The sequence below is a fragment of the Dermacentor andersoni genome, chromosome 1 (genome assembly GCF_023375885.2).
Source record: "Dermacentor andersoni chromosome 1, qqDerAnde1_hic_scaffold, whole genome shotgun sequence".
Lineage (NCBI taxonomy): Eukaryota > Metazoa > Arthropoda > Arachnida > Ixodida > Ixodidae > Dermacentor > Dermacentor andersoni.
Window position 1 is genome coordinate 310,102,088 of NC_092814.1, and position 60,948 is coordinate 310,163,035.

Sequence of the window (60,948 nt, forward strand, 5' to 3'; positions counted from 1 at the left end):
CCTCGTTTATATAGACGTACACAGTGCACTTATATGAAAAGGAGCACGTGCAGATCCGCGTTCAAATGATGACTCTTGCAGACACCCAAGTTCTAATCTCATTTTCTGCTACCTGCAACGCAGCTCTCGTAAAGAAGAATCAATCTCGCGGCCACCATTTACCCGATTTCACCGCAATAATTATAAAAGATTACGAGAGTATAAGTGAACACAAATCTATCGTTTTCTTTCGTGTTAGTGCAACTCGGGTGCCTCTCTAATACGTGCATCATGTGCTTGGTATAACAAAACGCCGCTGTACAGGGGGGACAGAGAGGAAACTGTTGTATTAAGCCATTTTTTTGGGCTGAGAAATTTCGAGACTAAGTCTGTTCCTGTGCGTAGGAAACTTACCGGGTATCCGTAGGTTATAAAAACAAGAAGGCGTCACTGTACGTTTCTGCATATATTGATAAGCTATTTTCAAGAATCTTGCGCGCCCAATCTAGTTTCTTTTTATAAATAATTAATTCAAACAATTATTCGCTCCTTTCTTACCACTCATTTACCTTTAAGATTGCAGTCTTTGTCAACGTGGCTTGCAAAATGGTTCATGCGCGACGCCGTAGCGAAGGAGGATCCAGCCTAATTTCTACCACCTGCGCCTAAGTACACGAGTATGCTTACTTTTTTTTATTCATTTAGTCTCAATCGAACCCGCGACCTCGTGCTTAGCAGCAGAACGCCATAGCCACTGAGCCATCGTGGCGGCTGCATGTCACGTGGCTTTATTGTATTTGCATTTCTTTTTCTCCATTTTTTTTTTTTTTGTGTGTGTGCAAGAAAGTACTGTTGTTGCCGCTAAGGTTTCTCCGAAGGCCCATTGCAAACGCGCGTGTCCACATCGCAGTGGGCCGCGTTCGCCGGCTGGATACTGTCCCTGGTGACCGTGGTGGCCATCACCAACATTCCCTGGTTCTGGAACAAGGAAGGCCGCCGCATGCGACCCGGCGGCACCGAGTACGCAATCTACGACGCCTTCCACCGGATACTCTTCTCGGTGGCCGTCGCCTACATCGCGCTGGCCAGTGCCTGGGGCAGCGGAGGTACGGACACGGCGTGCGTGCACGTATACCACGCTATACATCGCGCTAACGTTTCTTCGCGCGTGTCAGCACCTTTATTCCGTACTCGGGCATCGGCGCACCGTCGATGAGTCGAATGGATTCATAATCAGCGGACCTTTCTACGTTAGGCTGCGCTCAGAGGATGCAGGGCCGTTATGATAGTGATAGTTTATTAGAAATGTGTGCGATTCTCCCAATCTGATGTGAGCGTACCAATAGATGACTAGACCATGTTTCCACTGGTGATGCCCGTCGTGACGCAATTTCTATGAAGTTCTACGAAGCATGCGCCAATTAGCCCAACAACAAGTTTTACTGCCAAGCTGCGCGACTATGACTAACATTAGTTACGTAGCACGAGTCTGTTGTCATTTTCACCTTCTTTATTTTTGTTTTTGTTTTTTTCCAGAGTAAAATTTGGGACTGTTTGCGTTAGCCGGATCTAAGGAGGCCTAGCTTCTCTTTTTTTTTTTTCTTCTTCTTCACATCAGTTAAAAAAAAAAAACGAAACGATTGTAACAGACTATGCTTTCGTAACGATCTCCGGTTCACGGCTTAACTATAAGTCAAAGACGCGGTGGCGTCAACTACACAGCTGCTGCGGCTACGAATGTAGCGCGAATTCAGCTTAACTTTCACTACGGGCGAACGACTACACGGACAATATCTATCGCGTCGCAGCCGTCGAGCTGGCATGCCGGCACGTAGAGTGCAGTGACGCAGCCTGAAGCAGAAAAAGAGCTGCGTTTGTGCTGGCTGTTCGCATATTGGGAGGCCCGCTGTTTACCACGATATTTATTTTCTTTTTTTTTTTTCGTAGGAGTCATCAGGGTGTTCCTCACATGGTCTGGTTGGCTTCCCATCAGCCGGCTGTGCTTCGTTATCTACATTTTGCATCCATTCCTAATCTTCTATTTCAACGGAACGACGCGCGGTGTGATCTTCTACACAGTCAAGCTTGCGGTAAGGCCTACATCCATGTATAACGACTAATCAGAGTGGCGCACTTCGCAAGCGCCGAACAGTCTGACCGCTTACGGTGTGGCCAGACCTTGTAGTCTGCGACTCCAAAGAGTTTCTGTGAGATACTACATACAGCTTTTTCTGAGAACCTCCACGCTTCTATAGCCACGTGGAGCGAATAATTCAGCCGATCGAATCGCAGTTCACACAGTATAACGAGTCGCCGCGTTCGTAAAGCTTGACTTTCAGCCTCGGGGCGTTTTCCTCGTTGCACGGCGGTCGCGCCCTCGCACTCAAGATAGCGATGAAAGTGATAACGAGACTAGAGCTCGTGCCAATGACAAATCGATAACGGTGCTTCTACGCGACAGAAGTTGAAATACGGCCTCAGATTTTCTTCGAAGTCGCATCACTGTGTTCTGAGGTCATATACCGGCACAAGTTAACATCATGATAGATTTGCTTAGGGTTTAACTATACAGCGCTGCCTGAAACTAGGTATATAATGACTTCACTTCCAGTCAAACCAGCAGCTCTAACGGGATATAATTGTTCAGCTTCTTTTATTTCTTGGCAGTTTTGCTGCAGGCAGTGTGATGCACACGCGCTCACATATGCACGCTCCAGTGCAGTCTTTTTTTTTTTTTTTTTTTTTTACGCGGTGACGCATGCTATATAGCTTCCAAATACATGATTTACAGCGAGGCTGTCTCGGTCACTCTGCAGGCGAGCCGTTAGCGCGGTTCCTGAGAGCGACCGGCGCGTTAATCCGATTCAGTTGATGACGCGAAAAATGGAAGACATACCGCAATAATTCGTGGTTTTAGCTTTACTTAATTATTATTTTTCCCCCTTTCCAGATGGAAGAACTTCTTTGGAACGTGATGGCGTGCATCATAGTGAGCATACCTGTGCACCTCCTTCTCGAGGCGCCGTTTATTCGTCTAGGGGAGCAGTGCTCTCAGAAAGAAGACGAAGATTCGGTTTGCGACTCTATGGACTCTATGGACATTGCTCTGCAGGAGAAAAACGCCGCCTCCAAGTACAGCTGATGCTTCCAAGAGACGGACTTGGGCGTGATTGTGCAGTGTGTGCTCCGGCAGTCGCGGGCCGTTGTTGCTTTCAGTTGGGATAGAAATACTCAGATGTTATCGTTCGACGGCATTCCTGTTTCCCGGCAGTGAGAAGGGAAACGCCGAAGGGAACAACTTGTACCAGTATGGATCGACAATAAATCAACACACGTACTGTTTTCTTGTTGTCAGGCTGTGAATGTGAATGCGTGGCTCAAACAGCAGACCTTAGTTTACTCTTTTTTTTTTTCCCAAGCGCGTGCGCAGTAAAAATTCTCCTTTTCTTTCATTATCATACGCATATGGAGATGCCGGGTTTAAAAGTACTGAAGTTGCCTATACGGTGTCTTCATTAAAGGTCACGAGACATGCCCATCATGGTCGTATTTTCTCTAGGGCAAAAAAAAAAAAAAAAATCACGAGAATAAAAGTTTAGGTATGTAGGTGGTGCACATTATTTGCCACAACAACGTCCAATTCAAGCATAATTCTATTTCGCTCGCGCTAAAAATATCGCGCAGGAATCAAATTTTGCAATCTATACCGGGTGTTTCAGCGAACACTTTCAAAATATTTTAAAAATTTCCTGTGACAAATAGCACAATTCTAGGTGCATCAGCCGGTCTACTCGAAGAGGCGGACATTACTTGCACAACATATCGAAATGCACAAGCGACCACTTAACAAAAATTCACTAATCAGGTTTCTAAATAATGACCTTATGGCCCATATATTGCAAGTTAAAAAGTCTAGCCGGGGAGCTGGCAATGCAGATCCACATCGAACGAATTCTCAGGATGACACCAGTTTCGAGATATTAATTCCCGATCTTTGCGGAGAAATGCATCGGCGTTCCAGTTACTTTTGGGCTTGAATGCACAAAACAACGCGAAGTGGAACGCCAATGCATTTTTACCGCAAGTTTGACGGCGCATATATCGTCAATGGCGTCATCCACACAATTCTATTCAAGTGGATATGCTCTGCAGTCTCACCCGCTAGAATTCATAAACTCCAATATGTGTAATAATGTAATTAGTTGGAAACCTAATAATTATTTTGTTAATTAGTCGATTATGCATTTCCGTGTTTTGTGCATGTCCGCCTCTTAGAGTATACCTGCCAACACACAGCTTTCCTGCTATCTCTCATTTTCCAACAGTCACTCGATACGACATGTGTGCCAGAAGATTGGAGATCCGCTTATGTAATGCCGGTATTTAAAGCTGGTGACAGATCCGTTCCTAATAATTACAGGCCAATTTCACTAACATCGATATGTTGCAAGGTACTCGAACATATATTATACACTAACATTATGACCCATACTAACCAGAACAACTTGCTTCATAACAACCAACATGGCTTCCGCAAACATTTATCGTGTCAGACGCAGTTATTTGAGTTAATAACGGACCTTCATCAAGCAATCGACTCTTCCTTCTACATTGACTCCATTTTTATTGATTTCACTAAAGCCTTTGATCGCGTGCCTCATAACCGCCTGATGATAAAAATACGCAACCTGCAGCTGGACCAACGTACTACGCAGTGGACCAACGCATTTCTAACAAACCGCTTTCAGTCAGTTAAGTTAGGGAGCTTCTTATCAAGGCGTACAGGTGTTGCTTCAGGAGTTCCCCAGGGTTCGGTGCTGGGTCCACTACTTTTCTTAATATATATTAATGACATTACGTCGAACATAACATCAACAATACGGCTATTTGCAGACGACTGCGTAATTTACCGAGCAATATCGAGCCCTTGCGACATCATTGCTCTCCAGACTGACCTTGATGAACTAACTCATTGGTGCGCCAGGTGGCAAATGGTTATTAACGCAGACAAAACTAAGCATCTCAAGTTTACTTCCGCTGCTAACACAAGTCCTAATGCCTACACAGTTAATAATACTATCATTGAAACTGCAGTGTCGGTAAAATACCTCGGTGTAAATTTTACTTCTAATTTATCCTGGAGCACTCATATTGAACTGATTACTACCAAAGCCTTAAAAAAACTTGGCCTTCTTAAACACCGACTACACCAAGCCAACCAGGATACAAAACTTCACGCATTCAACATGCTAATCAGGCCTGTGATAGAATACGCGTCAGTGATCTGGAACCCTCATTATACGTATCTTATTAACATGTTGGAATCTATACAAAACAAGGCTGCACGATTCATCCTTTCCCGTTACACTCGGCATCAAAGTGTAACATCACTGGAAATAACGCTCCATCTCCCGCCTCTGGCCATGCGCAGAAAATTCAGCCGTTTATCTTTTTTCCACACTCTCTACCACAAAAACACACCATTCGCAAGTTCACATCTTCTTCCGGCGCCGCACACATCGGCTCGTGTAGATCACATGAAGAAGACTAAACCCATTTTCGCTCGAACAGAACGATTCAAATACTCACCTTTGGTCCTGGCTATCGAAGAGTGGAATTCGCTTCCTTCTAGCATTGCGGCTATCGCTGAAAAATCATCATTTCAAACAGCTCTTTGGTCATATACTTAGAAAATTCCAACGTAAAATGATGTACGTCTTTCTTTTTTCTTTTCTCTATTTTTTTTTTTGTGCGTGCTGGCCGTATCGTTCCGTGAAATGTTAGATGCCATGCCATGACTTGTGGAATTTGCTACATGTGCATTTTTCCAGATCCTGTTCCTAGCCATTTTTTTCTCTTAAAATCTTGTACCTGGCTTGTTAACTTGTTTATTTCTGTCTTCAGCCGTTTATAACCTGTGTTGTATATTTATAAGTTTTCTTTGATGAATCCCCCCCTATGTAATGCCCTCATGGGCCCTTAGGGTATTGAAATAAAATACCAGCTCATGCATCTAGAATTCTGCTATCTGCCACAGGCAATTTAAACAAATTTTTAAAGCCTTCGCTGGAACACCCTGTATATCCTTTATTTAATAACGCATTTGGCACTTATACATCTATACCTTATACGACCTTATACGTCTATAGGGCGGACTCTCCATGCGATCAAGTAATAAGCGCGACCAAAACCACCGCGCGCGAGAGATCGCGTGCGTGTAATGAAAACCGGCGCAATTGCCGAGATTCCCATCGATTCCCGCCGCAAGCGTCTCTGTACAGAGCCGTTCTCTCTCAAAATCACGATAAACACTGCTCGGCTATTATTAGGAGCAACGACGGTGTCCACGAAAAAGAACTGGCACCACGGACTAACCAATCAAGCAAATAAGACTTCATCGCCGCGCTCCATCAGGTTTCCCAGCTTCTGGCATCGCCAGGAACTGTCAGTCGAACGCGGCGCGCTCCCCAACTGCAGCGCTCAGCTGCGACTAATTAACGGAGCGCCGCAGCACTGCTATCTAGACATCGCCGGCCGGGCGCTGCATGCATGTGGTGCCGACGCGATAGCAGTCGAACCGGCCGGTCAAACTCATTGGCTCGCTATCAAGATGACGTACTCCGCCCCTCCCTATATGCGACAGACCGCGACTATCGCCTGGAACGACGTCCGTGCTTTTCTGCAGCCAACATATAACGCCGCGGTCCTCGATCTTTTGTCTTTCTTTTTCTTTTCTTTTTTTTCTGGCTCGTGCGTTATCTCTTCCTCGAAGTTCGACAGCAACGTCGTACGACTTATCGGCAAATGCGACGCTCCATCAAGAGCACTCCTTTCGCGACAGGTAAAGCGTGTATAGGCCAAGTAGACAAGCAATTGGGGACCGACGTTACGAATGAGGAAGTGCTAATGCTATCCCGACTACCATTCGGTTTACTCGCAGGTATAGCGATTAGTCGGTGCAACCTGTTTCGCCGCCGAGAACGACGGTCACAGCAATGCTATCCCGGCAACGAAAAAAAAAAGGAAAAAGATTATATAAACGACCGAAGTTGCTCTGCCTGACGCAGATAAGCGGGAAGGTTTTTGTTGCTGCGGAAAACACCCGGCCTCCCAAGGCTATATTACTTTTGTGCTCGACTTTACCAATATGCGCATTATAGCCACAATCACCGCATGAGAGTTTTACTCTGCTGAGATACAGTGCATGCTTAATAAAAAAGAAAACGTACCTGCTACAACATGTGGTTACCGTGCAATTTTTGCAAGCTCGTGACGCTAAAACAAATTCAAACGGAGAGTCGGAGGGAAAACGAAAAGTTTCAAGGAAGAAATGGACGTAACAAAGAGACGATATACTACTGAAAGCGATGTTTGAGGGAGATTATTCCTTGACAAATCTACTGAACCCGTCTCTCTTTTAGCACAGGACCCTTCAGTTAACTTAACTAGATTGCCCCAAGGAATCCGTAACGGGGTCTTCAAGGCAACCACCTTAATTCGATTGCGGTGGAGCCGCTGTTGCTAGGCGGAACGGCACGAGTTGCTGATCGAGCGCACGGGGTAGCTGTACTCCTCCTCGATTATTTCCAGTTATTCAAGAAGGATTCCTCGCTTTTAGACAGCCTACGAATTTGTTTTCCCGAACCAGGCGAAGCAATTCGTTATTTAATTGGGCAATCTCACCACGTTTGCGCCCTTTTCGAACGATGTGCGGTGACGTAGCCTTTGACATGGACTTTGACAACGAGCTCTTCCTGCGTTTTGTCACTATCGTGGTGCACCAGACACAATCACCTTTCAGTTGCTTCTCACGTTCAACTCCCTCAAACAACCTGGAGTCGAGTTGCGAACGGCGTTACATGCGTGAAATAATGTGAATAAGCTTTCGACATTTTTTTTTTTTACCAACCAGATACCACGCAAGGTTTATATTTCACTTTGTATAGAAATGACACCATATACGATATTTGATACGATATTCGTTTTATCTAGAATATTCGTATTCGATTCGATTAATAAAACTCTGAACAACTACGCTCAGAAAGCAGGGTTGGACATTTCCGCCCAAAAATCAAGCTATGTTGTGGTGGCCAACAAGAAAGGACGCACAAGAATCACGCAGCACCCCTTTACATTTAGACTCGGCGCAGTGACAATCCCTGAGGCTTCTGAGGTCCGCATACTGGGTCTCGATATTCACCACTCCGGCAGTGGTGCAGACTGGCTTCGTAAAATCAGACAGAGTTCGACAAAAACCCTTCACCTTATTCGTCGCATTGCAGCAAAAGCAGCTGGAGCTCGTACTGACGTAGCTCGACGGTTGGTGCGTGCAGTCTTGCAGCCACGAATTTTATATCAGGCACAATTTCAACGGCTGACTTTGGCACAGCTGGCACAGTTGGAGACGATTAATCGCGATGCTATGCGCACAATCACAGCACTGCCCCGCATCACTCCGATACCAACCTTACAGGAACATGCCCAGCTCAACACAATTGCAGAGCTAATTTTGCAACGTGAAAAAGCACGTGAAATAAAAAAAGCAACATGTTCCGGCTGTCGCTGCGTTGCATGCTCATTTTCAACGCGGCTCTCGGCTTGACAGTCAGCCCTATCCAATGCCTCCCTGGGAATTCACCAGCATCACAACTAATAAGCCAACGAAGTTACGACGCAGCGATACAACAGGTATTATTGACGAACACAACATCGTCGATGCATCATGCGCTAACATCTGCAAAGTCTATACGGATGCTGCCATTATCCCAGACGGCGGAAGGACATCATTCCCGAGTACTACGCATAATTTCATCAGCGGCCACCAGCGCTATTTATCTACGGAAGCCAGCGCTCTAGTAATGGAACTTCAAGCCATCCACGACGCTGTGCAAGATGCGACATCTAAGCTGCCTACCATCAAGCAACTAGATATCTTCACTGATTCTTTAGCGGCTACTTAGGAACTCAAGAAGGTTGATAAGGCGATGGAAATCTGGGAGACAATACACACTATGAATAGTAAAACAGCTACTTGCGTCAAGGTACACTGGATTCAAGGCCATTCAGCGAACCCTCACAACATTGCTGCTGACCAGCAGGCACACTGCCCTCCTAATCCTGATCCTCCACCTATTCCCCTCCCACCCCAACCCCGTAACTCGCTGCGAGCCCGTAAAAATGTTCTCCGGCAGGACACACGCGCTCTTATCCCACCGTGTGTCTGCTCCCTCCCCCTTCACCTTACTAGGGCGGAGGAAGTTGTGCTTAGGAGGCTTCGGGCCGGGGTGGCCCTTACACCGGCTGTTGTCTCAAGGTGGAACTGGTCGCATTTACCACTGGGTGCTACGTGTCCATACTGCTCCGTTCCTGTGGTGGAAGCAGATGCATACCACCTAATATGGACATGTACGGGTTTACAATCGGAACGCTCGCGTCTCCTACTGCAAGCCGGCCTCCGCTACAGTGTGACAACCAGCTATGACCGCTGGATACATGACAACAGATTCCACAAAACACTGCTTCAATTCATACACAACACAGGCCTCACAGCACACATATAGTACACATATACGCTCCAAGAATTATGCCTTAAGGGTAAGTCTTTATCGCAATAAAAAAAAATAATAATAAAACTCGCTATTCGTGAAAATTGGATATCATGGTAACGAGGCGGCAAAATATCGTTGTCCAATAGTTCTCTCTTAATATTTGTAAATGATAGTAGAGGTTCCAATATGGTTGTACACACACACAAAAAAAAAAAAAAAGATGGGATCTCGGCGCATATTTTAACACGAAATTTCAATTTGAAATCGCTGCCTCTCAACTCCTGCCACCGACACCGACCTCCATTTCGGCAAGGTTGTGTGACGTCATGAACTGCAGCGGCCACCACGGCCACCTCCGTGTCGTCTGCTTTGAAACAGTTCGAGACCACGTCGGACGTCTTTCTCGACACGTTCTAGCACCCAGCTACAATACACTGTAACCCAGCTGCGTAGGAACGGCGTCGCCGCTAAATTGTGCGCGCAATTCCTACCTTCGCGATAAATATCTTTAGTAAAAAGCAGAGACGCGCCAAAATGCACATGCAAAAAAAGAAGGGACGCATGGCGGCCATGACGAACCTTTAGCTCCCACAATCATTTCCGGTGTGTGCAGTAAACAAAAGCATGGCCTTCGAGATTGGCTTCTCTAACCCGAGGGAGCCGTTTCAGGATGTGCCTATTTATTTCGTCACCACTCAGTGTGGCCAGACTGCTTTACGGTTCAACTGCGACATTAAAAATTTCAAATGCAAATTATCTACTGCACCGATATGCACTCAAATTTTGCCCGCTTGCTGTGGGACGCGTAAGGTTCGATATACATGCATAATTGAAGATCGAGAAATTGGTGTCATGGCCCGTTTAACGACTGCGTTGATGACAAATATTAGGTGCGCACACCCATTAGGGGCGGCACCTTGGAGGCGGCGCGCTCAACTTTCAGCATAACGAATGATTTGTAGCAGACTGATCTGGCGTGTTGCGGAGCGCGGCTTAGCGCTTTAAGAATCCTAAAGACACGTTCGCCGGTGAAATTATGCATATGTTCACCGCGTTAGCCCACCAAGACAGATCGACGGACAAGGTTACGCCTGGACATTCGTACGTTTTAACTGATTGGTATCGAACGCTTGCAATCGGGCATAGTGTTAACAAGGGGCTTACGACAGCGGTAACAGAGGACAAGTTTACATTCATCAGAAGTCAAGGTCATTTGCCGGGAATGTCACCAGTCTTGCGCTTTTTCTGACGTCGCTCCAGAGAGATGTATGGTCGGAGACATTAGCTATACGGCACGGTAAATCACACAATTGCCGGCGAACACGCCAATAGAACTTCCGAATAAATGCAATGGCCAGTCGTTAATACATATTAGGAAGAAAAGCGGTCCCGGGATCAACCTACCATGCACGAACGCCTAAAGTTGCGGAAAGGGGGTAGATCTCGAACTGCTCGAATGCGTTAGCCACCTATATGAGTTAATTGCGCGTAACGCAACTCCGTTAAACACCCGAATAACTGCACAAATTAAGGAGGCGAAGAAGGAGGAAATAAAATTTATTAAATGAGAGGTTAAGCGGTTGTCGTGAGCCTACGCGGAGAGAGACCCTCAGTCCAGGGCTCATGTGGCCTTTGCTGTCTTTCAGGCCCATTGTATAGACCGTTTTTTCGTAGGCGCCGCCATATTGTGAACGCAGTGGCGCCGCCTATGAGCAGCGCCATACTGGCTTGGGTGAAAGCGGTCTTTTGCATGGCAGGTATACGCTCGGCGGTAGGTTCTGGCGCACGGAGGAAGGAAACTTGAGGCCCTGACGTCACTCTTTGTGAAGCTAAAGTGAAGCCGGAAGTTGGCGTTGCTCATGGCGTTGCTCCGCCTATCGGGCCAGCTCTCCTCTCTTGTTTACATTTCTCGCGAAACCACGCCGCGCTGCGCGCAACCGTGCTGCACGGACCCGGCGCTCCGCAGCAATACTAAGCAATCGTTAGCACGTTAGCATGATTCCGCGAAAGAGAGCAAAATTTCCCGCGGATATTCCTTCGTCCGTAGCCATTGCCGTGGCGCGGTACATTGCGTACAGCGTTGCATGCGCGTTCATTTCACGAACTTTAGTTCCTCCTGTCCCACCTGGCCACAGCAACATCCGGTAGAGCACGGTCCAGATAACGCAGCGCAACAAAACACGGATACCAACGCAAACCTGCCCGCACGGCGCCTTTGCCACGGTACGAAACCTACGGAGCAACACGTGTGAGCGCACAGAACCACAACAAAGCCGCCATTGTGGCCCGAAAGGTGTGGCCGCTGCAGCAAAGAAATAAAAAAAAGCAGCAATAAAGAGGAGAACCTACTACGTCATTTCCTCCACACTTTTCTCCTATAGCGCGCGGAGGGGTGGGCCTCTCCTCAGTTTCCTTCCTCCATGTTCTGGCGTTTGTTTTCGCGGTCGTGCGGTCTGTTTAGTATGACGTGCGTCTTCTACGTGGTAAACGGTCCTGTGAGACATGGTGAAGTAGTTTAAGGCGTCATGGCCGGAATTTCTGCTGGCGTTGAGGTGGACGGAACACGCAACGGGATGTGTGCGCGCATATTTGAGCCTACAATCAGCCTCGGAGATCAATTGTGTATTTCTGAATGTTCCAATCACTAATGTGATCTTATTGCAGTATTATCCTCTATTTCTAAGCTGCGGTTTAGGAGCCATGACACATACGCGACGATCGTAACAGCGTGGGTACCGTTCTGCTACGATAGGAGCTGTGCTGTTATACTTTGACAAGCATTCAAACTGTTCGCTGCAGGTTACATTGCGTGACTACTTGGTTGGATGGATGAGGTTTCCACCTATGAATAAAATAGTTTTGGCTAGTAATAGCATCATACTTTACAGTCTGAATTAAGCTTGTCCAGCAAAGCGACCGTTTATGAACTGCGCGAGAGTCCTAAGCAGTAGTAGGTGCTGGATTACAGATATCTTTGTTCTATATAGCGCATGGTCCAAGCATACGGCATCAGCGGTTATATATTTATGAACGTTGTGTGGCGTTAGCCCGTTTTCTCTTGCTTTTTAGAGAAAGAGGATGATAACCGAATTTTTTTTCGGTTGTGTTCGTTCAGTTCTCTTCGACGCACTCACACGTATTAGGGAAATGTTGCGCTCAAAAATAGCCATCGCATTCTTTTTATGCGAACCCTCTCATATATTATATGGCTGTATACAGGCCAAAAGGGCAATGCCGAAGCACACAGCTTATATATATGTATCGTGCTGGCTCACAAACCGCAGTGATCGCTGTGTTGAGCAGCGCCATGGGCCACATGCAGCAAGGCTAGCGTAGACATATGATAATTTCAAGCATACTAGACTTGAAATGCGTGCGAACGATGCCAGTGTATCACAAATATTTGATAGCGCCTGCCGCTCAGATATTTCGTGGTTGCCTTAGGTTGGCCGTGCACAGCACGCGCTCTTATGTTTTACTCCCTACGCCAATCGATCAGACAGTGAGCTGATTTACCATTTAATGCTGGTAATACAGACACGCCGGTTTCCTTTGTTGAATTTAAATCGCTATAAGCAAAATAGTAAAGAACACATACACGCACAGCGACTGATAATGCGCGTACACCGCGGCTGATTATGCGCGTCACATTTTTGCGCCCCCAAGACATAATTCCGCCTACAGTAGTTACCGATGCACCGAAAGGCTTCCCTGACGACCTTATATGAACGAACATGGCGTAAATTTCACAAAGTAAGATCTAAAACATCTCGAAATCGTTCCGCAGCACGCGACAGCAATACTTTCAAGCAGCGCCGCGCCGGATCGCCCAAGCCAGAGAGGAGGAAAGGCTCTCCGCGCGCCCTATCCTCCTCGCCCGATGAAACGGTTGTCGATGGTCGTTGGGAACCAAGCTCGTCAGCATGGCCACCCTCTGCTCAGGTGTAGGCGTGTAGGGTTGGGGATCCTAGAGGCTGCGTGTACGTTGGAGCAAGCCCATGTGATATGACACCGGGAGGCGGACGTATTCGTTACATACATGAAGAACTTGTATGAGTATAGTATGGGGTGCATGGCGTGTAGTATGCCTAAGTTGGAGATGCTTGTTTGTCCTATTGTCGTATCCACGCTGGCCACTACTTCGATCCTCGTGCGCAAATTATCCCTTTCTTAATGCTACTGGTGTACACACTCGAATAGTAAACACGATGTTACCGTGATTTATATGTCTCTTAATTTCAGAATTTTGATCCAGCTAGAAAAAAAAAGAAAAAGAAACATTGTGCAGCTGAGTGCACCCCAGCTACCGCAAGAGCTCTGCTAATCGCTTTCTCACAACGGCCTTCATGCAGCCCAGTGCGGTGGAGAGTGTTACGCAATTCAGGGCGCCCATCCAAGAAGGAAATGTTTTGTTGTTGTTGTTGTTGTTCTTCTTCTTCTTTCCTCCATCTACCCGCTCAACTGCTGCCACCCCTCCTGTCACGTGCCTCTTACGACACACCGCTCCGCTGCTGTTTATATATATATATATATATATATGTGTGTGTGTGTGTGTGTTTAGTGGCAAAGCACAGACTCCCAGCCCGAGTCATCGGTCGCGTTTCACATTCCCAGCGACGCTGGTCCTTTTTATGCAAGCACAACCAACGCCATCCGCCAGCAAATCCAACAATTTTCCCCAAACGTCACGATTTCTCCGTCTGGAGTGACCGCTGTTTATTAAGCGATTGCCACCCATTGCAAATAAATAAATAAAAGAAACTAATGCCTCGAATATGAGCCACCGTGCACCTCGTCCGCGTGGCCTAATGGATAAGGCGTCTGATTCCGGATCAGAAGATTGCAGGTTCGAGTCCTGTCGCGGACGTTCACTTTTTTTTAACTTTATTTTCGTTTTTTTTTTTTTTTTTGAACATTCACATTTCTGACTACACAACAAAGAACGTGAACTCTAAACGCTCGTGCTTACTCCGGCTCGTCCAAGTCCATTGGCACGTCACTCATAATCTATATTAGTGCTGAAGTAATTAATTTAGAAAGTTTTACCGCGAAGGAAGTCCAGTAATTATACTGCTAGCTTTCTCAAGGTTACTGTTAATTGGCACATTTGCTGCCATACCTTTGGCGAGAAAAAAAAACGGCCCCAATAAAGAGGGGGGGGGGGGGGGCGGAGGGTAAGAGCCGTTTGTTGCGGTGAGTCGTCATCTTAAGCTAATTTATGTCCACTACAGGACGAAGGCCTCTCCCAGAGATTTATAATGACCCGTTTCTTGCGCCAGCTGATTCCATTTCACAGCTGCAAATTTTCTAATTTCATTATACCACCTAATTCTCTGCCGTCCTTGACCACGCTTTCATTACCCTTGGCACCCATTCTGTAACTGTAACTCTCTAATACAAACCACTGTCTTCCTGTTTCTTAATGTTACGCTTAACATTTTTCGTTCCGTCGCTCGTTACGCGGTCCTTTAACTTCTTCCCAAGCTTCTTTGCTAACCTCAGTTCCTGCCCCATATGTTAGTATCGGTAGAACGCAATTATTGAACACTTTTCTTTTCAAGGAAAGCGTGGTTGGGTGCCGGTCATGATTTGGTGGTGCCTGCCGTATGCGCCCTAATCTAACCGATTTTTATTCTGCAAGTTTCCTTCTCATGATCAGGATGTCCTGTGAGCAACTGGCCTAGCTAAACGTACTGTTACACAGATTATTGAGGCGGGCTGCTAATAATGAAACTCCAGAATTCGATGCTTGTTCTGACAACACTGTCCGAATAAACAAAGATGGCTACGATCTACGATATCTGAGGTCAAGGTGCCACTTTCGTTTGGTGCTGCGCAGTGGCGTAGCTAGGTCGTCTGGCACCCGGGGCCCATAGGTCTTCTGTCACCCCCCCCCCCCCCCCGGGTGTAGTCAAGGAAGGCGAGGATATCGACAATTTCCGGGTGTCTTCAGACGTATATGACGCCGCCATTCCCCACTGGCCCCCTGCACTGCCCCCCCCCCCCCTTCCTAGCCATTGGTGCTGCGCTCAAGTTGCTCGATTGTAGCGTTAATATGTGTTCGTTGAAAGGGTGCTTGCTGCCGGTCGCCTTACATTGATCGGTCTCAAGGATTTCAGCGACTAAACAGCGGAAATTGTTTATATATATAATGATCAGGATCATAAACAGCAGGTTTCCATTATCCCTCAAGAGAAAAGTGCATAACAGCTGTGTCTTGTACCAGTACTCATGTACGGGGCAGAAACCTGGAGGCTTACGAAAAGGGTTCTACTCAAACTGAGAACGACGCAACGAGCTGTGGAAAAAAAAATTATGAGTGTAACGTTAAGAGATAAGAAAAGAGCAGATTGGGTAAGAGAACAAAAGCTAGTTAATGACGTCTTAATTGAAATCAAGAAAAAGAAATGGGCATGGGCAGGACATGAAATGAGGAGGGAAGATAACCGATGGTCATTAAGGGTTGCGGACTGGATTCCAAGGGAGGGGAAGCGTAGCAGGGGGCGGCAGAAAGTTAGGTGGGTGGATGAAAGTTTGCAGGGACAACACGGCCACAATTAGTACATGACCGGGGTAGTTGGAGAAGTATGGGAGAGGCCTTTGCCCTGCAGTGGGCGTAACCAGGCTGTTGATCATGATCATGATCATGATATATATATATATATATATATATATATATATATATATATATATATATATATATACATATACATATACATATATATATATTGTGGGAATTTATAAGCTATTCTTTGTCATCTGTACATGATCATCATCATGTGGGGTTCATATGGGGTTCTTCATCATCGCTTGTGGGGCTGGCTCTCGAGTGTGATCCGTGCTGTGGGCGTGGTCGGTTCGCCGCATCTTTGACGCGGAACAAACGTCGTGACAACTGCTGCGTCACAAGTGGTAGAGTGTGCTCTTCGGTCCTCCGTCCTCTGACTCCCCGCTCAACCTCCTGGAGCTTCGATGGGGTCGCCGATTGTGCCAGCTGTCCGCCAGCATGTCGCAGGACGAGCCAACAGGCACTTCTACTTCCACCATCTCGGCCTCGACTACCCCAGCCTCTCCGTATTGGGTTGTCAGTTGGCACTAGCGTGATTCCCATCTGTTTGCTGGACTTCGCGGTGAAGACGTCGAGGATTGGCTGGGCGACTACGACCGAGTGAGTTCGGCTAACCGTTGGGACGATGCGTCCAAACTACGTCACGTCGCCTTTTATCTGACAGGAGTAGCAAAGACTTGGTTTTTCAACCATGAGGTTGATTTCACGAACTGGGGCGCTTTCAAACAGCAGCTCCGCCAAAACTTCGGCACACCGGCTCGAGGATGTGCTTGCTCTTTGTCGGCGCATAAACACGGCCATGACCGAATCTGACAGGGTTCGCCACATCCTAAAAGGCATCGGAGCTATTGCTTTCAATGCTTTAGCCATCAAGAACCCCGCTACCGTCGCTGATATCGTCGCTACTTGCCCGGCGCCTTGACGAACTCGAATCAGTACGGTTGCAGCCAGACACCACTGCAAACACTACCGCCGACGACCCTACGTTACGAGCACTGATACGCGCAATAATTCGAGAAGAGCTACAGTATCTTGGCTTAGCCGCAGGGCCTATGCCTTTTCATGCCTCGGCTACCAACCTTCGAGACGTTATCAAGGAGGAATTGGCGTCCATGGCTGGTGCAGCGTACACGGACCCTCGGAGGGAAGATAACCGATGGTCATTAAGGGTTACGGACTGGATTCCGAGGGAAGGGAAGCGTAGCAGGGGGCGACAGAAAGTTAGGTGGGCAGATGAGATTAGGAAGTTTGGAGGGTCAACATGGCCACAATTAGTACATGACCGGGGCAGTTGGAGATGTATGGGAGAGGCCTTTGCCCTGCAGTGGGCGTAACCAGGCTGACGATGATGATGATGACACGGACCCTCTAACCTCTACGGCCCCACTAACGTACGCACGAGTAACCGCAGTTAATCCAGTCATCGTTCCACCGATGCCTCCAAAACCAACACCGGCCCACATGGCTTAAAAAAAATTAAATTATGGGGTTTTACGTGCCAAAACCACTTTCTGATTATGAGGCACGCCGTAGTGGAGGGCTCCGGAAGTTTCGACCACCTGGGGTTCTTTAACGTGCACCTAAATCTAAGTACACGGGTGTTTTCGCATTTCGCCCCCATCGAAATGCGGCCGCCGTGGCCGGGATTCGATCCCGCGACCTCGTGCTCAGCAGCCCAACACCACAGCCATTGAGCAACCACGGCGGGGCCACATGGCTTCCATGACTACTAACACACCTACCCAAACCAGCTATCCGCAGTGGCGTCCTCCTCGTCCCATCTGCTACTACTGCGGCTATCGTGGCCACATAGCACGCTTTTGCCGCAAGCGCCAGCAAGACAAGGGTCGCGGATATGACGTATACGAACGGGATGACTTTTCGCTCGGAGCTACTTTCCGGAGCTTCCACGACCAACGCCGTCCTTATGGTCCACCGCGCGGCCTCTCTCCATCGCCTACTGTAGCATCCGAGACGGCTCAGACGCCTGCCTGCAAGTGACGATGGAAACATCGTCACTTGCAGGCAGAGGTCATAAATATATACAGGGTGTCCCAATGAACTATCATGCACCCAGATTTAAAAAAAAAGCAATTCCGTTGCTCGAAGGAAACCTAGTGCATATTGTTTCCGGTACAGCAGAGTAGCTGCCAGTAATTTTCTCATTACTGAAATTTAATTTGGTAATTGTCATTAATTACTCTAACTCGTAATGTACTATCCTAATTATCAAAGTGTCAGTGAGGCATTTGTAGGCACAGCGAAAGGACATCTAACAGCAGTATTTTCAGCGACGCACTAATTTTTTCCTACTGATAAATAAACCCCGCGAAATATGGAGAATACCACGTGACTACGCTCCCGCCCGCATCATAAAGCAGCGCCCTAAAACAGGCTCCCTCTGCGTTAGCCAGAACGAAATGAAAGAAATAAACAAAAACATCGTGATCGAGCTAGTGCCTCATCTGTCGCGCCCCGGCCGAAGTAACACGTCGCGTTCGGTGTTATATAGTTGGAAATAAGTTGTGATAGCTGTTGTCTTAGCGTAGATAAAGTGCACGGATATTTCCCTTTTCCTTCTTCTTTTTTTTTTTTTCCACGAAACCTATCACCACAAAAGCGAATTGACAACGTCAGTGCAAATGTTTAAAGCTGCGTTTTGTTTCGTCCCAGTCGCCATGTCTTTCTCTAACGAGCAGAAGGATAACATGATCCATGCCTTGGCAGCTGCAAATGGCAACAAGAGGAAGGCCGCAAATATATAACAGTCATGGAAGTGTGGCGGTAGACCAAACGCATCGACTATCACCCGAAATTATGGAACGCTGAAACAAACTGGCAGCTTCCAGAAACAGCGGCGGAGGAGTCCATCTTTGAGTCCTAGCCTTCGCACGAATGTTCTAACATTTATGGCCTTAAACCCTCATGCTAGCGTGCAGGACGTGGCCGCCCAAGTATCCATTTCCAAGTCATCAGTTTGGAGGATTCTAAATGACTCGGCCTTTCACCCGTACCACCTTAACCTGCACCAATACTTGGAAGATAGGGACCTGCAGAATCGTCTAGATTTCTCGAATTGGGCCCTCACAAAGGCCGATGAGTCACCGGACTTTTTGAGCAACATCCTGTGCACAGATGAAGCCAATTTTTGCAGAAACGGCCGTGTGAATTTACATAATGCACACTATTGGAGTGACTCCAATTCACACTGGGTAAAGCGCGCTCGGAATCAGTACCAGTGGTCGTTCGATGCGTGTTTCGGAATTTACGCCGTTGCTATAATCGGTCCGATCTTCGATAACACACTGACTGTACAGCGTTACGTGGACGAAATCCTTGAAGGAGTGGTTGATGAGTTTCTCAGTGAAGTCTCGCTGCCACGTCTTCCACTTGTGTGGCATCAGCAAGATGGGGCACCCGCACAGAGCAGCAGCCAAGCGCGAAACTGGCTGGATGCGACTTTTCATGCGCAATATCTATAGAGTGGAAGGCACGGGGCTGTAAATTGGCCGGTTAGGTCACCTGCCCTCTCTCCACTCGATTTCGTTTTTTGGGGTTATGTGAAAGATCGTGTTTAAATGATCGAGACGACGACGTCAGATGAGCTCAAGGCAAGGGAAACGGACGCTTGCCGTAGAATTCCAGCGTCGGTCATCAATACTCAGCACTGCGTATAGCTGCAGAAGGATACTTATTCGAACATGTCTTCTAGGCAGCAGCTTATCTTCAACGGCGCTTACGAATTCATAGATAATAAGGGCACACTGAAATCTGATGGTTTTAAATGCGTAAGCATTTCTATCCTTACCCAATGGAAAAACCGTACCTTCGTCGAAGACGATCGCTTTCAAAATAACGCCCGCAGCAGCGAGCGAATTCACCTGCGTGCTGCCTCTCCCTTCAACGCCAACGAAGCGTCGAGAACACAGCGCTCACGGAGCTCTCAGCGCATGCCGCACTCCGCCGCTTTCGCAGATCGCTTTCAAGATACGGGCTGTGCCGCCGACCCAGACGTAGCCACCGCCGGAGCACGGTTGATCACCGTTCATAATGATTCGGTGTACCTAGTAAATGTTGCCCCATACATATCCTTCATTTGCTACATCCTTCTGGTCGTTTCATCCCACGTTTACCTCCGCTGCTGGCTATCTATAACACCGGTGAACATTGCTTCTGCTCGCCTCTTCTACGTCGCCTCGTGCAGGTCTCACTTGACAGTTCGGTGTTGCAACCGCGCTTCTCCGTTTCACGGTTCTTTCACGGTCAGTTTCGCGATTATACGAAACACACCAGCATACTACCGCGAAATACCACGTCAGTGCTACGAAATGCTTACGCATCATTCAGATAAATCCAAGAGAAGATTCTGCGTGGATTCTTTTGTTTTTGCTTTTTCTTGGAAGGCGAATCAGTATTAGTGATAGCGAAATATAAAAAAAAATTTCACGAAGGAAGATTACAGCCACGAGAGGCTCATTGCCAATTCGGCTCATTTAGAAGTGGTTCATTAACTTTCTTGAACGCATCGGTATTCCCTTTTTTCTACGCGTGAGTCGCTTCCCGGTCTGTTTATCTCGCTTTTACCTTTTGGCACGAGGCTGTTTTTGCAGCACGTATACACTCTAATGAAAAATAAAACCCTCTTTAATTTGGCTTTGGTCCGTAGCAAGTTTCTGGCGCGAAATATAGCTGCGCGCGCACTCTTTCGATGCGAGCAGAGCCGGGATATTGAAACATTCTATGCTATATTCCATTGCTTTTCGCGTTTCATGCGTAGTCAGAGCGGCGTTATCAAAGGGCTTTTGTTATCAATGTGATCAGCCGGCCTTGAGAGACGGATAGTAAGTGCGACGTAGAAATGAGAGGAAGGAATAGCTGCAAAGCCACGAAACCTGCTGTTGGTGCTCCTTCCACATAATTATCAACGTGATGCGTTGCCTCTTCGAGTATGCGACAGGCAAAGCAGTTGCTTTCAATCAGCTCATTTGAGGGCGCTGTCTTATGATGCGGGTAGGAGCGCAGTCACGTGGTATTTTTCATTTCTCGTGGGGTTTCTTTACCAGTCGAAAAAAATTGCACGTAATTAGTATGTCGCTAAAAAAGCACTGCAGTTAGATGTCATTTGGGGCTGCCTACAAATGCCTCACCAACACTTAGATAATTACAACAGTACTTCTCGAGTTACATAATTAATTATAATTACTTAGTGATAGTTTATTAATAAAAAAATTAATGGCGGCTACTCCACTGTACTGGAAACAATATGCACTAAGTTCTTTTCGAGTAACGCAATTGCTCTTCTTTAAGTCTTGGTGCTGGGACACCCTGTATAATTTACTCAGTAACCGAAATGAGGCCAAGCCGGATTTACTCGAAATCGAAATAAACCGCAGACATGCACAGCAACGCTTATACGCGGAGTGAAAGAAAAAAATTAAAAGAGAGAGAGATGCTGCAGTTTCTCCGGAAAGGTGAACCAGTATTAGTGATAGCGAAATATAAAAAAAAAATTCACGAAGGAAGATTACAGCCCTGAGAGGCGCCAGATTCTTGGTGCTGCGAGAGTAATCAGGCTGTGAAATTGAACTGTTTTTTCCTACTATTAGGTATTTTATATACTTATACAAGGCCGTCACTTCAGTGAACAATTTTTCGAGGTCACACGAAGTTTCTTCAAGTTCAACTGAGGACCACACCGACCCCAGTGAACGACATTGCTATGCTGCGCCACGTTAGCAATCAATGCTCGGGACTTAAGGCAAGGGACATGCTCGGATTAGTAAACGCGTGCATTCTTATCCGCTTCAATTATCATCTCCCTTTTCACCACCTAACGCGGGCACGTGACCGCGTGAACACGCTCATCCCCAAGGCCACTCGGTGTTTCACACAATAGCTCCAATCAACGTCTTTTATCGCTCGGGGTACACAATACCCTCGACGAACTGCTCGAGGCCCAGTAGACAACGGGTAGACAGTTCCTCCTCACTTGCCTGGGCCACCCGCATCTCCGCACATGCATGGGAGCTCCGTACCGGCCAGGATCACTAGGATGCTCCGGGTGCATGCGATATCCCATAACATGCATCCCGAGCACAATGTCAGTCGACAGCGGGCACGGGTAAAATACCTCGCTCGCACTCTTGGCGAACTTGAGGAGAACAGAGTATTCTACACGGACTCTGTATGCCCTTGTGCTTGTACGGCACAAGGGCATACAGCGATGGTGGTCGACGGCATCCACGAGGTCGTGAGCTCTGCCTCTATCCTCTCTCAACCTTCAGCTACCGACTCGGGAGAGATCCTAACGGTTACCCTCGCCATCCAACACATTTTGAGCTTCCCGGGGAAACGTATTACATAATCACCGATTCACAAGCGGCATGTAGGGCTTTCATGACAGGTCGTGGTGTTCCACAAACAGCGCACCTCACCCACAACATTCACCTGCTTTGGACGCCTGGACATGCCTCACTGCCGGGTAATGAACACGTTCATGCGGCCGCTCGAGAACTCACCCTCTGAGCAGCCCTGCGCAGTGAGGCGGCCAACACAGAGCACAGTTCCCCCACTCCTCACATATCGCGAGGTTACACTGCACTACACACGCCAGCGTCGGCTGTACCAACCTCCCCCGGCGTCTTTCACTCGGGAGGCGGCGGTCGCACAATTAGGCCTCCACAACACAATCGGGGAACTTGTAGACGCGCACCGCCAAGAACAATACCTTCGTCTCACACAAACCAACACTGACCGGTACATCCTGCATTCCCTTGGAATCCGGATACCAGCCAATGATCCGACATTACGCTCCATATCAAAACCCTTACACCGCGAACTGCCCATTAAGCCACTCCCCCGTAACATGCACCCCGACCACCACGATAAGCGCCGCATAGCTCGAGCTACAGCACTCCACCGTTATTACGGCTCGGAACCGGACGCCGTATGGGTAAACGCAGCCTGCAAGGGCGATGAAGCGGTCGCTGCCATGGCGGATCTCTCTCTCTCTCCGATCGGAACACACACTCCCCCCAGACACCTCTCCCGAAGCTGCAGAGGATCATCATCAACAAAGAAGCACGGTATGTTTTATCAGATTCCAAAACTGCAATCCCCAATTTCGCACGCGGCCGAGTCCATGTCCCTGCTTTTTGCATACTGGACTCGCCCGTTGCAACCCTGCCCCGTCATGTGGAGCTGATATGAGTGCCCGCGCACTGCGGGAATCCTGGAAACGAGGCCGCCAACCTCTTAGCCAGAGGTTCTTTAAACAGGGTTCTTGCGGCCTCCGATCCGTGATTCACGAAGGAGCGCGCGCACTTTCAACGAGCTGTCGAATGCCTCCAAGGCGGCGCATCCAGCTGTACCCTCCACCGTACAAATCCCTTAGCAATCGACAAGCAACCCTTTGGCGCCGATTACAAACACACACTCTCCCATTTCCTCTCACTTTTTCTCACTATCACCCACTTTTCCTCATATCAGTCTGTACTCTCTGTCCCGAACCTCGCGCTTCTGCTCTCCATCTCCTTTCTCATTGCCCGGCGGATCCTCCAGCGCGGAGCCTAGAACACCTGAAGACCTGGCAGGACTGGGAGACCCTGCTGCGCTCTTGAGACCCGGTCGTGCAGACCATGGCTATTGAACGAGCTGCCAGCGTTATGGACCGAATTGACATAAACGCTTTAGTGCAATGTGGTCGTACGGGCGCCTGCGTGCCCCAAACTCCTCAGTCTGTACAATAAAGTTTTTATGATGATGATGGTCGCATGGGTTTTCCTCTACGTGGGGTACAAATTAAGAAGGCAGGAGGCCTCGCCCAGATGACCGAAGTGTGGCAGCATATTGCCTCTACGACTAGATAGTCCCGCTGACGGGACTGCCTAGTTCGAAGCGCGAACTGTCCTGTTCTCCGTCGGGGGGGTCACCGGCCATCCGGCTCATGACGTCTTGGGTGCGCAATTTCTTTCTCTACGAATGCGCGTCACTTGGTGGAGGCTCGTGTGCATCCGCCTTTGATGGGCAAATGCCGCTGCCTTCTAAAGTTCTACCCGACTATATAATAGTAAGACCTTGAGGGCTAGTTGGTTCATATATAACAGCTAATATTGCACTAATCAAGTTATTCTACTCCGCTGCTGGTGTAAATTTTCGGCAGCGCCACGATTACGGCAATGCCGAAAATTTACACCAGCAGCGAATACACTTGGTTACTACAATATTAGCAGTTTGAGGCCTACGCCACCAGGTGGCTGCACCATACAGGCCGCTCACGTTTCCCCAGTCCCCCTGCATTTACCCGAATAGCGGATGGGCTAAATTTCTGTCTCCTGCGGCGCGACTGCTTCGCTAATCTGGAGATTGCGAGTGGGTCACGGGCGGGCGCGATTCACAGCAGCCGCCGCCAACAGACCTCCGACGACGCTTCCCACGCTTTAGCCTACTTTAGCCACACCCTCCTCCGCTTTCCTCCTTGCGTCTTTCGTTCGCTGTTCTCGTTCCCTCGGTTACGCCGCCGTCCCAGAGCTGCTCTCAATATAACTACCGTTCGCCGAGTAAACTTCTCTGTACGTCCATTTCATTCATGCGAGGCCAGCTGACGTTACAAGCTCCAACTGTGGGTAATCAACACGTATCGGTGCAAATCAAAATTTGTGCTTGGGCTTGCGAGATAGTTCAGTTAAAAACTGAAGTGAAAGGATGGCCCACTGTTTTGCAACTTAAGATACCACAATTTTGTGACAGTAAACAGCAAAGCATTTAAACACACTTGTTACAATTCAGTTGTTTGCTCATATGAACGCCCGGCAGAGGTCTAGAGTCTGCAGGAAAACACCGTTACTGGCCTGGCTGCCCGGCAATTTATATTTGAAAGCTACGTGGAACGCGGAGAGCGTGCACCCCCACGGCTGACATGGGAGCGGACTGTCTGCAGACATGTTCTTGCTGCAGAACTTGAGCAGATGCAGGTGCGTGAAGCAAGAACACCGGGAGGTTCCATTTCTCCATTTAACGTGATTGTAATTTTAGTTAAAACAACACATTTTTTTACGTGCCAATACCAAGACATAATTATGAGGCACGCAGTATAATAGGTGGCTAAATTTTGTCCACCTGCACCCAATGCATGGCAGACGGGCGTCTTTCCATTCCGCCCCCATCGAAATGCAGACGAAATTAGATCCCTTGCCTCGGGGTAGCAGCGCAACGCCAAATCACTACGCCGCCAGGGCGGGCGAGAGGTCTTGCAATGGAAGTTATAATGTGCCAGTGGAAAACAGCCAGATGGCAACCCTACCAGTGATAAGTTTGATGGTAATTCAGTGAAAAACTGTTTGACAGCTCCTCAAAATACTAGAAAAGACATGGACATAGGAATGAGCACTTTCACAGAGAACCAAGTTTACTCAGTGAACGGTAGTTTTTCCCAGTTTAATTCCCCTTTAGCTTATCATTCCTACACCTAATTATTAACAGGAGAAATATCCGACTGACAGGGGATAGGAGAGGCGACTTTTGGGTCAGTATCCCTGAAGTATGTTGACATACACTGAAATAAATTTATTAAAAAATAAATTAGTAGTAGTAGGAGCAGGGGGCATGCTGTTGCCTAACCAGCAGTGAGGGAACATTGGTGCTACTAATGCCTGAATCTTAGAAACAGCATGACTCGCATTATTTACAGATAGTTCACGTCGTTGGGCTTGTGGTAGGTTTTAGCACTGCTCGATTTGAAACACCCTTTCTGCTGGGCACCAGCAGGACATTGCAGCGAAATATCAATAACACCATCAGTCTAGTGTATGGCAACGCGGCGTGATTTTGCATCAGTCAGAAAAACCAGCTCAATCACTCATTGATGTAGTTTAGAATCGCTTAAGGAAAAGTTCAAACAATACCTCCTAGAATGAAGCACTGAGAACAGCATTTATGTGCTGGCCCACTAGCAGCAAGTGTTTAGTGTAAGGAGTGGTCATGGGTATGCCACGAAAAGTAGGCCTCACTTACCTTGGAATAACTGTTTACCTGAATCAAACTTCGATGTTTAGCAAAAAGAGGCACACATTTCTGTGTGTTGGCGTGGCAAGATGTCGAGAAATTGACAACTGTTGACTTTCATGTGGGGGCTCTAGACGGCTAACAATGCGGGTTACATGCTTCAGGTCTGCACAGTACTTTTGTATTTGGGTTACCTGAACAATGCCGGGCGAGACAAAATAACGAAGCAGGACGAGTGATACTCGAAAATTAATTTCAAAAATACATCAAATATGTAAACTAACATAAAACAGGAAGCTATTTCAGAGGTGCAATGAAATTAGTAATGGGTGGATGCTTGCCCATATTCCACAAGAAAGCTTAGCACACATTTCCGAACCAACTGTACACAACTTAAACTTGAGGATGTAACTTCTGCAAATGGTCGAAAAACAGTTTTTCCAATAGCCCTCTCTTTTCATGAATGGCCATCTTCTGAAATTTTTGCAGTCATGTTAGGTAAGGACACGCAAGCACAGTAAGACTGACAACACATGCTCTGCAATGACACCAGTTAAGAAAATGTCAAATTGCAACTGTAAGTGCATGAAGTTTGCTAAAGAGTGCCCTGTAACACAATGTCAAAAATATCTTGCACTCTCTATGGTCCACGAACCTTCAGAGGTGTAAATAAGCCCATTCAGACAGTTCAACAAATGGTTTATGTATTTCCCTCTGTCATGACATTTCACTTCTTCGATGCCTTCTTTGGCTCCTCGGACTGCTTTGCTTTCAACACCTTGGCCACAATCTTCTGTTCTTCAATGAGGAAAGCCCTGATGATCCTGCAAACAAAAATGTCAAGAACAATGCTCAGAGAGTGCTGAAGTGAATGCGATTTAAAAGCATTTCTTGAAGCTCAATGCAGAAAGACAGCGAAGATGACATCACATCCCTAAGATCCAACTGTTGTGACATTAACTCATATTCGCAACATATACACAGAGCCACCCCCACAACCACAGCTCTCTACCACAGTGAGCAAGGAACATAAAATGGAGCATCCAAATTTGCATTGAAAGGGCCATTAGCGGCTCAAAATCTGTGTTGAACATAAAATTTTCCATGAAACAATGTTGAATGGGATAGCTACTTGGCACATGTCAGGTCAGGGTTGAAATCATGCCATGAGTTCATTCCTTGGAAACAATGCTGCTATTCCTTCTCTTACTGGCACTGGGCGTACATGCTCTATGATATTTATGTGCACTACCACATAGGTATATACACGCATGTACACAGTAGAACCTTGTTCCGACATGCTGGAAAAAAAGTATGATCCTAAGTATTTAAGAAATTGACAGACTCAACTGTATTTGAACTCTACCTAATGAAAACCATTGTGCTAATCTTTATGGCCATGAGACGCCGACAAGCTGGTGGGGCTACGATGGCCCGATACACATTTTGTTTTCCTATAGGACTCAACCTCAAGTTGCTGGCAGACACCAGCGACGCTCCTTCCCCTAGTGGAGAGCTACAGGTCACCAGCACCCTGAGGCGCTCGCAATGCCACCGATCTTAGCAAAACTGCTCCTTGAGTAGCTGTTTCGCGATGGCTCAACGGTCCGGTACCCAAGGAGCCTTGTACTACTCCGTGAACTTCCACAAAAGTGATAAAAACACTTTGGGCCTGCTGCCACCAGTCAAGTTCTACAATTGCCTGGGTAAATGATATGAAATGGAACATAGGCAGGCATGGGTAACCACCGTCCACTGCATCAAGCAAGTCAGATTTTTGCTGCTTTCCTTAATGCTTGCTAACATTTGCGGTAGTGTTGTTGCTTTGCCTTGTAGCTCAGTCATGAAAGTTTGCTTGTGACGACGAGAATATCACTGCAGCTCAACATTGATGCGCTTAGAGCGGCACATTGAGCGTCAGCTGGTTTGAGAGTGCGATGCATATTGTGCTTTCCTGTGTGCCAGAGTGCCCTTGATTGGTATCATTTTCGTAGTAGATAATTGCAAGCAGCTAAGCCCTTTCGCATAACCATATGATTAGGTAGCCTATTTGTCAAAAGAATGCGAGCTGTATAGTGCAACATTTTTACTCCATGAGTCGTGTTGTGAGAAAAGGGCAGCAGCAGCTTGAATTGCTTGGACTTTCGGTCATTCTTTAATAGAGGTGCAACATGGGCACTTTTGATTGCGATGAAGCCTAATCTGGATCAAAATTTCCTATTTTAATCAAGAACGGTCGCTGCTGCATGGTCCAACATTCCAGATAAGTTGGTTGAGCTCACTCAGTGTGAAAGCACACTCAACAGCCTACAATCACTATCTACTGGATATGCATTGTGCAAAATAGTGGCCACAAGTGCCTGTGTAAAAACACCCAATTCGGATTACTCGATCACAATCCAAACTGCCTGTGTGACAGTGGTATAAATTTGTCGTGAGTTTCCGGAGCTATTTTTCATGGGCAGGTGTCATTCCTTCGCGTTTTTAAGGCTACTGTGGTGTTGAACACCAGGCTTGTGTGGGCAAATGCACGGGAGACAAAATTTCACAGCCCCTACATGCTGCCTTTCAGTTTTTATTTGCTCCTGCAAGTGGTGCTGCTCAGCAGTGTCCATAGCACCGCATAGCCCAGGTTGGGAAGTCTATTCCAGTGTTTCAAGATGGTTACGGGAAATAGAAATGAAATTGTGCTAGTGGGCTGCGCCGGATGCCGTCGAAGCGACTGTCTGCAGCAGAGAACAGCAGCGCACTTGGGCTATCGCCTCTTAAAAGCGTGCACTATGCTTCCAACGGCACTACATCCCACGTGCTGAAAACAGATAGGTGAAAATGTTTATCGCAATAGGGTTGGTACCAACAGCTGTGAATGCAACGTGCGGCGACCAGGGAGATTTGCTAGTAAGAAACTGAGTGCGCGCCGCTGCTATCATGCCATGGGCGGTCAAGTATTGCGGTGAATCTGCTGATTCTACATCATGTTCACCTCGTGAATTTTCTTGCTTGCATGGGATCTAGTGGTCCAAAAACGTATGATTACAGATTGGCGATGTACTGAATGTTGGTGCCGAAAGATTGTTTTCCGGGAACGCATGATCCAGTAAAAGATAAGTGTAACTATATTGGGTCATTTTTTTTGTTCTCAATCACAAACGTTGGCACTGGGAAATTGTACGTGACAGGACTGCATCCATGAGGTCCTAATGCACACCAAGCCACGCAGTTCTATCAACACATAACCTACATCAGAGATTGACGAAATGTAGCTGTGCCATGCCTACTAAATCACAGTACCACAACATCCCAAGCTGCATGGGTTTGTCGATGCTTGCATCACAGCACAGCCCACAATGAAAACTGCAAGCCATTAATAGAAATACTGCTCATAGTTCGTGCCTCACGCTTGCTGCAAATTCTTGAATCAGGGAGGAATATGCTCAATAATACAGAGCACACTACAAGTCTTTTTAGACCTGGGAGGCTATAGCAAATACAGTCAAACCCAGCTATAACTACACCGGTTTTAACAGTATATCGGTTATAAAAATGAGAAGCTGCTGCACTGTGAACTTTTCTATGTTTTCCATGGTGATATAACCCGCTTACTACAAAGCCCAGATGCCTAGGTTATAACGATGTCTGGATGCTGGGTGTCAGAGCGGAAAGGTTTGGAAATGTGAAATCTTTGAAAATAAAAGAAAACGGAGAAATTCGAGCCGCCGCACGACAGCCCACTGCTCTAACAGCCACCGCGTGCTCATTTTCCAGCCTTTGCGTGCCTCTCTCCCGTCGCCCTTCGACCTCTCCGAACACGAATGGGCTGGGCTCATAGCTCTACACCACGCCACCCTCCTAAACACGAATAGATCATGCTAACTGCGCTGCTTGCATGTTCCTTGCTAGCTCCTCATTCAGTGCAGTTCTACAAACAGCTTAAACGCTCGCATTCGTGTTTGTTGCTTACGTCGAAATCAGTCCTGGCCATGTGGTTTCGCAGCCTCATTTGACTTGCTGACGAAACGGAAGATGGCTGATCCGGCCTCTGATCAACAGCAATGCACGACACTGCCGGTGAAAAAAAAGCGCACAGCTATAGATTTGGAAACTAGTGCTTCTAACCGATAGGCGTGAATCTGCTTGCATCGGATAGCGACGGTGACGTCCTCACAGGAGGCCCAGTAGATGATTCAGTTCCTCCGAGGACTTGTTTTCGCGAGGAACCTTCCATTGCAGTACGTGGAGCATGTGGATGCCTTGAAGAACGTCGGCAAGCCTCACATAAAGCATGCAAGGCTGACGGACATAGGGTTTTCTTGTGCAAGCCAGTGAGAAGTACGTGGCGAGATGCTTGTGGCTATCGCACCTCAGCGTTTCTTCTGGACTTCTCAAGCTGACAGGCTGCTGCGGCAACCTTCTCGCATATTTAAAAAGGCCTCTTTTGGGGCCACCAAAGTGATGCCTCAGCGGTGTTCGCATATCGCTTGCCACCCATAACCCCTCTATGTAGTTGTTATAGCAACGCCAACAGCTGCAGCTTGTTAGACGCGATGGGAGCGCCCAGGAAGCAGTTAAACGAGTGAATACAATCAGCAGCCGGATGGAGGAAGGTGGTGGGGAGGGGCACTGGCCTCCCCGCCATTATAGTTTCTTTACATCAGTTCTGCCATCCACCTATTTTGATTTTTTCATGCAACCCAGTTATAGCAATTACCTGTTATAACAACAAAATTTTTGTGGCACTTGAATATTGTTATTTGGTAGGCACACGAATTCCCCAGACTACCCCAAGGTTGGAGGCTGCCGACTACAATAACCACCATTATCCTTGCTGTACTAAATGGAGGTTAAGTACACCTGAAAATGTCGGTGTTCACAATCCTACTGGTGATGTGCGTACCAAGTGCTTTTTTTTTTTTTTTCAAAGCATGGTTTTAGTTGGGCACAGTGGCATATGATATGACAACTTTATACCGCATTAAGCCTGACAGCACAAAGACGGAACTCGGCATGTCAGCTACGCTATATAAATGTCTCTTGCGTAACTTTCTTCCCCTGAGAGACAGGCTCAGGGGCAGTATGGGTGACTTAAGATATTTTTCTGTTGTCCATTTGCGAAACCCAGCAGGAAACATACACCTGCTAGGCATTAGAATGGACATACCTAAAATTCTGGCATTAGCACACAGCATGGAAAGGAACATAGAGCATGAAAGATGGATCTTGGGCAAGACAAAAAGGCCCAAACAATGACCACACAGGGTTCATGGAACATACGATTCATGGGGCAAATAAACATTATCAGAAATGGTTCCACCCACAGATATGCAAATCCCACCTGCTGCAACGTGATAAAAAGTCACAAAAAAATCAAGACAGATTCTATGCACTGTGGGAATCTGTGTAAATGCAGCTTTGGTGAACCCACAAGACAACGAGCATATCCTGATAAAAAATGCGCTCTTGACTCTGGCAACGAATGCACCCATAAGTCTCAGCCATGGCAGTGGACAATGCAACATGACTAACAACAGAACCTAAACCTTTCAATGCCCCAAAGAAAGTTTTGCAAACATGACCTCCAAACCACAGCCAGTTCTGTCCAACTGGAAATGTAGAGCTGGGGCTAAGCAAATATGGTTGAAAATGAATGCTGGCCTGGCTGCATGCGCTTCTTTTTCAGACATAAAACCTATTTTCTTTGTCGGCTACAGTAAAAGCTCATTAATTCACAACTCGTCAATTCGAAATTTCTTATAATTCGAAGTAGCTGCGGCGGTCCGTCAAACAACATATTGAAAGCAATATGCAACGCATCCCGCTAATTCACACAAATCTACAACGCCACCAATAATTTGAACTCTGTGCCATCGTGAATGGGGAGAGTGCTAGTGCGCGGACCACACGGCTTTGCTCTTTTCATCTGCGGCCCTTTGCTTAGGACTGACTGGAGAGACTTGTTTGTGCCTGGCTAGGCATGGCCAACGCCTTTGTTGCAGGGCTGTCCTCTCCCTCTGTCAAGACTCAAGAAAAAACAGACACTGGGCTGCATGTTTCGTAATGTCTAAAAAATGGCGGCTGCGACATTTATCGGGGCTCGCAGTACCACAAGCATTAGCCTTTGAGATCACAAGCATCACTGGGATACGTGTTTGGACACCACCTATAAGTGAAGTGGAACTTGGCAGCGTGCAGCTGGTGCAGCTACGAGTACAATGGAGACAACGCCACAGCAGGTTGTGGTGCATTTCGCGAGTGCATTTTAGAGCGCAGCTCTTGTTTTTGCAGCGAGCGTCGATGGCGCATTTCCTCTCCTACCTTCTTTTCTCCTCCTCGTTGGGGCTGAGCTGTGTTCCCTCAAGGGCTGCAGAAGATAGCACTAACCTTTCCTTTCTCAACATGAACCACTTCTCTCTCGGCAGCACAAAGGCACGTTTATAGTGCAACGTTCTCGGCGTGCATTGTTTGCGGCCAGTTATGCTACGCCACTTGCACTACGCCAGCCAAAATGCTGTCCCCTCTATACTTCGACACACGCCATAGGCTGCTCTCTTTCGTACATGTGCAGAATGATCCCCAGCCCGCGGGCCGCTTTGAACAGCTGTCTGCAACTGTCAGCGAAGCGTTGTAGGCACCTTTTTTCTTAGCGCCATGCATTGTGGGTCAGCGCAGTCGGTGTGACCAACACATGGATAGAGCAAGAGCCATTCCAACCTTGGGCACGTCGCACCGTGTCGGCCGCATCCGATTATGTTGGCTAAGCCAGTGTGCTGAACTAAAGACATTGTTCTCGCTAACGCAACGTAGCGTGTGCGTGCACGCACGCTACTTTGGGTTATATATGAGCCTTAACCGAGTGATTTTTTTTCCGGCTTTCATTCATTCTAATTTTGTATAATTCAAGTTTCATAGCATTCCTGCAGAATTAAAATTAACAAGCTTTTCCTGTAGCACCGGCCGCAATTCACATGCCAAGCACATTGAAGTGCAAGCTTACACAACTGAAACTATTGGATGAGAAATGCAGCACAGATGCAAGAGGCCAGGGGTAGGCTAAGAATGCTTCATTAAAAATGCTATTGTTTGTGAACTGAGAACATGCATCTGGGACTGCGCAACCTAACATCCACCTTCACAAGTGTCTGTTTCCCAATGCATTGCAACACCCCATCTCCCTCACCTTTTCCTGAATGAAAGAGGGGGGAGGGTCCGTAAATAGCTTGCCCATTACAACAGAATAAGAAACCGATACAGTGTTTGCAGGCGTAAACAGCTTACCATCAGCGACACTGTCATTGTCACAAGATGGCAACAGAAATTTCCAGAAGTTATTTTGCATGCCAAGACATGTTTTCGGCATGTGTGATCGGCAGGGCGAACTGCTGAAGTGGTTATTCCAGGTGTAGGTCACCTCTGTCTTTGCAATGGTTATAAAGTCATTCAAGAAATGCGGAATATTAAAGACGGTGGACTGAATTGGGGACGACTGAGTGACGTCTGAGTAAGATGACTATTACATTGTGATCTGGCCACCGCAGCACAAGAAATAAAGACAAGGTGCTGCCATTTTTGTTGCGTTGGAAACGTGCAAATTTTGCAAACTCGTTACTACAGTATCGGCTTGCAAAATTAGCAGGTCTCGGCTTGACTAGTGCTGCACTAGAGAATGATGAGATAGAATATCAGAAGTGAACGGGAGCATGGCAGCACCACACTGTTAGGTTTTCACGAACAGAACGTGAAACGGTGTGACCGTCTACTTTCAATGAAAAAACTTGTTCTGTGACCACCGAACTTGAAAAAGACACTGTGGTGGAATTGTGCATGAGTTCTCCTAATGGCTGATACAATCCTGACCCATACAGTTTTTGTCTCTGACGACGCATGAGAGTATTCACTAAATAAAGTATGTTTTGTATTGAGTATTAATTTCAACGTACCGTATTTACACGATTGTAAGTCGACCCCTTTTTTAATATTTGAAAGTCTGAAGTTGGGGGGTCGACTTACAATCGAAACCAAAATATGGCCCCGCCAAAAAAAGCGATACAAGCAAGAGCTACAACGTAGTTACAATTTTATGTTTGCTCTATCGCCCTACCCGTATCTAGCGCCGCTGTTCCCATTTGCGGCGGCACCCTCACAACGGCGGCGCTTGCGGGGAGTATCGGTAGTTCATAGAAGAGCAGACACCGCTCGCGGGTTTCTCTTTCTCTGTTTAAAGGCTAGACGCGTTCCACTTGACTGCCGGCTACGTGCTACATCTATCCTTCCCCAGTCGTCATGAGTGCTGCAGGCCCACCAATCGTTCGGCACTCGTTCACAGCAGCGTTCAAGGGGGCTGCCATCCTTTACACCGAAGAAACAAATCACTGCGCAGCGGGCCGCAATTTCGATGTTTCTAAACGGGTGGTGCAAGAGTGGCGACTGCAGTGAAGCGAAATTTTCACCCTGTGACGGCAAGTGACAAATTTCCCACGCGCCGAAGTCTGGACGCTTTCCGGAGCTGTACGCTAAGCTTGCGGCGTACGTCGCTGAAATGCGTGATCGGTCCCTGCCATTGAAGTGCGACGTGATCATGAAACAAGCCCGGACCTTCGCCTTAATTTTAAGGTTCTGCTCCGCTGTGAGTACAACGAGTAGCTGGCGGCAGAAAACTGCGAAATTACGCCAACTGGACCTGTCAAAAGAGCCTCCGTGATGGCTGCGTGTGGTTGGGTGCATTTGGCTTGGGCTGCTGTTCTGCAAGATGTCCTGGTGCGGTCGTTTGCCAAATTTGAAATTTCGCTGGACCACGACGCGCTGTGGGACCGCAGCAACGATGACGATGGCAGCACTAGTGAAGACGAGTAGTCGAGTGACCATGTCAGCTACTAATAAATTTTCGTTATCGAATGCGCCCTCGGGTATGCTCTCTTTTTTTTTCGGTCAAGCAATATGGGGGGGTCGACTTACATTAGAGTCGACTTACAATCGTGTAAATACGGTAACTTTTAAAACTTCTTTTCACCTCATAGCCAGAGGTCAACCTATATTCCACATAGTCATACATTCACGTTATTACAATAGGTACATGTGAATTTCCATTATGTGAAGGTAAAGTGTGTCGGATTTATCTTTTTCTAATTGGCAGAAGTGGAGGCATTGTACATTTTTCTGGTTAGGGAAATCTGGACTAGGATTTGGGTGCATGTCGTTTTCTACTCTAAATTCATAAAAACTGGATGCACATTAGATTACGGTTAACCCTTAGAGGGTCGAATTACTTAAAAAAAAAAACTTTCCCAGGTGGTCCAAATTACTTTATTTCGGATCTTGAATGCACAATATGTATAAAGTCGGGAATAAATAGTAAAAAAAAAATTAGGAACAGTATTTTGGTGTCGGCATCACTCAGAACTGCAAAATGTTCAATAGAAAACGCGGGGAATGCGGGAGACGGAAATTCAAGACGATAAGCAAAACGTGAACAAGGTGAATGCAGGAGCCAATGTTTCGACAAGTGGACTTGTCTTCTTCAAGGCGACGTACGCTTTCCTCGCCTATATACATTCGAACCTCGATATATCAAACACCGCGGTGATCGCAAAATAGTTCGATATAGCCAGAATTCGATATATAAGATCACGTAGAAAACGCGTCAGACTAGCACAAATCAATCAATGAACCAATCGTGGCGCAATAGTTACTCACATAAAGCTTCAAACAAAGTATTTATTTCGTTCGCTGAAAGTACTGAAGCAGCGTAGCCTACTTCATATTGGCAACCACGGCGTCCTCTACATAGTCCAAATGATCCACAAGAGACAGTCCAGTGCCTTCTATTGCGCCGCAGTAGCGGCGCAATAGAAGCCAACGCAGCCAACGGCCAACGCAGCTACAGCCTCAGTTGCAGTCAAGAGCGGGGCAACATCAGCGCTTGCTGGATCAGCCTCGGCAGCGTCTTCGTTTGGCCGCTCAGCAGTCACTTCTGCCGCGATCTCCACGTCTGTCAACTCCGCCACTGTTCCGGTGCTGTCGTCACCGCCAAAGAAGTCCTCAACGCACATGCTGTGTGGCTCAGCACCGACAAAGCGCTCCAACTGGCTCCAGGTTTCTTCGAGCTGGCATTCTTCCTCTGTGCCATCCAACGTCAAATCTTGGGTTGCTTCCTCGGAAGCTTCTTCAATGCAACTCACGAAACCCGCATGCCGAAAGCAGTGAACTATTGTCGACTGCTTGACGTTGTCCCACGAGGCCTTCAGCATTTGAATGGCACCCAAAAGGTCTATCTTTAGCTCTTGGCCCATCCGCAGCTTGAGTAGCAAAATGTCGATCAGCCGACGCTTATAAATGGACTTGAAAGCGCGAATAATGCCCTGGTCCAATGGCTGCAGCTTCGACGTCGTGTTCAGCGGCAAAAAATGAATTTCAATACTGCTCAGCTGGACATCTGTGTGGTGTGCCTTGATGCGCCAGCTCAGAGTCCTATGCCTTCAACCATTTTTTGAATATATCCCGAGTCATCCACGATTTCTTGTTCCAGGCATATGTAACCGGAACGCTGGGGCAGTTGCGCATGCACCTCGGGGTTTGAAACTTGCCTATGACAAGCGGCCGCAGCTTCGTGCTTCCGTCCATATTAGCAGCCAACAGAACTGTGATACGTGCCTTGCCTTGCTTGCCGCCGTGGCACTTGTCTCCGCGGGTATTGAGCGTTTGTCGTGGAAGCATTTGCCAGAACAGGCCCGTTTCGTCAGCATTAAATATCTGATTGGGCTCATACTTGGCGAGAATCTGAGGCCACTCTTGTTCAAGCCACTTCTTGATCTCGCCTTCATTGGCGTCTTCACTTTCCCCCGCGACTGTCTTCCCGACAATGTTAAAGCGGGCCTTAAAACGTTGCAGCCAACCGCTGCTGGCGTTAAAGTTCTCGGCGCCGAAAATGAATGCAAAGTTCTTGGCCTTCTGCTGTAGCATTGGTCCCGATAAAGGAATATTCCGGGCCCTTACGTCGACAAACCATTTGTACAGCGCCTTCTCGACGTCTTCAAAGGCAGCTTTGCGCACCCGCCGCGCGCCTGAGTGCTGGTTCTGTTCCGCCTTGGCCTTTATGTCACTCTTGTTTTTCAGCAGAGTGCTCAAAGTACTCCTTGGCATGTTGAAAGCTTCGGCGACGCTAGACTTCTTTTCTCCATTTTCAACGCGCTGTATCGCTTCCAATTTCGCAGCAAATGTCAGGGACGTCCGCTTCTTCGCGTTTGCAGCCATCACACCAGCCACACACGCACCTGCACGCACTAACAACGACTGGCGTAGCACAAGCGGCAGCACCGAGACGCACGTGTCGTTGACGTTGTCAAACTAGCCAACCTAACCAAGCCACGGCCACGCCAAGCCGCCGCGTGCGTACGCCGCTACGTTCAAATGGCGCCCTCGGCGCAACCGATGTGGGCTGCTGTCGTACGCAGCAGTCTGGAACGCCCATCGCGCCGCCATCTTCGAGAGCGTTGCGGGAAAGCTCGCCTCCTGTCAACAGAGCGCACTTGGTCTGGGGCGGCGGAGTTCGATATATCCATTTTACATCCGGCCCCGTTCGAAATAAAAAATTAAAAATACATGCGATTTTCCACGTGATATAGAAAGTGTTCGATATACGCAATAATTCGATATATCCGTGTTCGATATATCGAGGTTTGACTGCATACTGTGTCGCTATATATACTGTGGCGAGGAAAGCGTACATCGCCTTGAAGAAGACAAGTCCACTTGTCGAAACGTTGGCTCCTGCATTCACCTCGTTCACGTTTTGCTTAAAATGTTCAATAGTATTTCAGAGTGTGGTACTCCTTGAAACACGGGTCTACGCACAGCGCCTTATTGCAGTCTGCACACCTAAAACGCGTGTCTGTTCTCCTATTGGAGCGACGAGTTGTGTTGGCTCACACATGACACCTCTGTGTGCCGCTGCCTTGGGCAGAGGTCTGAGGCACCCTCTTGCGTAAGCATGTTGCCACAGAGAGCTAGAATACCTCGTGAATGGCGGTGATAAACAAGCTAAGAGCAGCGCCAATCAAGAGAGCAATCAACTTCCGCCGCCTGTGCAAGAGAGTGCCAACAAAGAGAAAGATCACGTTTCGCGGGCCTCCGTTTCGATCACGTGACGAAACCGAAACGGCAAAAGGGGTGTTGCCGCAGTCTGCGCGACGCGCTGAAGCTAGAAAGCAGTTTTCTGTTTATCTCCGCAAGAAGGTAGCACAAATTTCAAACGCTTCTTGCAAGTCCTAAGAGGTTGCAGCACCTCCCAGTGAGAACGCAATGTCATTATGGCACGAAATTTCAAACGGAGGATCGAAACCGTACCCATACGCGTACGGCAAAGACCTTGCGGGACAGAATTAAGGGGGGACGCGGGTCTTGAAACGGCAAAAAATCACAAAAAAGTCGATTTTCGGAAAAGTGCATTTTCGCTACGTTTATACATTCAAGAATCCCTCCGCGAAATCTAGAAGCTAAATTTAATCGGAAAACAATAAAAAATCGCGCATAAAGGGGCCAGGGTGAACGCGAAATCAGCAAAATCTGGTCAAAAATGTTCAAACTTCGCGCCGTCGCCATTTGCGAACGCGGTGGCCGATGGCCGCCATCTTGCGCTTGTTTTGAAGCTGTTTTCTTTGTGCGCATTTTGCGCCAGTTCAAAATGGCGTCGGCGAAGGGAAACCGACGCTATCGCGTCATTTCTGAAGGATGCGTCCGTGCCGCCGATTGGCCAAAGCGCGCACACCCCCCGCGCGCCTCGCTCCTATTGGTCCGGCGCTCTTTGGCGCGCGCTCGACCGCTCTCGCGTTTCGCTACGTTTGTTTATCTCTGGTTTCATCGCGCCGCTGTCTACGTTTGTTCAGCCGCTTGCTTCGCGACGACGTTTGATAAGGTGCTCGGATGGCTGGAAAAGATCGTCGTCTCAAGGCTACTACGCGTCAAGCGGCTGTGGAATGCGCGACGGAAGGCGGCTAGGCCTGTCATACTCGCCGAGTTGCCGGTCTGCCTGGACATTCTACCCGATCGAGTTCCGAGCTGCAAACCGGCACGTCTAGCGTCAACACTTCGTCCGCCCACGTTACGCGTGTTGGCACAGATCGTACAGGCACCGTTTCCTTCACGACTGAAGAAAGTAGCGAGCGCGGGAAAACGTGCCTGGCGTCGCAATCTGCAATGGAACGAAAGTTCACGCTGCTGGGTGTCGACACGAGAGAGGACGTCAACGACAGCGGAACTGAATTTGCAATCGTGGATTTATCCGTCGTACAAGAGTTCCTTGCACTCGTGCTGTGTCCCGGGTGCGGCTAGATAGTGGTGATGCTTTCAAGGACCCCGCCAAGGAGTACGGGCACTCGGCAGTGTTCTGACAATGTTCTGTCGTCACAATGCTGCGAGAGCAAAGGGAGAGCCTGAACCTAGGCACCACTACAACTTGCCAGAACATGTGGCAGAAGCGATGCTGCCTGTATATACGCGGCTATCTGAAAAATCCCTGCTCCAGAGATACCAGCGAGGCAGGACACAGAATTCGAATGAGAGCCTTCACTCAGTGATTACTCAGGTACAGGTACAGCATTCACTCAGATACAGCATGCATCTCTCTTTGCTGTGCAAGCTGCTGTTGGGGAAGCTGTCCTACGCTTCAACACTGGGAACCTGATTGCGTCCACTACAATTCTACAGCAGCTACACATGAATATTCCTGGCACTGCATCTCAGCGAGCAAAGGAGAAAGACTGCCATCGAAGTGCTAACTCCAGCAAGAAGCGAGAAGCCTCTTTGAGCGCAAGGAAGCTAGCCAAAAAGCGGCATAAAGATAGGATGCATCCAGATTATGCCCCTGGTGAATTTCCTTGAGATTTTATTGGTATGTTCTCAATAAAGATATTGCAGAATGTTTTTCCTTGATTTCTCAAAACAACAATTCTGACAGACTTCCAATTTTGGAGGTAAAATAGCTTCTGTCCTATTTGAGCTATCAGCATAATTTTTTTTTTGCCAGAAAGAGAAATGTATGCAGTACGCAATATGCACCTTTTAAAAGCAGTACCCTTCTCAAAAAGTTTTTGAAATGGGTCACATGCTTGACATGTCAAGATGGCGTTTTTTTCTCACAACTTTGATGAGCTCTAACTCTTGCTCAGATTAGCCTAGAACATTAATTAATACCTTATGGCACTCCCTGAACATTCTAGATAGTCTTTATACTCAAATTACTGTGTTAGGGTTTTTTGTGTAGATGCTAATTTTCCTCCAAACAAAGGACCCAGCTTATACAATGCTTTTAGAGTATAACAGAAACTACTTATCCTATGGCGAAATTAATTATATTTTTAGAATCTGCATATTAAAATACACAAAGTGTGAAAATTTCGTTCAGATCTGTCCACAAATAAAAAAGTAGTATTTCAAGTGTAGCCTCCCCCCTTAACCCTTTGAAGGCAAAAACCTTCAAAGGGTTAATACTGCCAAGTACTAAAGCAGCAATGTGTGTAGTCATTTTAAGCCGAAGCTTTCTTTGCCAACCCCCTAGCTATGTGTCGTAGTCTTCTGTGCAGCTGTCATCACCATTCTTTTTCGACAAGCAACGTATATTGCCTTCGTCGTTGTCACACCCTTGCGTAGAAGTCCGACATTGTGCATACACCTAATTGGGTGCTTGCATTTCAGCACAGCTTGTGAATGGTGCGGTGCAAACATAATTTCATGATTTCATGAGATTAAAGTTGCAACCTTTGCTCTGCATCAACAAACATCGCATGAGACTACATATTTGTGATAAAAGCAAACAATTGTACCGATCACCGTCAATCTTATGGCATATAAACAGGGATGAGAAGATCAAGGCAATTTTTATTTAGTGCAGAATGTTAAAATTTGTGGTATACACTGAAAGTGGTATTACAAAGAATATAAATTCTCAAATTAATATTTAACAGATTATGTCTTATAAGAAATGATACATATTGCCTGCTTGTGCAAAGCCTAGCATTGCAATCAAGCATGCTAGAATCACTTGCAGTGCTTGTTCAGATATATCTTTCAGGTCAGGACAGAGCCATAATTTTTTTGATTAGTTTACAATTCTTACATCTAATACCCCTGTCACACGGCAAATCTAATGTCATCTGTTTGCTGTCACACGGTAAAACGTAATGACATTCGTCGAAAATGACATTTACAAACGAATGTGTATCCTCGACACCATGAGTGTACCAGTGTTTCGCAAACAGTACATGCTTCTTTTTTGTTTTAACAAAGGATCACTATTATTCTATTAATTTTATTACCTAATTGTTGCTTTAGCGACATTGAAGTCCACCACGTGCGTAAATACAGAAAACTACTCTCAGTCCAGTGACCAGACAGCAGTCTAGCTTTCACTGCAGCAGTCGAGTTGGATCGCACCGGAGCATCTGCCGTGGCAGCTTCAATTGACTTGGCGTAAAAACATGCGCGTTTTCCTGTTGCACGCGCCAAGAATGAGGATATTGGAAGCCCGCATGCACATCAGAACGCAGAACGGCGATGACATGCAACTGCCCTTCTCGTACCACTTTAGCAGATGTAGCGGACGCGCCTATCGTTCTCTTCGCCCTGTTGCTTGCCTTAGCTTTGGCTTGGCTTGACTCGACTTCGTTGGCAATGTCGAAAAGTTAGTGATCGAATGCTATGGTTTGAAAGCAACGATCACATATTCTAGTGTAATTTAGCATATTAGAGAATAATTTTTAGACAAAAATGGGTTTGAGGCGTGTCTTTTTTTTTTACTATCGTCATTGTCATCATTTTCAAATGACATTAGTTTTCGCCGTGTGACAGCGTGCTGCGATAATGACATTAATCGCAACAAATGTCATTTGTTGGAAATGACATTAGATTTGCCGTGTGACAGGGGTATAACATGCGCACAAGCATTAGCAAATGCAGTGTTGAAATTATACAGTAAAAGAATCAGAGGAGCATAAATTAAATATCTGAGACTGTATCAACTTAACGCAAATCTTGGGGATTATTCTAAAACAAAGATAAAAATCTGTCCAGCCATCGTCATGCTACGCTTTCCACAAGCAAAGTCCCATAAAGGAGAAACTTCTTAGAAATTGGGCCATGAAGTTTTGGGAGCACTTGACCCACACAAAAAGTATGCCATGACAGTGTTCTTGCCAGGTGGCAAACTTTCGGGCCACTGCATTTTGATTTGGCAATTTGGCCGTCTTTTTCATTCACCACAGGTGCTTCTATAGCCCCACAAAGCACAAGGGCCTGCACCTTGCAGCTCTGAAGGCACGTGGGCGACGCGCGCGCCGTGTCGAAATAAAACAGCATACCGTTTTCCTTAACTTTGCTGGGAACGAAAATGTCATGGCTTGATGCATTAATGAACGGCGACTATGCAGTTGAGGCATACAGCCAAAGGGGCGTTTTGTGCGGTGATAAATGCAAGAACAGTTCCGGTGTTGCTGTCATTCACATACGATTTCTGCTGATGACTAAGGCAATGCAGACCCTGCTGCTTCCGTTTCAGTTGGAGGCTACTACCGTTCTTCCTCTTTTGAGTTGCACACTTGCGGCACTCCACACTCGTCAAGCCCCAAGAGTTGTTCGAATTAACCGATGTGACGCCAAATATGTCTGAATTAACAAGTTTGATTGCATTAAACAATGCATATGCCTGCCAGGATGAGTCCGAATTATCCTATGGTCAAACTCGCAATGTTTTACTACAGAACATGCATAGCTCTGATGGATAAAACTGGATTGTACCGTATTTATTCAAATAATGATTGCACCCCTGAATTTTGTAGTCAAAATTTGATTTTTCTCTTTCCCGTGAAATGATCACACCACGAACTTGTAGCGATATGTCGTGTGCCAAGTCTACCTAATCATGATCGCACTTACCATCTGTCGAATGCTATGCTAACGACTCTCGAAAACATACCAAGTGGTCTGCACACATTAAAGATTCTTAAGCAGATGCTCCATTCCATTCTTTTCAAGACAACTGGAAGTAGACTTCACGACACAGAGCGAGTGAATGCAGAGCTTAGCCCAGATCATTCGGCAAACGAGTTGAGTAAAAGCATCGTAGAGACAAGGGTAACTTGTAATCGTCCGTAGCGTTCTTAATATGGGACGCTTCCCTTAAATTGTGGCATAAATGTTTTACTGTAGCTGGACCCTAGGCGCCTACAAAATTTGTCCAGAAACTGTTTCAGGGGCCCTTTAATTATGCACACATGCACACACCGACTCCTGTCACAGTACAAGCACCGATACACCTATAAGTGTACCGGCAAGCCTTCAAAGCTATTTCAGAGATGCCTGTGGCAATTTGAGTACTTGGGCGCAGTAAAAGGCATGCATTCATTTTTTTCGGACTGCCCGATTTTCCAGAGAGTTCTTGTGGCCCCAGGGAAAAAAACAAAAAAGGATGTTGACTGTACATATCACTGGCATGAGTGGTGCCTCGCCTGCATCCACCATAATCGGCTGATTGGTAGCATTGCACGACGGCAACTAAACAAACTTAAAACTATGGCATTATTCCACCCCAGTTCTTTCACTACATCTGACTGTGCATTAACCAGTCTTATCGCTTACAATTCAGACCACTAGCGTAGAGATGCAATTTTCAACACAGAATTCACCACGCAGCAAAAGGATGGCGAAGAATTTATTCACCTGTTCCTGACGCACTTGCCACAGCGGGAGCCGCCGTAGGTCCTCGTGACCGTCTTGTGGCGCTTGCTGAGTGCAGACAGTTCCCTTGGCCTTGCAGGCGTTATCTGTAACAAGTAAAGCGGCAGCTTTTATGCAGCACACGAGTGCATTTTTCACGAGTCACACACGACACTGGCACTGAGCCCCAGAGACTCGCCACTGGACCTTGCCAAGGTTGTTTCTGCACAAGTCTTTGAAGTCGTCACTAGCACAGAATAAAAGATACTGGGGATGGGACATCTATGCATACTTTTTGGCTTCACAAATCCTGCAATCAGCATTTTAATTCAACCACTGATGACTGTTTAATGTAGTATTTTAAAGCATTCTTAAATGTCAGCTCACAGTGGCATACAAAAAAAAAAACAATTTAGAAAATAATTTTTTTTACAATTCATTCACATTCCCCTTGTTATTTAAAAGGATTAACTCTCTGGCTCCAGTTTTCAAGCCAGAAAGCATCTTACGTGTTTCATCATAACCCGAATGTGTCCGCTTAGGCCAACCCTTTTATAAGCAGTGAGGGAATGCCAGCAACTATCAAGTTGGCTTTCAGCCTAACTTGTCCAATAAATGATTGCATATCCGTTCCGCCGTTCCCACTGTCCCAAATCCCTTACCCGCTTTTTACCACGCTACAAGGTCTTCAATTTCAAGAACAATGTAAGCCCAATACAATGGTTATGTGAAAAAAGCTAAGGGGTGAATTTGGGAAGGCATGGTTTGGAGCAGCTCAATTATTTTGTAGCATGTAGTATTGCAGTCCGTACGAGCTACAAGGTGAAAGCACATGACCAAAGTGTTGTGCGATAGTACAGCAAACTTATACTCTAAGAAGCGGCTGTGTTTGGGAAGAACAGGACTTATCTTTTCCACTGCATGAAAACTAAAACATAGCACACACCAAACTTAGGCAAATACAGTAAAAGCTCGTTAATTCGAATTCCGCGGGGATGCTATGAAAATTCGAATTATACAAAATTCGAACTAATGAAAGTCAGAGAAAAAAATCGCTCGGTTAAGGCGCGTATATAGTCTGACGTGGCGTGAGCACGCGCGCACACGCTACGTCACGTTGGCGTGAACAACGTCTATACTTCGAAGCTCTGGCGCAGCCAACGTTAACCGGACGCGGCCAGCGCAGTCCGACGCGCCTGACGTCGAGATGGCTCTTGCTCCATCCGCGCGTTCGTCGCGCTGACTGGGGCGGAGAAAAAAAAAAAGAAGTCTCCGTCTCGCGCGAAAAGCGAAGCATCGATTGCGATAGAAAATTAGTAGATAGCTATACGAAGTAAGGATAATAGTTTTATCGGCCGTATAAACTTGTAAGCATTTGCTTACTAACTAAATTAACAAGCACTGTGTCATGCGCGCACAGGTGAGCATGAACGCATCTCGTTCGATGACCGCGGAAACTCGCTGAAAAACGCTGGAGTGAGGGCACGCAGCAGTAGCAGCGAGCGAATTGACGTTCGTACACCCCTCACTTTAACGCGAACGAAACGTAGAAAGCACATCGCATATGAAGCTGCCGGCAATACGCGCACTCTGCAAACATCGCAGATCGCTTTGAAGACGAGGCCCACGCGGGCGCGCACTTTGGCCACGTCGCAGATCGCTTTCAAGATGCGGCGGCCAGCAGCCGCCTCAACCGCCGAAGATCGTCCCCCGGTCCCTCACTCGCCTCACCGCCCTGCCTCGCGCGCGACAAGAGAGGGCGCGCTCCGCCCCACCTTCCCCTCTCGCGCACGCGAGATTGAGCCGCGTTCGCCGGCTCACCCTCGCACGCAAAGAACATGGCGTGCGGCGAGGGTGTTATCGTCCTTGCCGCTGATCGAAAAAGCAAAGCTGCGTGACCCGCACGGCGACGCCAGCGTGCTCCCGCGCACTAGCACTCTCCCCATCCACGATGATGCGGAGTTCGAATTATCGGTGGCGGTGCCGATTTCAGTGTGAATTAGCGGGATGTGTTACATATTGCTTTCAATACATTGTGGGACGGACCGCGGCAATTAATTCGAATTATCCGAAATTTTGAATTAACGAGTAGTGAATTAACGAGCTTTTACTGTATATTAATCTGCTTCACATTCCCTATGGCCTCTTTAATCCTACAAATTCACCAGTGAAATTTAGTGGCATCAAAGAGGAAGTAAACCTGCCCAGCAGGTCAGTGGCGAGGGCTAAAGCCCTTCCTTCATCCATGTGTCACCACTGTTTTAGCACAAGTACCAGCCTTTGATGTGTGTCACCGCTCCACAATTTATTGCTTACACCAGTTCCACATGAACAATTTCCACTGCCACTGCAGTTGCATGCTCACACCTCTACGCAGCAGTCGCTTCCGCTTGAAACTAGAAGCTGAGCCAATGCACATTTCGCTTAATGCCAAAAGCTGAGTGGATGAGCAAAAGAGGAGTGTGGAGGAGGGTGGGTTGGCTATGCTCAACTCTTTCCTTACCATGCCCACCAAAGATATGTATGTCTATATACATTTCCCATATGTTCCATGCGAAAATTTAAAGCTATTTGCGATCCTACGGATTTATTGTGCCATCTAGTTTCTTGTCTAAGAAGTAAACTTCGGTTTTCCGAGTAAGTAGTTTTTTTTCCCAAGCGGCGGTGAGATATATAATGGTGGTACAAAGAGCAGTTCGCAAAGATGGCACACACTTTCGTCGCTGGGCCTTTGCGCAAACATCACTCAATTCTGCTGCGTCTCAAGTGATTGGTAATGACTCAAGCAATGACTCCGAGGATGAATGGATTTAATCAGATTTTAGTTTGGGACAACGGAGGCAACCCTCGAAAGCACTAGGCAGTTTCCACCAGACAGAAGACATTTTTTTTGCAAGATGTTCCCGAAGACCTACAACATTGAAACTTTGACCTGTTATAGGCAATTGATGTCAAAATTTTTTCACATTTCAGATTTTTCCCTTTGTTTCTTCTTTTCATCTTATCAACACAATAATGTAAATGTTTTATCAATCTTTCAATATTTTTTTTACAAATATTGCATAATACACTGTAACATGTTTAATATTAAAATCTTTATAAGGTACAATGAATCAGCTTTTCATTAATATATGGCATGACATTGTAACCATGATTATAATAAAAATAGTACTATATCCTCCAAAAAGTGCCCAATTTTCACATGGTAAAGAAAGAGTTAAAGGAACAAACTAAAGGCAAATAGTACGTCAACATGGACTGTTGAAGTACTCTAGAAACCTCGCAGCACTTGTTTTGCGCAAATAAAGATGAAATAATAATAATAATAAAAAAAGCTTACCCCCGTATTCTCAAACTATTCTTGACTACAAAAGACGTGAATGTGAAATTTGTGTACTGAGTGTCAAATTTGATGATGAATATCATAGAACACCAGCAATCCTGAATAAAATGAAGTTGTCTTTGAATACGATTATCTTCTAAGTTTCTACTACGAAGGCATACCATAATCGTGAAATTAGTCGATTAAAATTTGGTAATAATGTATTAGTTAACTTCAGCTGCTCTAAACAATTATGTCCGCCAAAGCACAAACAACGTGTGCAAGCAATATTTCATTGCAGATAAACCCTTAAGGGGGCCCTGAACCACCCCCACGGACTTGAAGAAAGTCTGCGGAGAGCATATGCTGCTGTGAGCATCTCAGCCAAATTTTGCAGCCATGTGTGGCGCGTGGATCTCGCAAGGTCTCCTTTCTCTCAAAAGCTCTCTTTTGAACAGAAGCCTGCTCCTCACTTTTTTCTAGACACTTTATTTTGTGATATAGCAGATTCTCATATGCGGCTGATATTGGCCAATACGCTTCTTTCTAGTGTTACTGTGTAAATTTATTGACATAGTTTAATAAACAGGCTGAAGTTAGAGAAAATCTGCTTTCCAATTAAAAAAAGTAATTACGCACTCCTGAAAGAAGCCGACTATCCTCTGCTCACGCTCGGCTGCGTCCGCCCGCGCAGAAATTAAATTTGGCCACCTTACTTAGTGGTGACGACAAGTTGTGAACACCCAACTAGCCTCAAACCAAGCAAAACTTAAGGTCAGACCACATGCATGCTTGCCAGTGTGTGCTCACTCCTGATTAGAAGCCTTGCCAGGCTTAACTTCATGAGCTATTGATAGTCTTGAAAATGCGCAAGCTGGATATGGTTACTATCCATCGGTCAAGCTGGTGCAGGACAAAGCCAGTCCGCACCACGTAACACAGCCAGACAAGAGCATATAAGCGCAAGCATGCGCTTTCGCTCTGTCATTCGCAAAGCAAACGCTGCAGTTGCATGTAGCTGCTGTCTGCCATGTAGTGCAGATACTGTAGATACAGCCACGAGGAATTCACTGAGGGCACTGTGGCTCTCTGAGGACAACCACGTTTGGCGCGTTATAGGCAGTAAAATCGCCAATAGCAGTGTCTACGTGCACATTTAAAATCAAATTTTGAATTGTGCGCCACAGCGACATAGTAGGCGGAGCGCTGTGGGCACACCCTGCTCCACTGTAGCCTTTGCACTGCAAATCCAATATTGAAGGAGTGGAAGCACTGCAAATGGTGTGTTTGATTGCTGATAACTTCTGCTGAATGCATCAAATAAATTTTATGCGGCAAAGTATTTCTGAATAGTCTGACTTATCAAACATTTCTCTACTTCGACAAAAAAAAAAAAGCACTGCAGGGGGGCTTTAAGAAAAGGTTCTAGCATGTATAGAAAAAAAAAAAAAAAAAAAAAACTCCAATGACCAGACTAATTTACAAAACCACAGCAACAGCAGCTATGCAGCTGTCGCTAGCCTTGCACCGGGATTGATCTGCTCACCCAAGGTCAAGCTGGCAGAATGCAAGAATTAAGCTATCGATGTTATATTCCCTTTCTTCTTGCCATTGGCTTACAGGTAGCCGCACTTCCTTCATCAGTCACTCGCTACGACATACGAGATGGTACAGGAGGTATGCAGTAAGCTCAACCTGCAAGACAGCATGACTGGGGCAGCTGCGCCACATTTTAACACTTTCAGTGTCAGAAAAATCAGTAACTGAGATATCCTGAAAACTTCTGATACATAATGTTGGACTAGCTGGATGCTTCACAAGCAGTTGATGTAGGTGTGGCTTCACACAGCCACACTCTGCACTCTCATTTTACTGTTGGGTTGCTTATTTTCGATGCAGGTTAAACATGCTAAATTTGGTGTATGAACCATGTTTGGCAGGAACAGTCGTAAGAGAAAAGTCTGGTGAACAAGCATCAGTGCCACACGAGCAGGGTAAAAATGGCACATACTACTTGTTGCTTGTGAAAGTGGCGGGCATCTCCAGCCATCACTAAACAATAGTACTATACTAAACACATGCAATGTGTGCTCTGCTGTACTTGAAGACAAGAACACGATTAAACAACAGCTGTGGGCAACTGGGGAGCTGTGGTTGCATAATCTACAAAGAGTTCCATGCTTTACTGCAGCAGAAACACTGTTTCCAATACCAGGGGAAGCCTGCTTGCTTTTCCAACTAACCATACTATCTGCGAGAACTTTAGTTGCCTGGCTGCTGCATCCACCTCGTGAGACAACTCTGTCCCCTGACCTGTATGCTCAGAGTTGCTCACAAGTCACAAAGCTTGATGCTTTAACAAATTAGCCCTCACTGCCTGCCAGATGGATGAGGTGCACTGCTCCTCATCATCCAAGTACAAGGGGGTCAACACAGTCGCTTTGTATCCAAAATGTGACTGTTTTAACTTGTGCGTGTACACTTAGGTGCATAGTCAACAATGTGCCAGTCCACAACCAATTTAGGTCAAAGCACTCTGAAAGGCTGGTAGAAAACATGACAGTACCTGCCATGAACGTATAGTGACTTTGGTGTTGCGCTGCTAAGCCTGAAGGCCTGGGATCGAACCTTGGCTATGACAGTCTCATTTTGACAGGAGCGAAATGTAAAAAATGCCTATGTACATTGCATTTGGTGCACATCGATGAGCCCCAGGCGGTCAAAATTAATCCATTCCCCTAATATGGCGTACCTCAATCATATTATGGTTTTGGCATGCAAAACCCCAGAATTTAGTCAACTTGACATTCATTTCAAAGGCAGCCTGGAGATGAATGCAGGAAATTGTGCCTGGCAATATGGTGCCAACTGCAGACACTAGCTCCTCATAGACAACATTAAGTGCAAATTCTCTAGAATTGAAAAGGGCATTATCAGACAACAGATTTAAATACTGACACATGACACAACCAATTTTTCACAGCACACCAATATAACTAATACCAGTAAATGGATGCCTTAAGAGAGAAGCCAAGATTATAATGAAGTGGGCAGTGCAGGATATTTAGGGCACCCGAGGAGCAGCGGGGAAATAAAAGCTGGAACCAGGGCGGTCAGTGGGGTGTTCGCATAAAAGATGGACTCCCTGCTATTGTGGACAGAATCTTGTACCCCTGTCAAGCAAGTACACTTACGGAGAGTGCACTTCGGTACCTTGAGTGACACGGTGCTAAACGGGAAAACAGAGCGCATTTTCTGAAGATGTAGATTAAAAAGAAAAAATCTGAAACGTGGTTGCTTTACATTGTATTATAAATCAAAACAAACTTAATCTATATTTTCTAAAAAAAAAAATAGAAACATTTTATTGTAAGTGTTGCAAGTCAGTGTCGGCCGAGACGAATGCCTAGCCAATCCAGAACATGGTGACATGCAACGAGACTGCATTTGACTATGCTAGAACAAAATATGGGCAAGTTCAGTTCCGATCATATTGTTAAAAGCTGTTCAACAACTAAAATGAACTCGTGCGTACTTTTCTTATGCATTACATTTTGTACCATTTAAACCGCTGGCGGCGAGGCTACACACTCAGCCAACAAAGTGCATTCTATGAATGCACTCTACTGAAAGTAACACTCCACTTGCGACCTTTAGATTAGGCAAAGTGCACTTGCCCGCTTGACAGGGGTATTGTACACTTCCAGCACATGGAATTGAATTCTCTGTTTTTACGAGCCATAACCACAATTTGACTATAAGGCACGCTATAGTGAGGGGACTCAAATATTCACCTTCAGGGAATCTTTAACGTGCCCCAGTGCACGGTACACAGGCGCTTTTGCATTTCACTCCCATCGAAATGCGGCCAGGATTTGATCCCCCGACCATGTGCTTAGCAGTGCAACCCCAATTCCACTAAGCCACCGCGGTGGGTATCCGGCACATGGAGGCCTCAGCGAGCCCCCCGCACATGACCAATCCAGTTTCCCGCTTTGGTATCTCCATAGCCCCTTTGGTGTCTTGGTGACAGCGCCAAAATGTACTAAAGACATGTTTACATTTAGTGCTTGTGCAAATTCTGTCAGGATCCACTCGTGCAAGACTACAAATTGCTGGCAAAATAGCCCCACCAATAAATAATGTCCATTCACTTAAGCTCCTTGTCACAAAGAATGAACTAGCATTTATTCTACACATGTGCTTTTGGCTACACAAACAATTACTGATAAACAATTTAACTGTTCACAGCTTAGTTCTTACTATACACTTCCAAACCGTTGCAGCCATGCCTTGCTAAATTGGCCACGCATAAAGCCAAACTAATTTTCCTCGCTGTTATTTCTTTGAGTTAAGCAGTGTGACTAGGCAATAAGGGCTATTTTCACAACCTGTACCTTTATATTACAAGCATCATTATGGCTGCTATTGGCATTGCATTGTGTCCTCAATGTCATCAGCAAGTCACCTGTAACACTGATGTTGAATGTACAAATCACCCCACTGCTATATTTCACGAGACAACAGCCGAAATACACGTGTCCACCGTGAAAGTTAACTTGCCAATGACCATAATTAGTCATTCTTTGAGCTGAAACAGACACGGCACGCACGTGCAAAATCAGAACCTCTATACAACGCAGACCAGGCGTTTAAGACAGCCAAAATCGTTTATTTGTTGGAATTCATCTCGTCCGACTTCTTTCGAAGCGGCTACAGCAGCAGAGGTGTCGTGCAAGGACAAACAGGTTGAGGTCTTGCCCTGTTAGTCCTTCCAATCGCGTGCAACAGGCGCGGCCTTCAACTATGGCTGTAACAACGCCAGCCGAAGCTGCTCACCCGCCACGCAACGAAACATTTAGGTGATGCAGAAGAGTACGCATTTGGGCTGGTTGGTCCATGATTACAAGCAGTAAACTGCACTAAACAGGACGAAGAGAGTGACACAGACCACAGCGCTGTGGTCTGTATCCCTCTCTTCGTCCTGTTGTTCAGCGCTGTTTACTGCTCGTAATTTAGGTGATGCTCTCATTTGGGAAAAATCGATACTGGGTATCATGATAGCACGCGCAGCCCACTAACTTGTAGGCGATCAAGAAGCATAGCGACGTGTATCAAAGCTTCTGTCGCCCACAGAACTTTCTGTCTGCAAGATGTCGATCTCGTAGGCAGTAATGGGTGACTGCGGCAATATTTATGTTGTCCATCAGCGAAACTCTGCAGCCATTTGGCGCTGCAAAGCATTAGGATGGACACCGGTGACAACGGGCACAAAATGCTACTTACGCCCCGCAGTTTTAGCTTGCAATCACCACACTTGGGGACGCTCCCTGGTTTCTTCAGGTAGAGATACACCAACTTGCCGCCGGGAGTCTTGGAGCTGCAAATACCGGCGTGGTGTCAGATCGCCATGCATGCCAAGTACCAACGTTGCAAGATAACAATCGCTGTCTGCATATTTTCCCTCGTATATGAAGCTTTAACCATTCGAGGACCAAAATCTCGTCACATACATTCTCAATCGGCACTTGTTAAGAAATATTATTGCAGTCTACGAATATCAATGCACACACTTACATTCTCCGTCGGTTTGAGTTGGTGTTGTACGACAGGCGCCGTCGGAGGGTTAAACGCTGCGCCATCGCTTATTTCTGCAAAGAATAAATTTATGAATGCTTTAAGTGAACGAAAGTGACAAAATCAGGCTATTACAGCTGCCTCCACGATCCGATTACATGGATTTTAAACACGAGCACAGATCCGCACATACCTCGTCGAAATCGACAATGGCTGGAAAGGAAGAGCAAATGGAAGCGGAAGACAGTCTACCCATCATGCACTTCGCCATGGCCAAGGCTCTGACGTACCGGAAGCTATGCGAGCTGCTAGCTATCGTCACTAGTGACGTCAGATCATTAGTGGCATTCTGAAAATGGCGACGCTTATGGAAACGTTTGAGCAGCAGTATGCAGCGTTAACAGCTGATATTACGTCAAAATCAAGCCGAATACCAAATCTGCCTCCAGGTAGGTGCTGCCAGGTCCCCCAGAAACTCCGTTATTGGCGCGAACAGCATGGTCATTTAGTCGAACCGCGTCCTGTATTGCAGATGAGAAAACTGCCATGGTCACCGAAGTCGAGAGACATCTGGAAGAAGCTAATGAGCTTGTAAGTTCTCGTAGATGTCATTATCGTCAGAACCTTGCCACTTTTTTTTTGTGCTGGCAGCTTGAGCAGATGGAGCTCGAAGTTCGTACGTTGTCTGTCGCCGCCCGACCAAAGTACCAAAACAGGGTCAAGAGTTATCAGGCGGAGCTCTCACGATTACGGAAAGAATTTGTAAGCATTCACTTTGTATTTTAGTGCTCCAGACTCTAAGGACAGCTATATCTATTTTTTCGTCAAGGCGCTAATTCTGTTTTAACATTTATTTCAGCAGAGAGCGAGGATAGCCTTTTGCGACGAGCTGAAATCTCGAGAGGAGCTTTTGTCAAATGACGACAACTACGTTGGTGACGATCAGGTGACTGTCTTTCTAAACTTCCTGTTTATGTGCTTTTGTTTGAAGGCTAATCACGCTAACACAGTCCCTTTTTTGCACAACTTAGAAACAGCGTCTTCTCGATAACACGGAAAGGATGGAGAGGTCAACGAAGCTCCTGAAAGGTGGCTACAAGCTGGCACTCGAAACAGGTACGAAGGAGAAAGTTCTCTCGCGGAGCTCATTGCGAGAGCTTCAATTATAGTAGAATTTGACCTGTCTTTGCTTTGCAGAGAAAGTCGGAGCTGCTATATTGACAGATCTGAGTTCGCAGCGAGAGACGATAACCAGAGCACGGGAAAAGGTATTGTCCTTACTGTCACATTGTGTTGCCCATTGACGTCCTTTGAACTCACAAGAAGAAAAAAAACTACGCACTCGGGGTTTGAAAATGTTTCGAGCGCATGTCTATTATCCTTTTCTGTTTTGCGCTGGCATACATTCAAAATGCAGTACTAACTTGCCCAAAGAACTACCTTGCTGAACTCTGAGCGTGTTCCCCATCGCTTCAGCACTCATACTTCTCATGGTCTTTACGTACGCATGATCAGATTTGCTTTTTAACAATATATAACTGAATTTCATCATATTGTAATATCGACTTTCGTTAGTTCGCGCTCTTGCTTAATTATACCGCGTTTAGAAAGTACTGCCAGTATTTTTCTATGAAAAAAAAAAATAGTTTATTTTGAATAACCCGCCCATGAGTGGATTACCACCAACAAGTGTACAACCACCACTGGTGCTGCCAAAGGCGCTCAGAGTGCTCAACAGAGTGTGGAAAATATTTTTTTAGATGCTTAACAATCACAAGTTGTTTCAGGAGCAGTAGTTTCATGGGGCTTTACGACATCTGCCAAGACTGAGCTAGTTTGATTAAACGCACACATGAAAGCCGATTCCACCATAGAATTGCTAGCCAGTGACGAATCAAGGCATTACAAATTTTGTCAGTGCCCCGACAAAGTTAGGGCTCCTGGATGACAGCAAAGAGCTCTGGGGGCTACAGCTTACTGCAGCTGGAGAGCAAACAAGTTTTTTGCTGAAAAGCTGGCAGGATTTGTTACTTTAATGGTTACAAGCTATTGTAAACAGTGCCTCTGTATGCTGAAGTGTGACAGCACGTGTTCTTGGGAATTATCAGGCAGAGAAGAGCAGATTAATATATGAGGGCTTTTGCATACAAAAAGAACCTGATAACTGCACGAGCACTCCACTGATATTCTAAAAGATGAATACCCAATCCAAAGGGTATGTGGAACAGTTGCACAATGAGTAATGATCAGTGATGTCTTGTGTATTGGTTTTCTTGCAGCTTTTTTCGTTTGTTCGAGCATTGGTGTGCTTTTGGACTTAATTGACGTTCTTAATTTAGTATTAAAACTCGGTAGTAAGAAGTCCTGTGGTCCTCATGTCATTTGCAATGCTTTTGTTGTTTGTTACTCCCTTTGGACTGGTTGTTGGTTATTTTTGACAAATCATTAGCAATTATTCCTTCTTCGTGGCACCATGCTAAAAGTCTGCCTTTGCACAAATCTGGTAATAAGCAGGTGTTAACTAACTACCGACCAATTTCCATAACCTATACATATAGTTACGCATATTTACATATTTTACACATTATACAAATACCGGGTGACCCAGTTAACTTGGACCAAGATTTAAACAAGAACCAAAGAGCTCTAGAGAAATTGTACCGACTGCATAGTAGCCGTAGTCGTGTTTACTTACAGCCAGTATTTTTTTCATCACGAAGTATTAATTGCTTTTAATTATTGTAGTTCTTAATTATTGCTAGAATAGCCAACATATCAATTACAATGTTGTAGGGTACCTCAAATAACCTCAAAATGAAGCATTTGTTTCGTGCTCCGCTTTGCCTCGCTGATTTTTCCGAGAAAAAAACAAAAGCGCACAATACGTCCAAAATACGAAATAGATACATGCTCGTGCGCCGCTACTCAAGCGCTCCCAAGCGAATAGCCACGGATACACAGCTTTACTAGTGGTGGCAGCTCGATACAGGGCTTCACGCTATATGATGGTCGCGGCATCCTGAGAACACACCACTGAAGCATTGATAAGCGTAGCGGAGCCATAGTGGGGGGAAACAGTGATGGTGAACTTGGGACTGTAATTTTGTGCACTCATCCTGTTCTGTAGATAGATGCTTGCAGAACGTATGTTTCTTTTGTTCCCTTTAGCAACAGAAACAAACCTTGTACAGGCTATGTCCATCTAATGCATTTTGGCAGATCTGTACGGCCAGCATATGCTGTTGTCGATTACGTAGATCATTTCTGCTTGACGTGTCAGTGCAGAGATCTCAACGGTACCGCGCCAGTGACCTGCTCTTCAAGAAGACGGTCATGCCCTTCATGAATGATCAGAAGGCTAAAATGATCCTGGCTCTGATGGAGGTGCATGGCAACAAGAGGATTGTAGCCAAGCTATTCCGGATGTGGCCTTGTGGAGGGGGACGCCCTAGTCCGTCAACAATACTGAGAATCTATGAAGTCCTTCACAAGAAAGCGACACAGGACTGCGATGGTAGTTAAAGAAGCGGAAACGGATGTTTTGACATTCTTTACTGCTAACCTTCACAGTAGTGCGCATGACGCCAGTGTGGAGGCCGGAACCTCAAGGTTATCAGTGTGGAGGATTTAAAAAAAAAAAGGTCATATGCACCTGTACCATGTACATCTTCATCAAATACTTGAAGACTGACATTTTGAAAACAGACTTTGCCAATTGGATTTTCACAAAGTGTGAAGAAGAACCAGACTTTCTCACTCGCATGCTTTGGACAGATGAGGCTAATTTCTCCAGAAATGCAAAAGTCCCTCGTCATAACACATACTACTGGAGTCATAGGAATCCCCACTGGCTGGCACAAACACCAATACCAGTGGTCGTTTAATGTGTAGTGCGGTATTTTTGATGCCAACATGACCGGACTCGTCTTTTTTGACAACACACTAATGACGCAACTCTACGTCAACGATATCCTCGAGTGCCCCATGAACGACATCTGTGGCTACGTTCCACTTGCGCATCTTCGGAACATCTGGTTTCAACACGATCGCGCTCCTGCGCATAGTAGTGCTGGTAGTGCTCAGTCTCGAGCATGGCTCGACAAGCTTTTTCCTAGACAGTGGATTGGCTGGCACAAACCTGTACTCTGGCCTGCAAGGTAGCCGGACATGACACCGCTGGACTTCTTGTGAGGCTGCGTGAAATATCGCGTGTATAGCAGTGTAACTACCACACCGGAGGCCCTAAAGGCGAAAATAAGCAGAGTCTGCCATGAGATTCCAACGTCATTAGTCAAAGCTGCCACAGCACAAGCATTGGAAAGAAGCAAGTACTGTATTGCTTCAGACGGTGACCTGTTTGAGCACATGCTCTAAGTGGCAGTGGAAAATAACCACTCAAAACTGGTGTAAAACGTGACTTTAACGCCCCTTCATGATGTCACCTGATCCTTACATAAAAATTGCGACAAAAATAGAAATAGGTTAAAAATCGCTTTCTTTTTTTTGTCTCTTTTCCAGAATTCAACAGACAGAAAGGGTAAATGGCTAAACCAGTTGCACCTTTGGATGTTTCTTTGTGGACGGCTGAGATGCCTTGTGTGCTTTTGGTTTATTTTTTATTAAAATAAGCTCCTGAGTAGCTATTTTTTTTCTTCTTTGAACTGCCTTTTTTCTTTTTTCGTGCTCTTTTGTGCACTATTTTTTTTTTTTAACATTGGTTGAATTTCTTTTGTAGCTTTGTTTCATGACACACGAAGGTTAAAGCTATCCCGAGTGCCTCATCATCACGCAAAACAGTCTTGCGGCCGCAGATGCTGATGCTCGAGAGGTCGCGAAACCTCTCGAGCCATTCTACATGAGGAAGCCTTGTTCGATACCAATGCAGCCATATATCTTTCAAAGGTTGCTTGGAGGCACTTGAATAGCAGGGTGCGAGCGCACATCTATATCATATTTCACGGGCTTTTGCTTTTTTTCTTGGAAGAAACAACCAGGCACACTTCAGCACGAAATAAATGCTTGATTTGGAGGTTATTTAAGGTGCCCTACAACTTTGTGATTGACATGCTTGTGAGTCAAGCAATAATTTAAATGTTCGCTAATTAAAAGCAATTAATTAATGAATACTTCGTGATGAGAAAAATACTGGCTGTAAGTACAACTGACTGCCGCTACTATGCAGTCGGTACGATTTCTCTAGTGCTCTTGGGTTCTTTTAATATCTTGGTCCAAGTTAACTGAGACACCCAGTATACATATTTTATGCATATAATTAACGTCATACCGCATAACATGGTCGATAAGATAACATTCAGAGCAACTGCCGCGAATGATAACATCATGCAGAAATAGTAATGCACTTTATGCATAGACTGACGATAACATTCAGAGCGATCGCTGCAACCTTTTTTTTTTTCACCAGAGGAGTTTTCGGCGTACAGCCAACACAAGGACAGATGGATGAATCGGCTAGCCATATACAGCTTCGCTGTAAAAAATTAAGTCCGTACAAAAGAAGGCTCTTTGTTTTATTTACCGTCAATACGCCTTGAAAAAGACCAGTCCACTTGTCGAAACATTAGCTACCATTTTTACCTTGTTCTTGTTTTGCTCATCGTCTTGAATTTCCATCTCCTGCCTTGCCCGTGTTTTCCCTGAACAATACGATAGAGATATTTCACCTTCTTCTAACCTCTCTAGTCTGAGCTTAGTCACTCTGGCAACAAGTCGCCACAACGAAAGGATAAAGCTCCTGTACACCTTAACTCTCCACACTGTACCCACTTAAATACATTAAGTTTTCAGGACCTTCCCGTACTGTTAGCTCTCACAACCTAAATCTTTTACCATTGAAATCCAGAACTGATATGTACAAACAGTTTTTTTCTGTTCTCAATTGAATGTTCGAATGCTTTTCACAGAAATGTTCGTTCTTTGCTCCTGACCAATTTCTCGTTTGCAATTGACATGTTATCGTGGCTCCTATAGCCCAAGATGAGCTGCAGTATGTAAAAATAAAATAAATAAAATTGATGTCCAGTGTTCATCCTGCTTGTTCGTTTGCCTTGTCCCATTCATTTAGTGCCGCTAAGACATTTCGCCGTTCAAGTAGACAACACTTTGCATCTTGAAAGGGTTTTTGAGCACATTTTCAAAACCAGCTAGGAATTTCTAAGCATGTTGGTCTTGCAAGATCAGTTTTGTGAGCATGTGTAGATGCCCCCCTGACAAGGTGTTGCCAGCTAGTGAATTTTCAGTCAAATAAAACTTCAGCACAAGTCTTTTCTTTCAAACTCCGGTTAATTCAAACCAATTCTGCATCTTCCACTGAGTTCAAATTAGTGAAGTCAACTGTATTTTTTGGCCTGTGTTCAAGGTGCTACATTGGCTAACCTGTTTATTGTCTTTCCTCACTGCCCACCCCTTGCTTTGCTCTTCTGGTGCAGGTTAAGGAGACAGACTATGACATCGGGAAGAGTTCCCATGTGCTAAGTGGGATGATGCGTCGAGCTATGCAGAACAGGGCCATCCTCTATCTGGTTGCAGCACTAGTACTAGTCACCATAGCTTTCGGCATTTATTATGTTGTTAGGAGACACGTGTGACTGTCCGCCAGTTTATCTGGTGTCCTCTCCATGGTGCCAGTGTGCATGTTTACCAGACAAGGTCCAAGTGTGAGCTAATCGTGAGCTTGTACCATGTGTAATATGGCATTGCTATTCAAGATTGCCTACCTCTTCTGCTGCTTTAGAAAGAGAAGCCTTTTATTTTTCATTCAGAGAGGCTGGAAAGGAGTTTTTTAATCACTGCAGGTCAGTCTTAGCAGTGTATTGTATTGGGGACAAATCATCATGTACGGGCATAACATCTTGTTTAATGTGCCTGCTGTGCAGGCATTTTATTTTTCTCGAGCTGTGACTTGAATGTTGCTGGCTTTGTTATGGAGGAAATTGAAAGCTGGCTAAGTGTCTTGACAGCACATGTATTTTATTTTTAGCCTGTAAAGTGTTGTGCAGTGCTTTGATTACTTGTACATACATTGTAATTTATTAAAAGCTCAAACTGTGTTCACTTTGACTAATGAGTCTAAACAGAGTTGTTCAATGGAGCCATATACTCTCCATTGAGCAACGTTGATCACTTGTGGTAGGTTCTGCTAGTCAATTATGGGCAGCTTTTATTATTATTTTTTAAGATCTTGCGAGAGCACAGCACCTTGATTATCGCAAAACTGTATAGTATGTCATTGTTGGATATGGGTTCTCGTGCCCCACGAGCGGGACATGCCATCTTGCATTGTGTCATCTGAACTGGTGCACTCTCAATCAGCAACTAAAAGCTGTGCCAAAATTGAGTAGTGAGTTTCTCCACTAATCTGTGAACATTTTTAGTAGTGTGAAGCAGCTTCAATCCCTTTATGGTAACTTGAGGTAGACCTTCTTTTTTTGCCTGTCTTTCAAGTAATGGCCTGACTTTATGGTGGCCTGCTACCACGGATTGTGTCTAAAGTGTTAATGCTCTATCTTTGTTCTGACCAAGAAACACCATCTTCCTCACTTGAAACGTACCTAAAGTATTGTGTATTGGCTGGATACTGTGTTTCCATGAGATGCACATTGAGTCTAAGTGTAATGAGCATTTCAGTATGCAGTCATATGTGGCCATTTCTTTCATGTACAGCATTGTTGGAAAGTGGAACCTTTCTGCATTTTGTTATAGAAGAAGCACAATATTCTTTTTGTAAGTGGCTTACATTGACCCTGCAGACAGTAATAAAGTGATGTTATCCTTCAGTAAGAGTTGGCATTATATCTTTCATTTGCAAAGCACTGGAATGTTAATAAGTACAGAATTATTCCAGCTCACTGCCATGCTATCCTTTTTTTGCTAATAGTGGTGTAAGCATAGCTGCAGCTTTTTCAATGTTTTTAAGTAAAGCTTTGCACCAGCTTTAAGGGTGCTGCTACCTGGAATATTGTTCGGTGTGGTGGATGGCTGTTACGGGTACAAGGCTAGGCATAGCTCATACTGACTGGATTGTTTTTTTGCTAGCCCAGAACCATGACTGATGTTGGCAAAGGCATACAGCTGCATAAACCAACTTTTATGATGATATAAAAGCTTAAGTAAAATAATTGCATCGGTGCTTTGTTTCAATAAGTAATGAATGTGGCTTCCTGTCTGGGCACCTAAATCAAAGCCAACATACTGGGTTCAATTTTGTATTTGGAAACACAATGGAAATTTTTAATGTG

The 60,948-nt window shown here is 46.1% G+C and overlaps 3 protein-coding genes, 1 non-coding gene and 1 pseudogene across 6 annotated transcripts in view; 3 read left to right on the forward strand and 2 right to left on the reverse strand.

The window, feature by feature from the left end:
- LOC126548169 (nose resistant to fluoxetine protein 6-like) overlaps positions 1-3,321 on the forward strand; it is an 82,711-nt gene extending 79,390 nt beyond the window's left edge. Inside the window, exons 14-16 of the mRNA XM_050196296.2 lie at positions 890-1,085; positions 1,927-2,069; positions 2,930-3,321. Coding sequence (XP_050052253.1) covers positions 890-1,085; positions 1,927-2,069; positions 2,930-3,121 — 531 coding nt within the window. The 3' untranslated portion in view covers positions 3,122-3,321. The remainder of the gene's footprint in view (positions 1-889; positions 1,086-1,926; positions 2,070-2,929) is intronic.
- Positions 3,322-14,321: 11,000 nt separating this feature from the next.
- On the forward strand, positions 14,322-14,394 carry TRNAR-CCG (transfer RNA arginine (anticodon CCG)). The gene has a single exon. It is a non-coding gene; the product is annotated as a tRNA-Arg (tRNA).
- A 12,385-nt stretch (positions 14,395-26,779) lies between these two features.
- On the reverse strand, positions 26,780-52,977 carry LOC126548074 (large ribosomal subunit protein eL34-like). 2 transcript variants are annotated; one of them, XM_050196160.3, is made up of 5 exons: positions 52,887-52,977; positions 52,694-52,767; positions 52,403-52,496; positions 43,798-43,901; positions 26,780-26,921 (listed from the first exon to the last, which is right to left on the reverse strand). In XM_050196160.3, the coding sequence occupies exons 2-5, from the start codon at positions 52,756-52,758 to the stop codon at positions 26,825-26,827; spliced, it is 360 nt and encodes a 119-aa protein (XP_050052117.1). In that variant the 5' UTR covers positions 52,759-52,767; positions 52,887-52,977; the 3' UTR covers positions 26,780-26,824. The 2 variants fall into 2 exon arrangements, with proteins under 2 accessions (XP_050052117.1, XP_054919352.1); XM_055063377.2 differs by having other exon boundaries at positions 52,829-52,904.
- On the reverse strand, positions 35,806-36,521 carry LOC140215499 (uncharacterized; annotated as a pseudogene).
- Positions 52,978-53,031: 54 nt separating the features above from the next.
- Vti1a (Vesicle transport through interaction with t-SNAREs 1a) lies at positions 53,032-60,490 on the forward strand. 2 transcript variants are annotated; one of them, XM_050196157.3, is made up of 7 exons: positions 53,032-53,142; positions 53,226-53,284; positions 53,345-53,455; positions 53,553-53,639; positions 53,725-53,809; positions 53,891-53,961; positions 59,140-60,490. In XM_050196157.3, exons 1-7 carry the CDS (start codon positions 53,049-53,051, stop codon positions 59,296-59,298), a joined length of 666 nt encoding a protein of 221 aa, XP_050052114.1. In that variant the 5' UTR covers positions 53,032-53,048; the 3' UTR covers positions 59,299-60,490. The 2 variants fall into 2 exon arrangements, with proteins under 2 accessions (XP_050052114.1, XP_050052115.1); XM_050196158.3 differs by having other exon boundaries at positions 53,556-53,639.
- Positions 60,491-60,948: the final 458 nt, after the last annotated feature.

Bases quoted from the DNA above. Each gene is read 5' to 3' on its own strand.
- LOC126548074 (XM_050196160.3), bottom strand. From the start codon at position 52,758: ATGGCGCAGCGTTTAACCCTCCGACGGCGCCTGTCGTACAACACCAAC. The intron at 52,497-52,693 runs GTAAGTGTGTGC...CGGTATTTGCAG, and splicing joins AACTCAAACCGACGGAGAAT to CTCCAAGACTCCCGGCGGCA. The intron at 26,922-43,797 runs GTGAATAAATTC...TTTTGTTTGCAG, and splicing joins GGCAAGTGCGTCAGGAACAG to GATCATCAGGGCTTTCCTCA.
- Vti1a (XM_050196157.3), top strand. From the start codon at position 53,049: ATGGCGACGCTTATGGAAACGTTTGAGCAGCAGTATGCAGCGTTAACA. The intron at 53,285-53,344 runs GTAAGTTCTCGT...TTGTGCTGGCAG, and splicing joins TGGAAGAAGCTAATGAGCTT to CTTGAGCAGATGGAGCTCGA. The intron at 53,962-59,139 runs GTATTGTCCTTA...CTTCTGGTGCAG, and splicing joins TAACCAGAGCACGGGAAAAG to GTTAAGGAGACAGACTATGA.